Source organism: Pinus tabuliformis, chromosome 7 (assembly GCF_031772625.1).
Source record: "Pinus tabuliformis cultivar Carrire ecotype Pingquan chromosome 7, CPIR1, whole genome shotgun sequence".
NCBI lineage: Eukaryota > Viridiplantae > Streptophyta > Pinopsida > Pinales > Pinaceae > Pinus > Pinus tabuliformis.
Window position 1 is genome coordinate 988,470,716 of NC_142293.1, and position 72,089 is coordinate 988,542,804.

General features: G+C 37.2%; 1 protein-coding gene across 2 annotated transcripts; it reads left to right on the forward strand.

The window, feature by feature from the left end:
* The first annotated feature begins 794 nt into the window (after nucleotides 1-794).
* LOC149250921 (syntaxin-32-like) lies at nucleotides 795-25,939 on the forward strand. 2 transcript variants are annotated; one of them, XM_089459278.1, is made up of 6 exons: nucleotides 795-1,035; nucleotides 1,262-1,870; nucleotides 21,029-21,279; nucleotides 21,541-21,710; nucleotides 24,841-25,038; nucleotides 25,125-25,939. In XM_089459278.1, the coding sequence occupies exons 2-6, from the start codon at nucleotides 1,624-1,626 to the stop codon at nucleotides 25,282-25,284; spliced, it is 1,026 nt and encodes a 341-aa protein (XP_089315404.1). In that variant the 5' UTR covers nucleotides 795-1,035; nucleotides 1,262-1,623; the 3' UTR covers nucleotides 25,285-25,939. The 2 variants fall into 2 exon arrangements, with proteins under 2 accessions (XP_089315404.1, XP_089315403.1); XM_089459277.1 differs by having other exon boundaries at nucleotides 795-1,870.
* Nucleotides 25,940-72,089: the final 46,150 nt, after the last annotated feature.

A 72,089-nucleotide genomic window follows, 5' to 3' on the forward strand; every position in this document is an offset into this window, starting at 1 on the left:
CCCAAAGGAAGAGGGGGAATCCAAAAAGGATTGTTAACTACTAGTAAAAAACATTAGCAAGTAAACCCCAAATGACCCAATAATATTTGTCCTCGAGTCCTCCATAAACTTTCTCATAAAAATATTTACCAATTAAAATAACCATCAAAACTCTCTTTCTATATATTAACTGGGCAAGTCCTAATGTCATACCCCATAGGCTCCCTTCAATTTTTTTTTCATAAATACCACAAATGAACCAGTTACAACATGTCTCTAGAGGCTTGAACCCACACACTTGGGAAAATAAGCTGTTCACGAAACCATTTGAACTAAAATCCTTTAACATAAACTCCCTTCAACTTTCAATCATTATTTATATGGTGTTTATATTTAATTTCAACTCCTTATTTCACATTAATTATACTCTTCTATATGCATGAGAAAAGTGTGTTCATTAGGAGTAATCCCACATATATAATAATTTAAAACGAAAATGATTTATATAATAATACCCACACTATGGTTTAGTGATACAATTGTTAAAATCACCATTTTTATAATTGAGTGGTACACTTATTAATGAGATCACTATTTTTTAACAACTAAAATATAACATCTCATTCAACAATTTTTATCAAATTACGCATTAAAAAGTACTTAAAAAAACAAAACCTTCCAATATTTAAACAATGCTATCTCATTACTAACAGAAGACTACTTTGGAAAAGGCCCCCCATCCATAAGACCAACTGCTTAACCATGACCTAAGAATCAAGCACCGCTTAAGTCGACCTTCACAATATGGAGGCGGCCGTAGGGGTAGCCCTCCTATCATTCGGAAATTTGGCCTGCCTATGTTCTGAAGTGACAACTAGCACAACGCGCTAAGTGAAACCCCGACGACAAATAACGATCCTCGTTACAATTTTCATTACAATCGCATCAGATCAGGGAGGGTCGCGTTCCCGCTGTTCCATATAATGGATACATTATCGATTGGATGGGGTTTTCTGCATCACTATGTGCATTTTGCAAACAATTGAGGCTGGTGGGGTAAGTTTTGAAGGGGTTTTTTGATATAATTTTTTGTACTCATCATACAAACTGGTCACTAGTTCGATTTCCGAAGCGTTGATATTGAATCTTACTCTGTATCCAATAGTGTCATTCTCAAACCGTGATCCAGAATACCACCACAATTAATATCTTTGACGCCCTCTCGGGAACCCTAGATATGTCCAATTCAGTTAAATTTATCTAGGTTTCGGGATCTTTGCAGATTAATTTCTTTGTTAACTTTACTCCGTTACGGATCGGAGAAACAGAACTGCAGGGGATTTTGGCACATATTCGTTTTTGCAACAGGGTCATGGTAATTACTGTGTAAATTTGTGGATCTGGGTATAGGCATATATTTCCAGTTTTCAGCCAAGGAAAGAGATACGCAGACGCAATCATCATTAGAGTTTCTACCCTACATCAATCTCGTTTTTGCTTGACCTTCCGAGTTGCATTTTGGTGGAAAGAAATTCAAAAAGCAATTGCGCTTGGGCATCTTTCTGGCTGGTATTTCGAATTGCAAGCCCGCCATCGGTTTTCCGAAGCAGAAAGGCCAGGATTGGTAAAGAAACACACTCAGAAATGTCTATGAGACCTGCTCAGTTGTCCTCTTATCGGGATAGGACAGTAGAATTCCAGACAATTGTAGAGAGATTACGGAAGTCTTATTCTTCTTCAGATTTTTCGCAATCCAATGGATCTGCTGATAACACAAAGTATGCAGGACCAAGATCTGTTGGTTCTGTGCAGTCCGAGTTCAATAAAAGAGCATCCAGAATTGGATTCGGCATACATCAGACATCTCAAAAACTTGCTAAACTCGCAAAATGTAAGTCATTGTACTATCCAGAAATTCCTAAAAAGATTTGAGTGTTATCGGTAGGGTGATTCATGTTGTAAATCTTCTCTATTTTCTTCTGTTTCCAGTTGTCATCTGAGGTTGCTGTATTGCATGCGTTACAATCTTAAAGAACCAAAATTCCTACAAATAATAATATTGTGAAGTAGGTTCTTGGTGGTTGCTTTAAAAACGATGATGTTCAATTCTATTTTTATGCATTGCAAGTGTCTGCCTGTTTCATCACGTGTAAGGTTGCTTTAAAAATGACGTTGTTCACTTCTATTTTTAAACATTGCAAATGTCGGCCTGTTTCATCACGTGTAAAATAGATTCCTGTGAATTAAGAAGGGGCTTGATCTTTCCGTTTAACATCAACATCACAAACAGTTAGAAATATAGAAGGAAGGTTTTGTTTAGTTTCGTTTGGAATTCCACTAGGCAGGCTATAATTAGCATTTCCCTGGGTGAAATATCGACTGCTTGGAAATTTGAAGATTTGTCCTCGTTGGATCCAAGCTCATCCAAGATTGTCTACCCTATTGGGCAACTCACATCACTTTGTTTATAACAGTGGGTTTAGCTAATAGGATATTGGAGCCTAAAGCCTGGAAGGATATGTCTAAGCATCTTAACATGCTGTGAAAGGATTCCTCTTCTTTCTCAATTGAGGAACGGATCATCCACAAAATGTCCATTCATCAGTCAACTAGTGTCAAAAGAGTAATGGATGATCGGATTTCAGATTCACCTTTGTGCTACTATATTCCTAGAGTGGTTCTTGGTAGCTATCTTGTTCAATGCACGATGATAGTATATGCACACATTCACCAACAAACTGCTTCCTTGTGTACTAAGACTATTGTCAATCCTCATGGAGTGGAAATAGGCCGGATATGCCCTTTTTCAATTAGGTCCTACAATTGCTTCTTAATCTCGTGTTCAGGAACTGAAGTATGGCATATTCCTGTGTTTGGGAAATATTTTGTTCCAGATCTATAACATACTGAATAAGCCAGGTTTGAGGGGTCCATGAAAATATCTCCTTAATTTCTCTATAATTACTTCAATCATTTCTCTTATTGCCGCTTCCTCCATACATCTAATGATGCTTATTTCAATAGAAGGAGCAAAAAGTTCCAGGAAACATTAATAAGGCTTTTTGCCTATGTCGTTGAAATATGTGCAACAAGATTTTGTTTTCTATGAGCATTTAGTTAGCCCATACTAAATTTCACTAGCTTGCATTAATTAGGTCATTATTGTTGATGATGATGATGATGATGGTTAACGTCCACTGAGACCAAATTGGTCTATCGGACCTACAATTTTCTTAATTTTTACTTGTCTGGCTTCTCGTCTTTCTTGGCGAGATTGGTGTTGTAGCTTTCTTTCTTTTCTCTACGGTCTTCCAACTTCCTTTGTCTTGCATCTCCTTCATCTCTTCTGGTTCTTGGGACATTGGTGTCTTAGCTTCGCGATCTATAGTCGGAGAAGAAGTTTGGTTTAGGAGATCTGCTTTGTTGTTAAATGAAGATTTATTTTCTGCGGTATTCAAATCCTCATAACTGTTGATTTGTTGGGGCGGGCTTTCTCCTTGCTTGCTTTGAGAGTGGTTTCCTTCTTCCTTGATTTCTTGTGACTCAGAGTTTTCGCTAGAATATTCTTCTTTGATGACAGTGTAATGTTCTTTTTGTGCTCCTTCCCACCATGTAGATCTGTGGTGGTTTTTTCTAGCAAAATTTTTCTCAGAGGCTTTTGGGCAATTTTTGGCTAGATGCCCCGTCTCAAAGCACGATCGACATCTGAAGAGGACACTTTCATAATCAAGCTTCTGGTTCCACACATAGTCTTTACTTGTTAGGTTTATTTCAGCTGGGAATCCGGCGCTGAAATCCATTTCCACACAGATGCGTGCATAGGTGGTTCTGGCATATTCCTCTGTTTCTGGGCACCTGCAGTAAAATTTCCCAATTGCATTTCCGATGGCTTTTAGCGAGGAGAGATTCCAGAGATGCAAGGGTAGGCTTGGCAATCTCACCCAAACTGGTGCTGAGGTTATCACTGCTGTAGAGGGATCGAATGATGGGTTCCATGGCTTCATGAATAGGCCTGATTTTTCCCAAAACCAAGAGCCGGAATCTAGAATACATTGTCTGCTTTCAGGATTTTCAAAATCTACTATAAAGAAACCTCTAGCACAGGGGTAGATATTAATTTCATCAGAAATGATAGGCTTCCATACCTCCGAGATCCAATTGTGGAGTGCTATCAGCCGCGGCCAAAAACCATTGAACCGGCAAATTAGGGCACTTTCAGAGAACTTCAAAGCTTCATCGAGTGAGTCCTGGACCACTTGGATAGTGGGAGCTGGGGCTTCACTCACGATATGGGCAGGAGATTGTCCTTCAGAGGCCGATGAGCCACCAGTTATTTTTGCGAAGCTCGGAGCCATATTTTACGCAGATCTGCACCAGATCGAAAGCCAAACCGCAGATCTGAAGAGATACAAACGTCCCACTCAACCGCAGATACTGAAGAGATATGAACCGCAGCTCAAACCGCAGATCTGAAGAGATACGCAGCTCAAGCCGCAGATCTGAAGAGATACGAACGTCCCACTCAACCGCAGATACTGAAGAGATACGAACCGCAGCTCAAACCGCAGATCTGAAGAGATACGCAGCTCAAACCGCAGATCTGAAGAGGAACCGCAGCTCAAACCGCTAGATCCCTTCACGCTGCATCCATTCATTCGCCCTGCGTCCAGTGAAGTGCAAGGAAGGCTCTGCCACGCTACAGATCTGAAGAGGAACCGCAGCTCAAATCGCTAGATCCCTTCACGCTGCATCCATTAATCTGTCGCTGTCGATCAAGGAAGGATTGCTGGGGTTCTGCCGAACAAGGATCGCGATATCTCTGTTGCATATATTGATCTCTATGCGGGCAATCTCTGATAACGGCGACGAGTCAATGAGACAGGAGATGCTGTTGGCCCTTCTCGAATAATTTGTTCGAAAACTCGCACTGCACTGACGGAATAGTTATTCAAAGTACCTATATTATAAACAAGTACTCCCAAAGATAATTCACACATATCTAATGGAATGCATCACATCTCAATTCATTCAGAAGTTTAAAAATCATTTCAAACTTGAATTTGCACTACTTGGTGATTGCCAGTTCAACATATTTATGCTGCCATCCCAATTCAAATTTCATACAGGTTTATATCTGCGGTTGTTGAGAGCTGAAATTGTTTGTCTAAAACCCTGCAATTAGATTTTCACTTTCCATATCAATTATGGCTTATACCAAACTCTTCTTTACTTGGATTGTGATTTCAAATAACCACCTCCTTGGGTTTGCTTGTTGATCAATCTATTTACTTTTGACTATCAATGCCAATTTCCGAACTTCTTTCGAGGCTTTTGATGGTTCCATTTAAAATGCAAAACCCAATAATCAATTTCTTTTTGGCCTAACTGTTTGCGGAACCTACATTTCACCTTCGTCTTTTCTTTTGAAGTTGCTTGTATGTTTATTGGTTGACTCATCTTTTTTGAGAGGTTGGTAGCTAGCTTTTTCTTTTGAGATTTCTTTGTAAGGAAGGCCTAGAGGAGCATTTTCCTCATTTGCTATTGGCTTTTATTGCCATGGCTTTTTTCTATGCACCATCCAGTGTCCAGGTATGAGAGCACCCCATTTCCTTATATGTTTACGTGTGCAATCCATTTCACCACTAATTTGTGCATAGGTGCCACTAATTTATGTGCAAGTGTGACTATCTCCTTTCTACTTTCATGCCTGATCTCTTAGGTTTTCATTCCTGTATGTGAGTATTCATATCAATGTATTGAGATCATGTCAATTGGTAGTAGAGCCCAGTGTTGCGGGGGAGCACCCCCTTCGATCCCGCTTCAAATCTGCGCTCCGGGAGGGAGCGACTCGGGAGTGAGTAGGGAGCATGCTCCCTAAAAAAATTTACGATCCCTACCATTTTCCAATTCGAACTAGTGAGCGTCGCTCTCGTCGTTTTGGGAGCGATTTTTCCAACCCGGGAGCGGTCGGGGAGTGATCGCTCCCGGGTTGGAAAAATCGCTCCCGGCGGCGGTGAGCGACGCCTGTGGAAAAAAAAGCGACAACCGACCAGGAAAAAAAATCCGATGGCGAGGAAAATAAAGGGAGGGAGGGAGGGAAGGGAGGGAGGGAGGGAAGGGCGGGAAGGGGGTAATATAAATAAACCCTCTCCCTCATATTCATTTCATTTTACATTTGAGAGAGTGAGAGTGAGCAAGAGAGCAAGAGAGTGAGAGAGCAAGAGAGTAAGAGAGAGCAAGGAGCAAGGAGAGGCATCCAAGGGGAGATTGAAGAGCTTGCAAGAGCTTGTAAGGGGAGATTGGAGGCTAAAGAGGTAGGCTCTGCACTCTATTCTAGCAATTTTTTAATGTTTATTCCTAAATAAATAATTTTTTTTTTTTCTCTATTTCCCATTCCCATTCCCATTCCATTTTTTTGCAGATTCAAAACTTCAAATTTCAAACATCATGGTTATATTTCTTGGCATTTTCTTCTTCTTGGTTCCTTTTTTGGCTATTATTATGTTGAAGAGTAGAAAAAGGAGGGTTTAAAATGAAGAAGGGGATGAAGAAGTGGGTTATGGTGGATTTGATGAAAACCCCGGGTGAACATGAGTTAGCTTAAAAAACTAAACAAGACCAAATCCCATTGTGGAAATATGTTAATAGGCTTGAAGCAGGGAAAGGGGGTGGAACCACTAAATTTCATTGCCCCCATTGCAACAATAATGGCACAGGTTCATACACCTGTGCCAGAAAGCACCTCTGCTGGAAAAGGCCATGGAATGGAGATAAACAAATAGGAATCAAAACTTGTACAGGTGTGTCAGCAGCAGATAGAGCCAAATACATAAGGGAAGAGGAGGAAAACAAATCTAAAAAATCAAAGGGTTTCTTTGAACCAAGCTCACAATCACATGGACAAAGAACTCCTTCAGCATCCCCTCCCATGGTAGTGGATATGGAGGCACAGGGTCACCAAGTTTAAGGCATAGAACCATATCAGATTTCTTTGATGAAGGGTGTAGGAATGATGTGGATTCAAAAGTTTGCAGGTTTCTTTATGCATGTGGGATACCATTCAATGTTCATCGCTCACCTTATTGGCATGAAATGGTTTCTGCCATAAATGTTGCCCCTAAAGGATACAAGAGCCATGGGTATGACAAGGCTAGTTGATATGATGCTTTACAGATGGGTTACCAATCCGACTTTTATGAGAAATTCTTCAGATTGAGAATGACCAAGTACCATTATGAATACCTCCCTAGTTAAGAGGGAGTGTTGAAAAGTTTAACTAGGTTTCTTCTTCATAATGACATGTAATTGTGATTTTTGTAAATGATGAAAAGAAGAAAATAAAATTATTTTTGTAATGCCTGCTTCATGGTTTTCATGAGCAAGAGATCTTATTTTAGATGGCTCCCATTGAGAGCCTTTAGGATTTGTCTTAAAAAACATATAGAGTCAATGTCATGTATGAAGAATGTATATGAGTCTATAAAAGTGTCTAGAAGCCCTCCAGCGACAAGCACTAGTTCTTCTCTTCAAGTCGGCCTCAAGATGTAGAAGAAACTCATGTCGGCTCACCTTATGTGGAGACACACCTGTTCGAACTATTATGTCGGCTTATATTGATAGGCAAACTACTATATATGAGTGAAGGCACTTCACGTTTCCACAGTAAAAAATCGCATCTCTCTCTGAAGTTTGGATAGGAGTACAATGAAGGAAATCACATATTTCTTTGTGATTTCGGAGGACAATCACAGTCAACAGTTTGGATGTCTCTCTAAGTTTTTCGGTGGACAATTGTAGTAAGAAGTTCGGAGGTAATCACAAAAAGATCTTGGATAAGGGATGAAGGATCAACGAGGAGGTTTAAGGGCCAATTATAGGAACAGTAGTTCAGATCTCAGAGGGAGAGTCTTGGTGCCACAGTAGAAGATCATACATTGATCAAGGGTATAGAAGCCACTGTTCGATGAAGGAGCTATTGTTCAGTGATGTATCACAGTGTGTCGGTGTTGCTACAATGGTCACATTTTGGTGACACTCCATTGATATGTTTCGGTGCCATATCTAGTATATCTACAGTTCATTGAGGAGATGATCTCAGTGTTAAGAAGGTCAAAGAGGAAGAGGAGTCAAGATGATGAAAAGAGCAGAAGACAGAGAACTAGTGTCTTGGTCTTGGAGTGGCTAATAGGTCAAGGGTCTTGGTCTTGGTATTCGTCAATTGGAATCTCTATAAGAAGAATTTGTGCGGGTTTTCCTCTCAAAGAGTGAGAGGTTTTGGCCCTGGCTGATAGCCTACATTCTGTATCTCTTGTCTATTTATGTTCATGCATTGGTCACTGTTTGATGAAGAAGAACACTAATAATCTAAGAAGAAGAAGATTCTAATCTAAAGAAGTAAAAAGCATTCACAAGCAGTTACTAATAGAAGAGAAATCACCTAATGCTAATGCCTTAGATTTCTCAACAATATAACATATAATCAACTTTTAACATAATTCAATTTTGTTGAGCATTAAACTATATTGAAGTGGTTTTTTACAAAATGAAGAAAGCCACCAACAATTACAAGAATTGATTCCCAAGGGACATATTTGACCTGGTACATTGATGTGTAGATCAACATCTGTGCTAGCATCGAAGAAATATGGGATTTGACTATTGTGTATAGATTATAGGTTATGGAACAAGTATACTATGTATTTATAATTTTTGAATCCTCTCCCAAGAACTGAAGACGTGGTTGACTAACTCTTTTGGGCAAAGTTATTCCTAAAACTTGATTTGAAGCTTAATTAGCACCAAGTCAAATATATAAGAATGGATACTTAGAAGACAACTTTTAAAAATGAAGTAAGAGATGTATGAATGATTTGTTATGCGATTCAGTCTTGCAAATGCACCAATGACATTGCAAACACTGATGAAAATCACACTTTGGTGTTATTTCAACAATTTTTTCTTGTCTATCTTGATGACATTTTCATTTAGAACAAAACATGTACTAGAGGAATTGCCAAAACAATAAGCCAACTGCAAGAAGAGTTCATTTCTTATGGATTTCTTTGTTTATCTAGGCTACATTATCTATAAAGTTGGAGTGTAAATTGACTTGATCAATCTAGGGGTTATTAGAGTAGGAAACATCGACTTGTATGAAGTTATGGAGCTATCTAGGGATGACAATCTTATCTTTGGAGTTCATGCCTCATTATTTTGATATTTCATTACCACTAAATGTTGTGACAAAGAAAATGGAGAATTGCGATGGATCAACAAACAACAACAGTCCTTTAAGGGGCTCAAAAAGTGATACTGTTATGTAATGGTTCTTGATCTTCCCACACTTAAAATCACCTTTTGATGTAGGAACAAATGCATGTGGATATGCTATGGGAGTTGTTACCCACCAAAAAGTGGGTAACCCATAGGAGAAATTTTCTCCTCTTTTGACATCAAACCAACCAACAACCCTATATGATCAACACATAACATGATGCTAGGATCCTCGGCTTCTTGCTCTAGTCAGATTTCTCTCTGATCTGTGATTCCTTCTCGAAGGAAGGTGGGTCATTCCTTCGAGTTTCTAGGATTGATGTTAAAATTGGCAACTAGGGCCAAACTCCATGTGGGTCATCTTATTTATGGCAACTGATATTTTTCTTGGATCCCTCTCGTCGAGAGGTGTAGGATTGATCTAAAGATCATCCGATTCCGATAAGTATTCATGGAGTTATGAATTTATTTGTGTTAGAAGACAATTCATCAAGGTCGGCCAGCGACTAAATAACACCCACATGTGCTCAATGTTTTAGTATAAAAGGAGATGACTTGAGAGTCATTTCACACACACTTCACTCATGATTTCTCTCCACTTATTTTGGGTTTTAGTGTGAGAGAAATCTAGGAGGAAGTAGCCCTAAGACACAGGAGGGAAGGAGGCCTACACGTTGCCCTCTACAAGCCCTAACGCAGTCCTAAGGAGGATGATCTAGCAACAATTGAAGGGAAGAGACCCTACTTCTATATGCTGCCTAAAGGAACCTAGCTGCAGTCCTACGATGGAGAAATAACACCATATAGGAGGCCTTTACTAGTTGTACCTAGCCACAATCAAGGAGGGTTACAACATGCCCTAGCCACATCACAAGGAGGCAGGAACAACATGGAAAAGGAGGACTGTTTATAGGGTCCGAGTTGCTATAATGGAGGCTGAGTATGCGAGTGCTAGGCCAAGCCCTCAAGGGCTAAACGCTGTTTGTTTAGGCACTGTATTGAGGGACCTAAGGCTACATGATTGCTGTGTGCTAGGCTGCAGGCCTTAACACCACAACAAGGCTTGCATAGGGGCATATTAAGGGCTGATATTGACCCTAAGCAGCAGTGTAGCAAAGGGGGTGTCTCTTCAGGGTGTGCCGCAGTTTTCGAGAGGGTTGTTCAAGGACTGTGCAAAGAGTTTAGGGCTGCCCTAGTGCCCTAAGAAGAACAGTCACGAACAACAACGTACAAACATATTTGGAGCAGTGTTAGTAGTATGATGACATAGCAACAAAGGCATACTAAACAGTGGGACAACAACATGGTGTATTGGTAAGTGGTACAACAATGACACGTGGCAGTAAAAACAAATAAGACAACAAGGCTATGATGCTTGGTGGAGCAAGCAAATAGGACATCAAGGCTATGATGCTTGGTGGGGCAAGCAAATGGGACAGCAAGGCTATGATGCTTGGTGGAGCATGGTACATAGGACACCAAGCAATCATGGTGCAACAGTGAGACGCAGCAAGATGGGCACAATGAGGTTCAGGATGAGGAAGCACTGGTGAGTGCAGTAAGATGATAAGGTACAATAAGATGTTGCAGTACAGGAAGGTGCAACAGTATGATAATGAGGTCCAACATAGTGATGATGGGTGCAACATGGTGCAACACAGTGAGGCGCAGCATGATGACGAGGTGCAACACTATGATAGGTGATGGAGTCACCTGGGAGAATCAATTGAAGCAACATGTCTTCAACTAAGTTCAGCTACCTAGAGATGATCTATGCTTTCATTTAAGATAAGTCAAAGTGATGACTTTTGTTGTAAATGTACTATCTCTCTCTCTCTCTCTCTCTCTCTGCTGAACTATTGAAGAACATATAAGAAGAATTGATCAAGTGTTTCCCCACATTGGGGTTTGTCCCTGGCTAACGCCACATCTTGTGTCCTCTTGCCTTGGCTTATCTTCTGCGATCTATGTTTATGTTCTATTTGCAATTTACTTTAATGCTGATGTGAGTGTTAATCTGGAAAAATATTGAGCTAACTGTAAAATTGAAATAAATTGCTCTAAGCATAGAACATACCTAAACTTAACATGGGCTCAGCGCTGAGGTGAAGACAAAGCCCAAGCAAGAGTGAAAGAGCAATCACCGAAGGCAGTTGGCAAAGGAAAAAAAGCTCAATGGGTTCCTCATCCCTCTTGAAATTCACCAAGGGTGAAGTCGAAGCAGAGAACACTATCAGAATGGCACAATGGAAGTTTCTGATGGCCTACCTAAAGATCACTTCAATGGGAAGTACGGATCGAAGGGTGGAAGGAAAGGCAGATGCCTTGTTTGTAATAAGTTCGGCCATTATGCGAAGGAGTGTCTGAATGGCAGGGACACATCACTTGATGAAGACAACAATCATTCTAGGGACATTTTCAATGATCGAAGGAATGACAGGTAATGCAGGTCATCAAGTAAATAGCCGACTCTTTGAAGAAAGCAAGGAACCCCAGACTCTTTGGGAATCTGGCTTATTGATTGTAGTGCTTCAAGGCACTTCATCGGATAAAAGGGTGGTCTCTCTAATTTGGTAGAGATGGAAACAATTGTGGGATTATATTTGGAGTCGATGCCACTTATCTCGGAAAGGGTGTAGGGAATGTTACCCCTCAATTGAATGAGGGTAACTCAATTCATTTACAAGAATCTCTTTTATGTACCTGATCGCAAGAAGAACCTGGTGTCCATTTCGGCAATGGAAGTCGAAGGTTTCAGGGTGGCATTCATCGATGGAAAGGTGCGTGTTTGAAAATAGAATTTTCAAAGATGCTTTTACTCATGCGTTCAGGGTTAGCAATTTGTATCGAGTTGCAGGATGGTCCATTGGGGACCATGTCAGTTGTCACATCTCATCCATAGCACCGAAGGTCTACTTATTATGGGGCCCTACACGATGTGATTCAGATGGTGATAGGGATGCCTGAATTCAAAAGGAGCATGAAGGTACATGTCTGAGATGTACCAGAGGAAAATTTTACAAGGGGACCATTCCCCTCAAGTAGCAGGTCCACAGGTTTGGAACAACCCGTGGGGCTTGAGATTCATGATCAGGAATCTCATGTATGCAGGTGAAAGAAAGCCCTCTATGGCATGAAGCAAACACCCTGGGCTTAATATGAGAGGATTGATAGCTGTTTGATGAAGTTGATATTCACTAGGAGTGAAGTCGATCCAAACCATTGCTTGAAGGTTGTGGATGATAGACCTCTCATACCATCACCTTATGAGGACGACCTCTTTCTGACAGGTGCAGACCTCTCCTTTGCAAAAGTAAGAGGGAGTTGGATCTTAACTTTCAGAAGTTATGTGGTAGGGATGTCGGACCTGATTTGGGAAATGCCTCTGAGTTTCACAAACTCATACTAGCATTGATATTCTTGGTGAACTCCCGTTCGGATATATGTTTTGCAGTTAGCATGTTAAGCTCATATAGGGTTGAACCTCACTAGATTGGTGCCAAGAATCTTCTCAGATATCTTCGGGGCACAATCTCTCATGAATTGAGATACACTGTCGGAAATGTGAAGCTGCATGATTATTCTGATGATGATTAGGCAGGCAGTGTGGAGGATCGCAAGAGCACTTCTGGGTGCTGACTCCCTTTGGGCTCTGCTCGATATCCTGGATGAGCAGGAGCAGAAGACGGTTGCTTTGAGCACTGCTGAGACCGAATACATAGTTACGAGTATGATCTTGTGTGAAGCTGCCTGGTTGTAGAACCTCTTCAGTGAGCTGTTTGTACACATGATGGATACCACCGTGATCTTCTGTGTCAACCAGGGGGGGAATCGATTGTTGAGGAATCCCATATTCTATGATTGCTCTAGCATATAGACATCAGATACTACCTTATCTGGGATATGGTACATCAATGAGCGAGAAGGCTCCATCGCATTGAGACTGATGTATAGGTCGCAGACATTCTGTCGAGGCCCTGGCGAAAGGTTAAATTTGTGACTTTCCCGAACGACTTGGAGTCGTTGAGAGACCTCTTATGAAGGTCCTGCATGATGCATGCATTGAGCTCTGGGAGCTCCGGGGGGCTTGGGGTACTTCTTGGAGCAATAAGCGACCATAGGGCGACTCACCCTTACCTAATGGTGCGTTGTGTACAGGGTGAATGGTTCAACCTTCCCCTATGATATCCTGTGGCGACTTATGGACATGATGAGTGGTTCTCTTGTTGAGGCATCCTACCCATGCAGTCTGGGAGTCATGGGAAGTACCTCTCATCTTGCCAATGAGTAGGGAAATGGGGTTAGGGACCATAGTAGTACTATCGATGGATGCATCATTGTATCTACCGTACTCCCTATGTTAGGATGACCTCCATTGATCTGGGATTAGTGAAACTGATCTCGGATCAGTATGAGTCTTTGAGACACTCTCTTGTGATATTGATCTGGATCAATGAAACTGATTTGGGATCAGTATGATTGGTTTGAGACACTCTCTTGTGATATTGATTTGGGATCAATGAAACTGACTTCAGGTCAGTAAGAGTGACATAACTCACTCTCTTTTGGAACTGATCTGGGATCAGTAAGAGTGGTATGACACACTCTTCATATGGAACTGACTTTGGGTTAGTAGAGAATGGTATGAGACATTCTCGATCAATTCTTCTTCTTCACGGTTCAGCAGAGCAGAGCAAAATAGTGCAGGGCACTGATGGCAGAGATAGTACAGTCTGGCAGATGGATTAGCGGATGGAGTTCTCCCTAGTTGAGAGGGATTGTTAAAATTGGCAACTAGGGCCAAACTCCATGTGGGTCATCTTATTTATGGCAGCTGTTATTTTTCTTGGATCCCTCTCATCGAGAGGTGTAGGATTGATCTAAAGATCATCTGATTCCAATAAGTATTCATGGAGTTATGATTTATTCGTGTTAGAAGACCATTTGTAAAGGTCCGCTAGCAACTAAATAACACCCACATGTGCTCAACGTTTTAGTATAAAAGGAGATGACTTGAGAGTCATTTCACACACATTTCGCTCTTGATTTCTCTCTACTTGTTTTGGGTTTTAGTGTGAGAGAAATCTAGGAGGAAGTAGCCCTAAGACGTAGGAGGGAAGGAGGCCTACATGCTGGCCTCTACAAGCCCTAACGCAGTCCTAAGGAGGATGATCTAGCAGCAATTGAAGGGAAGAGACCGTACTTCTATACGCTGCCTAAAGGAGACTAGCCACAGTCCTAGGATGGAGAAATAACACCATAGAGGAGGCCTTTACTAGCTGTACCTAGCCGCAGTCAAGGAGGGTTACAACATGCTCTAGCCACAGCACAAGGAGGCAGGAACAGCGTGGAAAAGGAGGACTGTTTACAGGGTCCGAGTTGCTGTGATGGAGGTCGAGTATGCGGTGTGCTAGGCCAAGCCCTCAAGGGCTAAACGGTGTTTGTTCAGGCACTGTATTGAGGGGACCTAAGGCTACAGGATTGCTGTGTGCTAGGCCGCAGGCCTTAGTACCACAGCAAGGCTTGCATAGGGGCAGATTAAGGGCTGATATTGAACCTAGGGAGCAGCGTAGCAAAGGAGGTGTCTCTTAAGGGTGTGCTGCAGTTTTCCAGAGGGCTGTTCAAGGACTGTGCAAAGAGATTAGGGCTGCCCTAGTGCCCTAACCAGAACAGTCACGAACAGCAGCTTACAAACATATTTGGAGCAGTGCTAGTAGTATGATGACATAGCAGCAAAGGCATACTAAACAGTGGGACAGCAGCATGGTGCTGCAAGGGACAGCAGCATGGTAAGTGGTACAGCAATGACATGTGGCAGCAAAAAAAAATAGGACAGCAAGGTTATGATGCTTGGTGGAGCAAGCAAATAGGACAGCAAGGCTATGATGCTTGGTGGAGCAAGCAAATGGGACAGCAAGGCTATGATGCTTGGTGGAGCATGGTACATAGGACAGCAAGCAATCATGGTGCAACAATGAGATGCAGCATGATGGGCACGGTGAGGTACAGGATGAGGCAGCACTGTTGAGTGCAGCAAGATGATAAGGTACAGCAAGATGTTGCAGTACAGGAAGGTGTGGCATAAGGAGCAACAGTATGATAATGAGGTCCAACATAGTGATGATGGGTGCAACATGGTGCAGCACAGTGAGGCGCAGCATGATGAAGAGGTGCAACACTATGATAGGTGATGGAGTCACCTGGGAGAATTAGTTGAAGCAGCATGTCTTCAACTAAGTTCAGCTACCTCATGTATCATCTACTTAGAGATGATCTATGCTCTTATTGAAGATAAGTCAAAGTGATGACTTCTGCTGTAAATGTACTATCTCTCTCTCTCTCTCTCTGCTGAAATATTGAAGAACATATAAGAAGAATTGATCAAGGGTTTCCCCACATTGGGGTTTGTCCCTGGCTGGTGCCACATCTTGTGTCCTCTTGTCTTGGCTTGTCTTCTGCGATCTATGTTTATGTTTTATCTGCAATTTACTTTAATGCTGATGTGAGTGCGATTCTGTAAAAGATATTGAGCTAACTGTAAAATTGAAATAAATTGCTCTAGGCATAGAACATACCTAAACTTAACAATTGAGTTCACTACAATACTTGTTAACTTACTGATTTCCCATGCCTGTAATCCTGGGACAATTCCCCTTGAATAGGAAGATTCTTTCAGGAAAATTTCAAGTGCTCATTTCATTATTAAGTCTAATGATCAATTTGGAAATTAATTTACTCGGATATTCTTTTTATTGTTAAGATTCTCGTGTATGCAGATGTTGTCAAGAGGTACTATAGGGAGGAATTCTTTTGGTCCGTCCACTACTCCTGGATCTCAACATTCTGTTTTTCCACTCACCTATAAGCTGGAAAGATTCCTCAATATTCCTTGAGATCATAACTGGGTAAAATGATCAGAAGCACCCAAAGACATGCTTTTTACATGTTTAAATGTATGCATAATTATAGCAATTAACTAGCCTTTGTCAAAAGAGTGCAATTGAGGCTATAAGGGCCAATTGATCTATGACTAGCAAGCCCTGAGTGAGTTCTTACACTCAGCTGAATTCAGATAGTTTTAGGGCTTCAAAAGGCCATTACAATTTGGAAGAAATGGCGAAAATTATGGTCAATTTTTTTCTCAGAATTTCCATTTACTAAGCTTCCAGTGCCCTACTGGAAATCAAATTTATTTGTTCTTATTTTGTCAAGAAAACATCGGTTCTATAATTTCTGTTAGAGAGGCCTCAAAGGCCTGGCCATTAATGAAAAAGATTGATAACTCATTGCTGATCTGTATACCTTAATTTTCAGGAATTATCCATTCATCAATGTAAGTTATATTTATTACCTTAAGATGTTCTGTGAAGACTTAGTTGATTTAATCTTCATTGTGAGTACAAGTATTTCTCCTTGAGGCTGGGGTCATGATACAAAATTATGGCAATCTGTCCATGATCAGACCTGGCTATAACTCCCTTTATTGGCTGAGTTCTTTTTTTGAGGCTGGGGTCATGATACAAAATTATGGCAATCTGTCCATGATCAGACCTGGCTATAACTCCCTTTATTGGCTAAGTTCTTTTTTTGAGACTCATTATTGGTCTCTTCCTGTTGAGTCAGCTCTCATAGCTGATCAAAGGATCATGGTGCAGAAAGCTCTGCCCTTCATCTGACCTATGTGTGTGTTTGTTTACAAATTTATACGAAGGTAGATAGGACGCCAGAGGTCCTTCATTCTTATTTTCCATTTGAGATTCAGGCATACAATCATGCACGTAAATATCCCATTTTCACTATTCAGCAGGTCACACTTTATTTATACATCTCAGAGCATCTTTTACATGACATCAAATGAATAACACTTTGTAGATTTAAAACATAGAGACACTTACCTGTAGAGTCTAAAAGTTGGCTGCGACTGATGAAATGTGAGCCATTTTCCACCCAATGACATGCTTAGGTATATGATAAATTATTTTTCAGCTGCCCACCCCCTAGCCAGGCCATGATGCCATCAGGAGAGCTTTCTCCCAGTCAACAAAAGGTGAAAAAATGAAGGCCACTTACCTTCCAATCAGAAATCAACAAGTTTTCATTCAACCTATTGAACAAGGGGCCTGCTCAAAGCCCAGGGATCCCCTCATCTAGCTTGCACAGCACAAGGGGAGGCCCTTCACTATCCCAACAGTCACTCAATGCTCTTCCCACTCAGTGCCTTCGTGCTTGCTCAGCTAGACACCCATAAACGTAGCCCTGTTTTTCAGCTCGAGTTAAGGAAACTTATGCTTGATTTCTTCAATCAGAAAATGGATCTAACAATCCCCCACTATTCTGCTATCAACCAGAACGTTTTTGGCACATATTTTCACTCAGATTTTGCCCCTAGACCCTTTGTGTGCATCCCACACTTTCTGTATGTGAATTGAGTTTGTTCTGCCTCCCAGCATGAGATTTAGTTGGTCAAATCAGCAAATTAATGGGTCAGCTCAGAATTTTCCAAATGGGTACTTGCCCATACCACTGAGGGACTGTCCTGTACAAATCCTAACTACCCCTCACAATAATTGACAGTTGGTTGTTCAACTACCAATTCCCTTACTAACTGATTTCTTGGCAAATGGGGAATTTTAGTTTTAAATTTTCAGCTGAGCAAGAAATTCTGGGCAAGGGTTATTTCAGCAGGCAATGATTTCTCCCCATTCCTCCATGTCAGCTCTGACTCATGGCATCATAGTTAGTGTAGGTGCAATTTTTTTCATTAACTTTAAAACATAATTACATCATTATGAATTTAACAAAATATCAATGCTGACATCTCTCAGCAATATATGTCATCATAATATTTACAAACGGGGGTTCAACAATGGAGTGTTACAAAGTGCTACAGTCATTTATTATTTTTTCAAATAATCATATCTCATATGGATCGTGAAACACTCCTAAAAAAGGTTCACAATTTCCAGTTCAGAATGAGTTAGTGTTCATAGTATTTGATTCTATCTGGCAAATCTTGGATTTGTAATTCCTGCCATGTGGAGCAAGTCATCAGGAAGCTCAAAGCTGGAGGATGGTGACTAGATTGATCATTAAATGAATCAATGTCATTTGCAAGTTTTTGTGTTTTCTACATAAGATTTTGTTAAACTCCACATGGATTACACGAGTAAGAACTTCTTTAAAATAAGCATGCACATTGCATACACCCTGAATTAAATGCCATTTCAATGATTGAATAAGGCTTTAAGACTTCTTGTCTTTGATGATCTTTGTCAAAATTGAAATAGGCATACTACCATCATCAAAGACTTAGAAAATGATCTCTTACAGATCGATTTGGTATCAAAGAACTAGACTAGGCACTGAGAGGCTTTAATAAATCACCATTGCTTTTCATAATGTTTTTGATCTGTGTTATGTTTTACCATTTTTCTCATTCAATAGTTTTTATCTTCTATTTTATTCCCTGACATGGCTACTATGGAATACACAAACTTACAAACATGTTATGTGCCTGCGGCACTAGTTTGATTCCTTGTTATTGTCATGAAGATGTTAATTGTAACACAACATCTGAATCAAAGATGGCAAGAAAATGAAAATCTGAAACTGAAGTTCTAGATTTAGGATTATTAAAAAGGTTAAACATAGCACGTTTTGATTTAGCCTTCTTTATTATATGACCTAGAAATTGGCCACCTGAAAAGATAATCGAAAACAATAAAAGAAAATGAACAAACTAATAACCTCAAATATGACCTAGAACGAACTTGTCTTAGAAACTATTGGCCACCTGACAAGAGAATCAAAAACAAAAAAGAAAATGAAAGAAAAGCAAATGAACAAACTAAGGAACCTCAAATATAGGTGGGGTTTGGTAGAGAACCTAGTATATAGATCCTTGAAACAATTTTTTTCATATTTTTATTATTTTGTAGGGAATTTCGTTGGAACCTGGAAATAAATGTTAGTAAAATATTTGGCATACTAAGGGCACTTCAATGACAAACAAAGAAATTGATAATATTTATATCAAATTTAAAAGAACGGTTAAACGAATTTGGAAGCTGTGTACTTACACAAAATTTTATGGTTTTAAGGTAGAGAAAAAAAGACTGCTTGAAAAGCATTTTTAAGTGATAACTATGAAAATTTGATTTTTTATATTGAGGCTTTGAAGGATTTTCAGGATATAATGGGGACGGAGAACTAAATGAACAATAATTGAAGACTCTGAGGAAAAATACAGATGAACACTTAGTGTCACAGAGAGGTAAAAGGTATCATTATAATATCTTACATGATATAATATAATAATTACATTGTGAAAAATATAGAAGTATCTAACATCACCAAGAAAAGACAATAATGGTCTGTAATTGCAAAAATGGATTGTTGAGTATCAAGAACGAGAAGTTAAAGAAGGATCCTGCTGAAGTCAAGGATTAAGTACAAGTGAAGGAATGGGTGCCAGCTATTTATTGCAAATGGCAAACTTGTTTTCTATAATCTAAAAGCTGACATAATGAACTTCATAAAAGATAAAAGGCATATCCCTATCACTTTGATACTTGAAATTACCACATGGAGTTGACATATTATTTTTGTCACTAGGATTTCATCTAGACATATACTAGTTTTATGTATCTCCTCTGGGTCTGCCCTTTTATGATAGGTGTTCCCAGCTAACTTGCTAAGTATGTGTTTTCTCAACTCTAGGTTTATACATGTAAGAAGTTAGAGATAGGTGCAGATAACTTCATGTGAATTGACACATAAAGTGTTGGAAACTATCTTGGAATGTTCTGATTGTTTGGGCAGACACTGGATTTTTGTTCTTCAACGATTCAGGACTGGTAAGGAGTTAGAGATAGATGCAGATAACTTAATGTAAATGATCACAAATAAATGTTGGCAAATATCTTTGAATGCATGATTTTTCTCATCTCTTGGTTTATACATGTAAGCACTTAGAGATAGGTGCAGATAACTTCATGTGAATTATGACACATAAAGTGTTGGAAGCTATCTTGGAATGTTCTGATTGTTCGGGTAGATACTGGATTTTTTTTCTTCAACTATTCAGGTCTGGCAAAAGACTGATAAATGCTTTTCTAATGATTGTTTCAATATGTTTGCTTAAATGTGAAGTTCCCTCTACACTAATCTTACATGAACAAGCCAGACTTTACTGGGGAAATCCTGTAAGCTATATGATAATATTGGAATACTTTTCTTGCCTGATGTTCTTTTTGTATTTTGCCGTACATATACTGTGAAACATGATTTTTATTTTGTAAGGATATTGGTTGCAATCATGCATGCATCTAGTGGATTTTTTTATGTGACATATGCAATGTTAAAAGGGATGAGGGTCAGGTGAGTACCAGGCAAATTTGGCAGAATAGATGAACTAAGTGAAAGGAAGTCCACACTATGTGGTGCAGCCCTTCAGGGCATGTTGTTGGGAGCAAAATTGGCAACACTAAAAAGTACTTCATACCTCACAGTAGGAACCGAGGTCTAATTTGACCAAATTTGTTTGCCATTTCTTGTTCATTGAAAATTCTGTAATGTGTTATTTCATTCAAGGAGTTGTTTTCGAAAGATTCTTCACCATTAACATGTGCATGTTCCTGATCGGTTTGAAGCTTTTTAGGAGTGTATATATATATTATAATTTGTTATGGAGCAATGCTCCACTTTTTGGTACCATTTAATTTTTTTGTTTTGCTTGAGAAAGGGAAACATGACATTTTGTAGCTTATTTATGCAGTGGCCAAAAGAACATCAGTGTTTGATGATCCAACTGTAGAGATCCAAGAACTCACAGCTGTTATCAAGCAAGACATTACTGCATTAAATTCTGCAGTTGCAGACCTGCAAATCCTGTGCAATTCTCAAAATGAAAGTGGGAATACTTCAAAACACACAACAGAACATTCAACCACAGTTGTGGATAACTTAAAAAGCCGATTGATGAGCACTACTAAAGAGTTCAAGGAGGTGTTGACTATGCGAACCGAGGTAACAAAAAATTCTTTTGTATTTACAAATACATCTGAATAATTCAAGGGTCCATATCAATTCATCTCATCAATGGTTCATGGGTTCTTGGTCAACTTCATGATTATTGTAAATTTTGTCGGTCATAGACTGTAGTGTAAGAGCTTCAACAGAAGTGTGAAGATAGGACCATCTTACTCTTTTAATGAAGTGTTTGATATCACTGCTTAAATTTTTTTAAACATGGAGTTATTCACATGAGGTTGAATTGGAACCCTGTAGAATTTGAAGGTACATGAGAATAGAAGACAGCTGTTTTCTGCCAGTGCTTCAAAAGATTCTACAAATCCGTTTGTTCGACAACGCCCTCTTGCAAGTACTAGTCGCTCCAGTGTTTCCCCTCCTGCTTGGGCCAATGGATCAACATCTTCATCCAATATTTTCAACCCAAGGTACATTGGTATAAATATTCATTTTAGCTGGAAGAAATGGTGTCATATATTCATCAGTTATTTTTGTTTATACATTCAAATCAGTTAACATAATTTAAATGCTTGTCAAATAACATCTAATATTGCATGTGATCAAAGTGTATTGTCTTAACCAATGTTATCAGAACCAAACTGGTCATCAAACCAGAAAACCTTGTGGACCAGGAACCGGTTGGAACCCGAAAAAAACCGGTTTACCAAAAACACATAAAATATTCATATTTTAAAGAAAAAACAGATATATTCATGTGCATCCATATGAATCCAAACCATTTATACACAAATATGCAAAAGTTCTCATTTATATAGAAAGTAATAGTGCATATAACCAAAATAGCACTTAGTGCAAAACATCGATGAATAAAAAATGTTACAAACATCAAGAAGTTGGCTCTAAAAGGCCTTTATAGTCCAAAATAACATGATAGACCATAGTATTATACTACAACCTACAATACTACAAGCTACAACTACAACAAATCAATGATCAAATCATCAATCATCAATCATCATCAGAATCAGTATCCGATTCCTGATCATCCTCCTCATCCTCATTTGAAGAGTGAGTAACATCCAAGTCTGCGATGGGATTATGGCTTGATTCCCTTGGCCCTGAAGCTGCTATTGGTGCTTTTGATATATTTGCCTCTGCATCTGATGGAGGTGGGTCCAAGTCTAACCAAGAAAGGTCTTCATTGTCAAATGTTGGTGCTTGACTCTCCACAACCCATTCTGATGTTGGATCAAAGTCAGCCAAGACAATGTTGCTTGATTCAGAGGTTTTATTCAGCAATTAGTTGCACCTCAACCTAAAGTTGTACTGAACAAAAACCATGTTATTCAGCCGCTTTTGCTCCAAACGGTTCCTCTTCTTAGTGTGTATACGCTCAAACACACTCCAATTCCACTCACACCTTGAAGCACTACATGTTTGGCCCAAAATTCGAATTGTAAATTTTTGCAATTGAGGGCATTCACTACCAAATTGTTGCCACCAATAGGATGCAAAAAGGGGAGAAGGAAAAAAAGTATTAGCAAATGAATTTGAAAGTAAATTATTAATTAGTTCTTCAAATTTGCAAAAAATCTCCCTCAGAACAACTCTGCAAAAAACTCTCTGAATTCTCTTCACCGAACTCAGCTCAAGAATTGCAAGAGACTTGAATGAATAGTGTGAGTGAAATAGAGGGGGTGGGGGGTCTAGATTGGGTTAGAAATTAGGATTAGTTATTCGAAAAAAGTGATTTTTTATTGCCCAGGCTGCGCGACCATGGGCCTTGTGAACTGGCGGAACTGGTCACCGGAATGGCCCAGACTGGTATGGTACCAAACTGGTCTAGACCGGTATGGTACCGAACCGGTCTTTCCCGGTTCGGAGGGCCGGTTCAAACCGGTTTTGCCGGAATCGGTTCGGTTCCGATAACATTGGTCTTAACAAATAGAGTATACCGGTTTGGTACCGTACCAGTCTTTCCCGGTTCGGAGGGCCGGTTCAGACCGGTTTTGCCGGAACCGGTTGGGTTCTGATAACATTGGTCTTAACAAATAGAGTATGCATAGTTACAAGGTACACCATAAATTGTGCTTGGTGCACAAATATTTCATGTACCTGCCTTATGCACTTGTACGTGGAAATTTGTTTGGCACATCTTCTTTTTCCATAAGTTCTTGGACCATGTAAACCTTTCCCAGCTCCAAAACTTTTGTGTGTATTGGATTATGTCCTCTAGAAAATAATTGAGGGGATGCTGTTGCAGGATTTGGAGAGGGGTGCTAGTTTTTGGGGAAACATCAATAGAAGGAGCAAAGAGAGAAGTTATATTAATTTCTATAATTGATCTATAACAGATATGGGAACTTAAAAGTGTAAGTGGGCTAAAGCAGCACCATGGCATCTTCAAATAGATATAGGATTTGTAATGGTAATCTTAACAAAACTAATCATCACATACAATGCAAATTTAAAACAGCTGATAGTGTGGTAAAGCTGGTTTTATTGTTGTGGGCTGAGATTGAAAAGCTTTTTCTGGTACCATTAGCATTCCCTGTCATAGCTTTGAGCTCTTCTCTGTGTAGCCCGAAGCACCTGTAAGCTAACATCATTTCAATTCTCATCTGGGGCTAAACATACATTCATATAACTGTTGGCTCATGCAAGTTTGCTAAATATCTCTTGAAGTGATATAATCACGTTTTGTGGTAAATAATCCCATTGATACTTTATTTTTCCTTGGCAATAGCTTGGGAAACTCCCGGGCACTTTCCCCATTCCGAGGGTGACACCCAGTGAAAAGCAGGTGGCGTAGACTTACTACACCTGATCCTTTGGGCATAGAACTGGGGACCTGCGCAGTGGATTGGATTACTGGCAACAACCTGGCAACAGTGGCACCAACCAATTGTGGCAACCTTGGGCTTTCTTAGTGATTTTATACAGGGTAATGAAAAATGTTTGTTTAATAGAATGAGAACTACCTGCAAGGTGACTGCATGCACTTTGAAATGGTAGAGTCTGATTGTATTTTAAGATGCTTGTCGAAGTCAAGTAGGAGTTGCATGGTAATTGGTAATGTTGATTACACTGTTGTTTAAAGTTAAGTAGCATGTTGAATAAAGGTGGCTGTTTGGCATGAACTGTCTTTTCAATTTTGTTTTTCATATATTATAGGTCCTTGTAAGAGAGCATTGAAATTTCAATACATTTGCTTCCAACCTTGCCATTAGGTATTGCTCTGAACTACCACTTGAGATAAACAGCTCCCTTATCCTGTTTAACGTGATTACTTCTACATTAATTATAGGTGGAAATATCTGATTTTTTTGGAACCAGAAAGTTCTCTATTTGTTAAAGACAACATTGATACTGATTTTGAAACAATTAGGCCATACACTGAAGAAGTAGGAACAGTACATATGGACCAACAAAAGACTCAGTTTGAGAAATTGTTAAGTTCGGGATATTCTTCTACCTTTCAATACATGTTATATGTCCAGATTGCTCTCATTCTAATTTGACATGCTAATGGCATGGTTAAGCTTTGTATTTCTATTTATTGTGTTTGGAGCTAAATTTATTGGTTTATTATATCAGGCGGCAAACAAGTGGAGAGCCTCCTGCATCTCCCAGTATGCAAACACAGCTTCAACAGCAAATGGTTCCTTTACAAGATAGCTATATGCAAAGCAGAGCTGAAGCTCTCCAAAATGTAGAATCAACTATTTTGGAGCTCAGTAACATCTTCACACAGCTGGCTACCATGGTTTCTCAACAGGGTGAATTGGCAATCAGGTGTTCTGTATATCTTATTTAATCTTTTTGTGCTTAAGACAATATTATGGGGAAATACTGATTAGTGTAGATTTATCTACCTGCAGGATTGATGAAAATATGGATGATACTCTAGCAAATGTTGAGGGAGCACAAGGAGCATTGCTTAAGTACCTGAATCGCATATCATCAAATCGGTGGTTGATGATCAAGATATTTTTTGTCTTAATTATTTTTTTACTGATCTTTGTTGTTTTTGTTGCTTGAACCATTCTTTCGACTTACGTATATGCTCTTGGTATAAATTGAATCTCATGGAAAATCATATTTGCCTTGGGGGAGGCTAAATTTGGGGCACAAAATATTGAAGTTCCATCATGCCCATAGTTTTCAGCAAAGGTGCTTAGGATCCTTAATTTTGATATCAACAATTATATAGCAGGCAGGATGGTATAGGTTTGGAAGCAACACAATCTATGCTAAAAATATTGAAGGCAAGGTTGATGAGAAGGTATGAGGGCTTAAGCAAGACAGTATATGTACCAGCAAGTGTGGTACCAGTTACCACCGTACCAGTGCATGAAGTATGCCATTTCTGATGGAAGTGGCATTGCAAATTTCTTATGGGACCTTGTCGTTGGCTTTTTAAGATGCATGAGTGCACCTGATGGAATACTGGAACTAAAGTTCTAGTGATAATGTGTGGGAAAAGATAAGGAGGCTTTGGTTCTAGCAGTTTCTTCTGTCTTTTCACTTTCATATGTGTAATATTATACTATCTCAGTTTGCATCTCAAGATTTTCTGCCCCAGACATCAAGCAAATGATTGAATACTGAAGCTATGCAATTCATAAAGTTCTTTTTCAGGGATGAATTTTTAATGAGGGGGACATTGTTGTCTTTTCTCTCTTGACTTCTGTTCTGAGTCATCTGATCTTGTGACATGAAATCAGATTTTAAGTATGGTTCTCTTTGCACTTATTCATCAGTTTTGATTTATTATATTCCGCAGAGCAAGCAGAGCTCCATTTTTTGTAGTTCCCATTTCGTTGATATTATTATCTGAAAACTACTGATAAGAAAGAACATAAAAAGAGGATGTTTCGCTTCCTATTTTACACTGCACATCAAGCAAATGATTGAATACTGAAGCTATGCCATTCATAAAGATCTCTTTTCAAGGATTAATTTTTAATGAGGTGTGGACATTGTTATCGTTTCTCTTGTGACTTCTGTTCCGACTTATCTGGTCTTCTGACATGTCAAGTTTTTGATTAAAGTTTGGTCCTCTTTGCACTTATTCAGTCAGTTTTGATATATTCCATTTCTGAGAACAAACACGGCTTTCACTTTTAAAAGTTGATACAATTTCGTCCATGGTTTCCTTGAAAATTATTTTTAAGAAAGAACATAAAAAAGGATGTTTCATTTTCTATATTTGCATTGATAATACTTATAAAAATGATATTTTTGACTAAAATAGTCTATATCTGGCAATTTGACCTGAAATTAGTTTGTAGTGGTAGCTACTGCCAACGTTTTCTGTGCAACAATTTATAATAGCTTTTTATTGGAGGAGTTCCGGGCATCGTAATTTTTGGAAAAGATCGGAACAGTAGATTTTTTAAAATCATATTGACATACATTTTGCACATTCTTGGTATATAGATAGTAGATACAACCAAGAAAGATCAAACAAATTCTACAGACATGTTAATGGATCATTTCTAAAGTGGGTTTATGTTGTAGCCTAAAACGGATCAGTTCAATTCCTTGATCAGATTTAACTTGTACAGGGGTTCCTCGGTCCTGAAATGCAGCAGTTCTCATGATCTTTATATAAGTTGATATGCTAAATGACAGTTACCAAAAATGTACCAATGATGTGAATGCCTGTTTGAATACAGTTGATGCCTTAATTGATCATGTTGGTATCTTTTCTTTATAGGTGATGGAATCCTATTTCATATATTTGCCAGGATGGTCATCAAAGCATCAGTTTGGAGCAAGAATATCTGTAAGGTTTTAAGCCTGAGTAGGCATTACTACAGGGGTTCAAAATGATTGAACTTGTTGAACGAATTAGAGGGGAATACCTAAATTTGCTCGTGGCTTTCCTAACATTCTGCAGGGGGTGGGTAAGGCATTTTAAGTTGAAATTTAACATAATTGGTGGGAAGGGACAACTTGTCAGTGATTGGTTTTAAAGGATGGACTCTAAGTGTTGCGCATTTTGTCTTTTTTTTCTCTGGAATCTGGCAATACAATTCTTTGTGAGATCATAATTTTTGTTGCTTAAATTGTGTTTTTGAATCCATAAATGGATTCAGTATCTTGAAAGTCATCTGGCACAATTGCACAGATCAACCATTGAAATTTGCAATTCCAACAAATTTTTGTTGGATTTAGAGTAAAATTGATCCCAAAATATACCTGGCAAAAGGTTAAAATGTAAAATGTTTAGATGTTTTTTTAAAAGTCTGCTATATTCTATTTTCGCACTTGAAAGTTACTCAATTTATTAGATTCGGGGAAATTCACAAGCCCAAGATCCACTTTCGTACTTATTATTCTAATCCATTATAATCAGGATGTGCATTTTCCTTGATATAAGATACTGACTCCAATACGCCTTGATACGCAACGAGTTTTGGGGGAAGTAGGGTACCTCAGGAAAATGTTGAGTCAAAATTTCACAAGCCCAAGATCCACTTTCGTATTTATTATTCTAATCCATTATAACCAGGATGTGCATTTCCCTTGATATAAGATACTCCAATACGCCTTTATACGCAACGAGTTTTGGGGGAAGTAGGGTAAAATGTTGAGTGGAAATTTTATGGATTATCCATAATTTTGGCAATAGAAATTCCAGGACGAGAGGATTCAATGTTTATACGAGGAAAAATTTACTATCCTTCTATTTTTAGAGTTGTTGAATTTGAAAAGGAAAAAGAACAAAAGGATTTAAATTTGGTTGCATCTTTTATTGGTAGAGAGATCAATTACATAAATATTATAGAGAAGACCCTTGAGCATCAAAGCCAATGGAAAACTTGATTGACTTTATGTTGCTTGAGGGATGACATTGTAAAGTTTACTCGAGAAACTTATCAAAATTCCATCGTATCAAATTGGTTTAATTTTGTGTTTGTCTATTCATTGTGAAGCCTTTTTGACTGGTATATTTTTAGTACGAACATGTTAATGAAAAATAGGATTTGGAAATATTTTTAGAAATATTGATTTTGAATGGGCTGAGAGTGAAATGAAAGAACATATGCACCTTTTTTTTTTCTTGGGAAACACAATTACAACACCGAGAATAGAGTACACTTTTTTCTTGGGAAACACAATTACAACACCAAGAGTATAATAACACCAAGAATAGAGTATTATAGTGAAAACACAATTACAACACCGAGAATAGAGTACACTTTTTTCTTGGGAAACACAATTACAACACCAAGAGTATAATAACACCAAGAATAGAGTATTATAGTGAAAACCAAAGTTTAGAGTAGAGTATTATAGTGAAAACCAAATTTTATTAATGAATCATGTTGTGAAAAACATTTAAAGATACAGGAATTCAAAGCAGCGATAATGATGGAGTATTTTTGGGAAAGAATGCATGATTACACTTATTTGCAAAAGTGCCATAAAAAGAGGTTGAATCTGCATTTTATAATGTATAAAATGTTTTTCGGAAGAAATCACATTGAAGATTTTGGTCGACGTGTTTCGAACTAATAAGTGTGGTTCATCTTCAGGAACGATGAAGAAGCAGATCTAGGAAGAGGGTTAAATAGGGAGACAGGTCAACCTAACAACTAGAAAAACGACTGTATTTGACCAGGGGAGGCAAAGGGAAAAAATTAATATTATTTAAGTAAATATAATTATTTTATTAATTGTTTATTCAATCAATATATATTGAAGTCAACTTATTAACCCAATGGTTATATTTGACCAGGGTTTTGATAATATTAATAAATATCGCTGTTTTTCTAGTTGTTAGGTTGATGTGTCTCCTTATTTAACCCTCTTTCTAGATCTGCTTCTTCATCATCTCTTGAAGACGAACCACACTTGTTGGTTTGAAATGCGTCAACCAAAATATTCAATGTGATTTCTTCTGAAAAACAATTTATACATTATGATATGGATCACATAAGCTTGAATTCGAATATCACTACTCTGCATTTATGATAATTCCAAACAAAAACTATGACAAAAGGCTCCAAATCTAAAAAATCCAACCCTAGGAGTTGATGTGGTGAAAATAATGTAGGCCTTTAAGAGCCTAGTTGGTATGACATCTGTGGAGGGCCATAACTTTTGCATATAGATTCTTTTTGGGGTGCTTTCTAGACTATTAGAAATATTTTGATGAATTTTGTAGGAGAGGTTCAAACTAAGAAAAGTCAGAGGCTTTATTCTTGGCATGTAATTATCTCCATAAAATGTTGTTTAGACCTTAAAAAATATAAGGGAAGTTAAAGTCTCGAAAATAATTGTACACAAGGACACAACTTCTTTGATAACACGCCATTTTGACAATAACAACTTGAATATAAATCATTCTATCAATCCATATGAATAGAAAATGTATTAATGTTAGTATTTTTGGAGCCAAATGATAGACTCATGTTGAATTTATAATGTGAGCACCAATTTTCGTGAAATTGTCAACATTTTATAACTTTTTTTTGTATTGGTGAAGATGAAGTGGGGGCCAAAACTTTGGTATATCATAGCAACCCTACCACAATGTCAGACAAACTTCTTTGCTAATTTTATATATGATTAGGTTTGTGTGTGCAAGTAGTGGGTCTCCATATGTATTTGAAATCTTCTCCCTCATTTATTTTGTGATGCTCAAATATTGGGAACATGGGGAAATATGATTTGTTACTATGTTTGCTTATGACCAATATATGTGAACATAACTACTGACTCGATGGGAACTATGACATTGAAAAGATAACTCTAGCTCTTAAGACCCATATTTTTGCATAACAAAAATACTAAATTGAACCCCTAATCTAAAAGTGTGTGTATAGATTGCGTTTTTTTAACAAAGGTAATATTAATTTTTTGTTTTTTGCAATCATGGTTTTAAAATAATGCATACAAAAACATCAAAATCAACCCTTGAATAAAAAAATGATAATATAACCCTTTTGTTATAAAACGAATTGAACAAGGGCCGGAACCTTTGCCAGAATGAGGGTCACTCCTATGCATAGACCTTCTCTCTAAACCGTTAACAATTGCCCAGAATTATCCAACCTTGTTTCCAAAGAAGGGCCGAGTAAGCGTAGAGATCAATGAACCATTCTCAACAATATTTGGAAGTATAACACAACACTTGCCACTTGGATCTGCTTCAAGAAGAAGGCCGAATGGCCACAGTGATGCTTAGAACACCCCAACGAAAACCATAATCAAGAAGATAAAAAGTTTAAGCCCAACAAAAACTTCAAATCTTCGACCTTCATAGGTTTACATGACTACACAAGGCCACAAGGATACATAAACATACAAGATGTTGATTGCATGCCCTTGAAGAGATCGCAAGCTTCTATTTATAGAACAAAAAAGGGCTTTTAATGGAGCTGACTTGTACAATTTGGAAGGAAGCAAACCTCAAATAATTTTCAAATTTGAAATTAAAATTTGGCTTTTGAAGCCAAAAACCCCAACGAGTATTATGCCTTTTTTTAAAAATTTAAATGTGATAATTTTTCCTTGATAAAATCCCCCTTTTGTTTTTTTGAATTTGACTAGAAAGTCCCTTTTAGTTTTAATTTTTTTGTATAATATAAAATTGCTTGTATCACCTCCTTTGGGGTTCCTTGACCAAAAAATGATGATTCATATCTCTTCAACCAATAGGAGTTATGAGGCATGCTACATACCGTTGGAATCAACATGACAAGGAGAATCAAATGATGATGGTATCGCGATCAGAACCACTGTCCTTTAGATTTATTTTCCTTAGGAAGTGCAGGGCATTGTAAACTAGATGAATATTAAGAGCGTTCAAGAACCAACATTGACATCAATGACATCACCATTCAACAACAACAATGAACTTAACACAAAAGGTATAAAGAAGAAGAACATAATTCCAATTGGGCCCATGATTGATACTTCGAAGGCTTGGGATGTCTTTGACGAAGCCAAAAGTCATATTAGCGCTGTATGCAGAGCAGACGCTGCATTTCATGTGAACAACCCTTTCCTTCTTAGCCTGGGGATGGTGCCTATAACTAATGATAAAGCATAAATAATTGGGCTTTGGATTATCCTTAACTTTGTAATGTCTAAGTAGGTGAAGTGCTTACAAATATTTAGCGATTCCCAAGTGGTTATTGATTGGTTCTTGGGGATCAAAACATTACATAGCTTGGTCCTAAATCCTTGGCAACAAAGAATTCAACAATTACAATATTTTTTAAGGAGATGGAGGTATCACATTATCCACATGGAACACAATGTTGATGTGGACAAAAGATCAAAGAAAACATTACTCTTGCATGTAGTGTTGAAAAATGCAACAATAAATTCTCAATTTGATTTTGTCTTTAAATTGAGAAAATTCGAAATTCCACATTAGCAAACAACTTGGAGGAGTTAACTGATGTGACATGGCTTTTGTTGCTCACTTAGCTCAATTAATTAGAGTTAGGGGCATGAAGTTCAGTTGTATGTAGTGATTCCTAAATTTTAGGAGCCTGGGTTGAGTTAATTTCAGTTGTAATAAGTTAAACTAGTTCTAATTGTTAATAGAACTAGTTGGTGGTTAGTTAAGTAGTGGGACATCAGTCTAGTCAATTGATCAATTAACTAATAATTAGCTCATGCATGCAAAGAATACGAGTTTCCCAATTGTGGTGGAGTTTCCAAGGCAGTTAACCAACAATTGTAAACTAGTTGAGTCAACTGATCAATTAACTAATAATTAGCTCATGCATGCAAAGAATACGAGTTTCCCAATTGTGGTGGAGTTTCCAAGGCAGTTAACCAACATTGTAAACTAGTTGAGTCAACTGATCAATTAACTATTAGCTCATGCATGCAAAGAATATGAGTTTCCCAATTGTGGTGGAGTTTCCAAGGCAGTTAACCAACAATTGTAAACTAGTTGAGTGTACAGGTGTTGCATGAGGTCAGGTGATCAACCTTGAGGAATTGCGCAAGCATTTTGGAGGAAATTCCTAATTAATAGGGGCCTATTTCCTCAGGAATTGCACAAAGAAACAGGGGCTCTTTGGGTTAGAGCTTCTTATGAGTCCATCTCTCCTAACCATGAAAGCGCTCAACATATAAGGCCCTCTTCAAATGTAACCCGCCTAAAAATTTTACCCACATAACTTAAAAGAAGAAGAAAAAGATCTAATTCTAGGAAGACACCTTTAATAAAAATAAACAAAAATAAGTTAGACACAAAAAATTCAGCATTTTTAGTAAACCACATTAAAAATAATTATATAAAAAGGGAAAACAAGTTTTCTATTTTTTTTTGGAGTAGGGTTTCTAGAATTTTAATTTAATTATTAATAATTATTAGTTGGATTGTAGAGATTTAACCTCAATGGAATATTTATAGTAGTATACACAAATCAATGGGTGAGATTTCCCCAAAGTGGTTATGCCCTTCTAATTAAATTGATTAATTAAAAAAATGTCAAATGAAGTGAGTTACGGTTTTTGGGGCACCTAGTATTGATAAGCCATAGTATTGGTCCATGGTATTGTAAGAAAACCTATTTAAAAATCAATAATCTCCATGGTAAAGCGGGGACAAATCTCCATGGTTAAGAATCTTATTCCATGTTTTTTTAAAATGTATATACACCTAAATTATATATCAATTATTTTATAATTAATAATAATGTCAAATAAAGTTATAATTTAATTAGTTTTTATGGGTTTTTAAATATTAGAAACACTAGATGTATTATGAAGTAAGTGTTTTGATACTTATGATGGATTCATGCCTATGAGTATTTACTAGTTATTTTATTTATTTAGCTATGCTAGTATTGAACCATAACTATAAAATAATGTATTGATCAAAATTTGTACCAGAATATGCCACAATGCATTAGAGATACAATCATTAGAGGTACAAAGAATTCAGTTTGTAAGCTAACAACTTCAAACTGTTCAAACAACCTTGTCTCATAATAGAGTTTTAACAAGAAAACCACTAATCTAAAAGTCCTAGTTGTATAGACTCGATAAAGAAATCCTAGAATCTAGCACAAGGTTGCTTCCATCCTAACCTAGACCAATATTGGATTATTTTCCAAACCTCTAGGTGTAATAAGCTCTATAAATGGAGCTTCTACATTTAAATATGGTATGATATAGATAGAACAACCTATTAAATTAAAAGGAGATATGAGACAAAGTATCCTAACCACTAGCTTGTTTTAGTTCTTCAATTTGGCTTCTAAAACTGCTAATGTCGTCCCCTACTTGCTGAATTTGCCGTTTCTGCTCAATGAGGATGTATGATGTGGATGATAATGCCACCAATTGGTTATGTTTTAGTTGCAATTGAGCCATAACATCTTCGAGATAAAACAATAGTCGCAAGGATGCAACTATTGTTTCTTCTACTTGTAGTGGCTTTAGATGCCACCCGCACCAAGAGACACATGATGTTTTTCAAGCAATTATCAATTTAAGAGAAATCTATAATTATATTCTAGCACTTGATTTCTAAGCATAATAGAGTATTATAGTGAAAACCAAATTTCATTAATGAATCAAGCTGTGAAAAACATTGGAATATACATAGGAATTCAAAGTGGTGGCAACTTATTTTTGGGAAGCCTATGCAAGATTACATTCATTTGCAAAAGGGCCATAAAAAGAGGCTGAATATGCATTTTATGATAATCCCCAACAAAACCTACAAAAAAAATATCCAAATGTAAAAACTCCAACCCTAGGAGTTGAGGTGGTGAAAATAATGCAGGCCTTCAAGACCCTAGACATCTTTTGAGGGTCATAACTAATCCATATAGATTTTTTTTGGGGTGCTTTTTAGATTGTTAGAAATATTTTGATGAATTTTGTAGGAGAGGTTCAGACTAAGGAAAGTCAAAGGCATTATTCTTGGCATGTAATTATCTCTATAAAATGCTGTTTAGACCTTAAAAAATACATTGGAAGTTCAAGACTTGAGAATAATTGAACATAAGGACACAAGTTTTATAACATGTCATTTTGACAATAGCAACTTGAGTATAAATCATTATGTCAATCCATATGAATAAGAAATGTATTAGAAAAATATTAATGCCAATATTCTTGGATCCAAATGATAAACTCATGTTGGATCTATTATGTGAGTGCCAACTTCCGTGAAATTGTCATTGTTTTAAAACTTTTTTTTTGGTGAAGATGATGTGGGGGCCAAAACTTTGGTATATCATAGCAACCCTCCTACAATGTCAAAGAGTCTTATTCTTTGCTATTTTTATATATGATTAGGTTTGTGTGTGTAAGTGGTGGGTCTCCATATGTATTTGAAATCTTCTCCTACATTAATTTTGTGATGCTCAAACATTGGGAACATGGGGAAATACGATTCGTTATTGTGTTTGTATATGATCAGTGTATGTGGACATAGCTACTGACTTGATGGGAACTATGACACTGAAAAGAAAACAAGATAGCTCTTAAAACACATATTTTTGCATGCAAAATACTAAATTGAAACCCTAATCTAAAAGTGGTTCTATTGATCACGTTTTTTTTTAACAAAGTTAATATTAGTTTTTTTTTGCAATCATGGTTTTAAATATTGCATACAAAAACATCAAAATCAATGGTTGAATAAAAAAATGATACTATAAATATCATTTTTTTTAATCATAGTGAATAGAATTATTTGAAACTATGGTATTCACAACATGTACTATTACAATAAAAACTTTAAAATATAATTTGAGATAATTTGGATTTTAAAATTTTGAAAAAGGTCACGCTTCACTTGGTAAATGTGACTTCTTGTGAAACCAAACAAGGCTTCAAAGCTAGATTCAAAAGTAAAATTTTGGGGTTATATCTAACAATATATCACCTTTATCTCACACCCTTCAATCCTGTGCCCTTAAACATGTGTTGTTGGGAGAGTGAAGAGAGATTATTGCATGTGGGACTAGATTACCCAGGGAATAAGTATATTGACAATTTACTCTCCAATTTTTCTAATTTTATTCTTAACACCTATTCTTTTTAAATCATTTTTCTCTTTCCTTTTCTCACAATCTCTTTTAGTTGACATTGGATTTTAATTCAAATTTTTGGGGAATGAGAAATACGAATAAAAGTATAATACCATCCTTGTTGTAGAGATCACTTTTAATTTAGGATTTAAATAGACTCTTGAAGAAATGAAAAATTGTTGTTAAGAACAACTAATTTTGAAAAAGGTCAAATAGTTCACTTAGTAAATGGAGAGATGGAGTTAGATATATTAAAAAATCTAAAATATTAAAAATATATATATTTATAATAATTTTTTTTACATTATCAAATGAATAAAGCAATTCCAATTTTTTTAGTTCTATGGTACATTTTCTTGAAATAATTGATTAAATACAATAATTTTATATAAGGGAAAATTAAAATATATTAACATTTTTTTAAATTATTATTATTATTATTAGAAAAAAATAGTAATTTTCAATTAATTATAAACTGAAAACTACATTATATACATGCTTAAAGCATTGAAGTATCTTTCAAAAATAATAAAGCTACATACCACATATTAACAATTTTGAATTATGATATTGGAAAAATCATAAAAATAAATTATTTTAAAAAATCAATATTGTGTTTTATTAACATTTTATAGAAATACATAACCAAACATTATAAGTATATAATAAATATTTTAAATGAAAAATTTAAACACTTAAATTATAATATATCATTAAAATTTATATTAAGAAAATGCATATTAATTTAGGTAAGTATGTACATATATTTGAATGGTTATTTTGGAAGATTTAATTAAATCAAGTTATGTAATTCAATTTAGTTGGTAATGGAAATATAATGTTTCCCAAAGCACTAATTTTTCATCTCCCTATATGCTCACATAGCATAATTTGGAAAAGTAAGTGACCCATTATCCACACATCTTTTCTTTTGCAAGGAATAAACATCACATAGTGTAATTAGGGGAATTGTATTAAAGGATCACCACATATCCACATGCAATTCAAACACTTTGTATGTGCACTATTCACCTTGCACACACCATCACTACTAACCAATTTTCTTTACTAACCATTACAAGTAGAGTAATTGCTTATCTTTTACTTTGAAATTTTGCACACAAACATAGCTTAAAACTAGGAGGAAAGTAAGTGGTCCTAATCCACATATCTTTTTTACTTGTTTTGCTCATTCCAATTCACACCACACCTAGCTTAACTAGAAGGAAAGTAAGTGGCCCTAAATCCACACATTTTTTTTAACTTGTTTGCTAACCAAAGCCATTATTTCATTTTATTTTAGGACTAGGAGTTGGTGTTAGTAAAGAAAGAAAGTAGACACTACCCCTCTTGCACGCTTGTGGCGAACTTATGGGGGCCATATTTGAAATATTTCTCAAAACACTAATTTTTCCATCTTCATATATGCGAACACATAGAATAATTAAGAAAGAGTAAGTGGCCCACTATACACACCTTTTATTTTCTTGCAAGGAACAAACATCACAGTGTAATTAGGGGAATTGTAAAGGATCATCGCATATCCACATCATTGCAATTCACACTTTGTATGTTCACAATTTCAATTTAGACACACCTTCACTCGACACACTAATATCACTTAAACTTGGTATAAATGGTATCCTTCTTTTGGAATATTTGTACTTAGTTTCTTTGAGCTTACATTTTTTGCACACCCTAAGTGAAACAAAGACTCTCTAAAAGTAACCTTAACTTGAACACATTAAATTCCCCACAGGGGCCATAAGATAATTTATAATTCAGGTTAGGACCATGAGGGTAGGCAACAGATAAGTTGTTGTGGTTGTTTTCATCTTGAAACATAGAAGTTGTCTTTCAGGGAGCTTAAAATACTACATCATCCAGTAGCAAATCCGGTAATGAGAAGAAATCAATGAAAGGGGTAAGGCTTAGGTGGCGGATTATCACGAACCTCCTTATTCTCTCTTGACACTTGGTAGGGGTCTAGGGTCCAAAAATGACAACCAAAAATTGAGATTCACTCATTCCCAATGGACATAGGTAACTTAGTGGCCAAATCTTAGGGCATATTTCCTTATAGGTAGCGGGTGCAGGAGCACAAGATACCTGAGGTGTTTTTATTCAGGCTACTGGAAGTGTCGCCAGCTCTTTCGAGACGTAGCCCTATTACGTTGGGCCACTATAACCCTCTCCATATACTTGGTTTGTTTCTGGCTTTTGGAAGCGTCGCTAGTGACATTCATGACGTGGCCCCAATACCATAATCTAAAATATTCACAAGGCCTAGGTCTTTTTAAGAAATTTTCTCTTATGAAAAACCTCACAAGACCTTTTTTGTTGTTTGTTTCATACATTAGAGTTAAAGGGAAAATTAACCATTTAATTTTCTCTTTATCTTATGTATGTGGTTCATTTGGTTTTCCTAAATAAAATTCCCCTCACCATATTTTCCCACAAACTTACTATGAAACCATAAGGGACCCAAGGGTTACTTGTCACTCTAGGTACCTACAAGATCTCCCACCATTACTGGGAGGAGTGTCTGGCATCTCACCATTTTAGCACATAAGATAGGACCAAGCCACCTTATTTGGCACATCCATTATTGGAGCCACTTTATTGGGATATAACTCCTCTCAAGGCACCCCCACCACCAGCCGTAAAGGTAATACAAACACTACCCCACAAGGTACTCCAACCAACCCCACCCCGCAGGGTACCCCATTCAATACTACCCCTCAAGGTACCCCAATCAATACTACCCCGTAGGGTACACCAATACCAATACCAACACCAACAAACAAGGTCATTACATCATGACTAACGCCAACCACAAGGGAACAATTCCATGCCATGTGTGTTCATATTGGGGGATATATATTGAGGAAAAAATGAAATAATATATTTAGAATATAATAAGGGGTAAAGGGATTTTGTATGTTGTGTATAAAAAATGGAGCTCAAAGTTAATGAAAAAATATAAAAGGGTATAAAAATGTTACTGAAAAAATGGATACCTACAATATCTAGTGAAAGTAGGGTTTTTTAAAATTGGGAAGTAGGGGGTTAAATAAACTGATTTATAATGATATTTTCCAATATGTAGTCAAATTAAAGGTATTTTTTGGTATGCTACGAACGCACGTGCTATGTTAGAGCCTTAGAGTTTTATTGAGTGAAGCCCTTGTGACACCAAAAAGATACCATTTGTCACTTCTTTAAATCTCCTAGATTTGACGAAACTCACAAATAATCCCACTGCCCATAATAAAAAATTGGCTCCCATGCCAACCCAGTTACCATTAGATATCCCTAAATTCAAAGGAAAACATGGGGAATACCCTACTAATCATATCATGACCTTCCATCTATGCTTATTTCTTAGATAAACATGTGTAGATATACTATTCACTTATCTTATGACAGTGATTCACTTTAATTACAAGTATATTTTGTATTCCACTATGTAAGGATGGAAATTGATCAACCACATGAGGAACATGATGTGCCCTATCAAGCCGATCAACCACATGATGAACAAGATGTGCCCTATTAAGCTGATCAACCACTATAGGAACAAGACTTGCCCTGCCAAGTTGATAAACCACCAGAGGAACACGATGTGCCTTATCAAGATGATCAATCACTAGAGGAACAAGATGTGCCCTATCAAGCTGATCAACTGTCACTAGGGGAAAAAAATGTGCCCTATTAAGCTAATCAACCACTAGAGGAATAATATGTGCCCTATCAAGCTAATCAACTTCCAAAAGAATGGGTTGTTCCCTCTCAAGTTCATAGGATAACAAGGCGCTGCAATGGTTTGGAAAGGGGTGGAAGGTTTGCAGAAAATTTGGATGCAAGCACAATAGAGGACCTTGGGGAGCCTATCCCTACTTGCACTATTATAGCCATGTTAGTAACACCATTCGAAAGTATTTTGAGAAACATTCAGTTGTTGCACATGCTGAGATACTGCATGGGTTGATCAAACATAAGAAACATAAGGCCTTAAGATAAGGAATTATTTGAAATATTTGGATAGCCAAGTAAATTTAGGAAAATTCATAAAATTATATAGAAACATATCATTAATTGTTTTTTGGTATATTAAGTTCCAATACATATGAATTATATCATGTTATGACTAAGCTCCCGTAGATGACCTCATAAGAAATAAATTTGAATAAACTTATTTGTTGTTTGTACCAGACACATTTTAGAATTAAATTTAAAACTTATTTCAATCCTATTTGTGTTTTTTCATTGAACCATGATCTATTTTAGTTCATTTTAAGTATCAAAGGGTCTTGCACCATAGCCTAATATTGTACTTTTTTTCTTAGTCTATGAAACTAGAAATCAAAATTGTTATCTTTTTTAATAAAAGTTACATTATAGATTTTTTTATTACAAGATAGAGAAATAATTAAGATATCCATAAACTGACATTTAATGAACACCCATAAACAATATTAATAAACATCCATAAACTAAAATAATGAATGTATCAATAAACCATCCATATGAAAACATATACAAATTACATTACATGAACATCCATAAATTGAAATAATAAGCATCCATAAACTGAAATAATGTTCATGCATCCATAATCTATCCATGTATGAAAATATACAAAGTTTGTATCACATGTGAATGTTCCCCAAGAAATGGGTATGAAAATATACAAACTATCTATGTGAGTTCCATTGCACAAAGTAATCATCTATAATCTAGTATTGCAATATAACACATTCAAATTCAAATTAAATAAAAATTATTTGTACAAAATAAACAATTTAGAAATAAGTGATTTTGAACCATGCATTTAATTACATATATGAATATACTAACCTCACTCGAGTCGAAATGGAAGTCAAGTATGATGTGGGCCTATGTCAATGGATCCACATTGCCAATGCCTCCATACCCAACATCCCACTCATGCGTCCACATAAATGCGACATCGAATCCGCTCTACATTTGGGCCTGTGTACACAATGGAAAAGACAAATTATAATTAGTCTATGAATTAATTAGCATGCATACATGTAACTTAACAAAATAAAATGTTGAAATATTAGGAATAAAAAAGTTTACCTCAAATGCTGGTTCATGTGGTTGTACAGAGTGACTCTTCTCCACATGAGTGTTATGAAGTGGAGGTGGAGGAGACTGAGCCATGGAAACATATATTAGAGGAAGCTGCTTTGGCTGATCAATTTCCCCCTCGGATGACCTCAGAAGCTCATCCATGTAGCTGGGCTGTGTATGCATGATTATCATGAGCTTATTAATATAAATGTAATTTGATACAAAATTATTAATACAAATAATGTATAGTTTGATGATAAGAGTAAAAAATTCCTTATATATGTACTTGGTCTGTGTCATGCGAGCTCTGCGCCCTCCAAGTGTTACAGATTGTATCACAACAGACAAAATTTGGTCATGCCCTAGACTCTTGAGATATGAATCATCATATAATGGAACTAGTGGGTCATGAGACAACGAACATGGTCTGCTCATCTCTCCACACAATGCGACATGCACACTGGCCAATGTCCTCCGCATGCTATCTGCAATGGTATCCCTGGTCTCAGTGCTGAGTTACGATGGCTGCTTTAGCTCCATCGACAATACCACGCTTCGAGACAGTCATGGAAACAATCACGGAGGTGGTGCTACGTGCATAGGGTCCCGACGATCCGTTGTATAATCATAGATATGTTCCTTGTTGGGTCCATAAAATTCAGATCTGGTGCTGGTGTAATTCGATCTCATACGTAGCACAAACTCCACATATATATGCTTTGCAAAATAAATGGGGACTTGGTCATGGTGGGGGAACTGGCCCAACCTCCAACGAATCGATCATAAAAAAATGGGCTACATTAACATTCTTAAAATATTTGAGCAGAATTAGACCCGCATGTCTAACACGACAGTTTGAAGGGATGTCAAACAACTCCCCACTAACATCAATGTCCTCGGTGGCGTATTTCACATCCTTCCACTTATGTGGGCCTCTAACCTCCAACCTCCTAATCCTATGTATGGAATGTAGGAGGTGGCTCTATGGGCCCACCCTCTGGTATGTCTTGATCAACCTATTGATGCTATCCAACATCAAAGACAAACTATGCCTAGTAGGAAACTAGCAAATATTTTACCCAGCTCTCGTGTGATCCATGTCTGCTGGGACCTAACATCCTTAACTTTGATACTAGTTGCAACATCATTCCATAGAGGGATTAAAGCTGCACTATGACCCTCAGCTTCACCCTGCTGAGGGTCTGCAAATCATAAACATAATTTAACATATATAACAAACTAGAAACATAATAACATATACATTAAATTCAAACACATCAATTGAAGACGATTTAAAAATTAAAGACAATTTCAAGACATAAACACATAAAGTTTAAAGAGGATTTAAAAATGCATGAGGTGTACCTGCAACTAGTGAAGAAGGTCCACTATCTGTAACAAGATCATCCACAGAGACATAAACACTGCCTTTGACACTCTGACTGGTGTTAGAGCCAGGATATATGAGTGGAATACACACTCTAGTTGGGCTACGTGATCTATCATGAGCCCGACCATGTATAGTAGATCCCCCCACACTCCAATGACCTGCGGTTGGGGGGTATATAGGAGATGCCTCTGCATATTACATATAATACATATAAAATAATCTAAGAAAAAAATGTTGACTAAAATATTACATATAATACAAAACTATTATATATATAATACAAAACTATTATATATATAATACATATAAATTAATCCAAGAAAAAAATGTTGACTTAGAAATAATGTTGACAAGAAAACCATTTCTAAACTCAAGTAGAATAATCTAGCTTGAAGTCCTAAATTTTAGAGTCCCTTTTTTGATAATTTATCAACCAAAGTATTGAGTTCCATGTAAACATAATCAAAAGAGGTGATCAAATCTAACTTCACACTTTTTCCCATTTCTAAATAATGCATTTTATTCATAGAGCATAAATATGTAAATATATGTAAAAAATTAAAATAAACCTATTTGCAAAACTAATAAAATTTCATGCCAACCAAATAATCCATAAGACAAGTTCTTATAATGTTTGACTTTGACACATGACATGTACTAGGTGCAAGTAGGGATTAAATTTGACTTGTCCCCCTACCCATCAGGGAATTTTTTATGACAATTTTATTTTTAATCTGCCATTCACATGAATTTTAAGATTCACTTTTACCAGTTTCATCTAACTTCTACAAATTATATTCATAATTTCTCTCACATGAAAATAGTGATTGTAGATATTGTTTCAAGTTTAGGGTATTGTGATTTTAAAGTTATTGCTCCAATTTTTTCACATTCCATGTTGTGAGCATTAATACTTTCATTGAGATTTAGATGCCTTCTATGAACAAAAATTATCCAACCTGAAAACATATACAAACATAGACTAGGGAAAATCAAGTACAACATAGATTTTAACTATGTCAATATTCTGACACGCTAAAGGTAATATCAGAGCATGTTCTGAATTATATTTTTTAAAATAGAGAATCCATAATTGATATTGATGAATCGCAACTAGCATATATGCTCATTTGCACGAACTCTGAACATATTTGACTACATTAAATATAGTTGCTGAAGAATAATGATATCATGGAATGTTAGTGGTATTTGGGGAAAGCTCTACCATATAGCAACATATCATCCACAAAGCACTGTAAGACCATCTCATATGAGGGAAAGAATGAAAAACAGGCTACCATGCAATTGATCTCATCCGGATGCAACTTGACAATGAGCCTCCTCACCAATTCAAAATAAGATGGGTGCTAGAATAAACAAGAAGAAAAGATGCAACATGCAGAGTAACTTAATGAAATTAAAACCCTCAGATCCCACAGAATGATATCATCAGACTGATAACAACATGGATTGACACTGTTATATATGACACACAATATATTCACAAACTTCTACTCCATAGGGTTCATAAACAAAGGCTTTACCATGAAATAAGGATGCAATGCTTATGCAAATATTCGATGGTAATTGAGCCTATAATAAAATATCAGAGAAATTAGAGAATATTATAGGGTGTATGCTGGAAAGTTCAAATGAGACCTTTATTTATTTGCTCGAGGATAATATAGAATCATTTTATTTGACATGCCTAAAATTCATTCCAATCTGTTCTATTGGAAGAAATCTAAATGTAATTTGTTTTGTAACAAATTCCTCTCTATAACTGTAATGATACAAGAAAGAAGATATTGAAAGGAATTGGACTGTTGGTTACCTTAGGAATATTTCTTTGTAGAAATATGGTATAGAATTACAACTGCTCAAGAAGTTTGATCTAAAATCAAAAGACACAATCCTACTCTACTGACTTGTAGAATTCAATTCACAATTTAGAACAACAATCTCAGACATGCAAGAAGAAATAACACACATGCACAAATTTTTCCAGGGAAAAGAAACTGCTAAAAACCCCTTATGCCTAGTTGCATTAATAAGATGAATACATATGCATTACAATTTCTAGCTCAGTTTGATCTTAACCTGTAAGTGAATAACCTATCTCTCTGCTCAATGATAATCTCTGACCCAAACTTATTCAATTTTTTCCTTAGCTTGAGCCCCTATTTCCTTGTGCAATTCCTAAGGAATTTAGACTGTATTATTTAGGATTTTTCCTCCAATTGTCTTTGCAATTCCCAAGGTTGGTCATATGGTTGCATGCAACACATGTACACTCTAGAATAGTCTACAATTGATGTTACACTGCTTTGGAATCTCCACCATAGCCGGGGAACTCAAATTCTCTGCATGCACTAGCTATTTTGGGTTGATTGATCAGTTAATTGGATGATCACTAATTTAGACTATTGTCCCACTGCACAACTGACCTTCCACTAGTTCTATCAACAACTAAAACTAGTTTAACTAAAAACAACTTGAAATAACTAACCTTTATTGCTGCAAATCAGCAATCACACATGCTTAAGTGAACTCCAAGCCCTCTAACTCGAATTTACTGAGTAATCTGAGTGACACAAGCCATGTCACACAAGTTAACTGCATCCAAGTTGTTTATTGATGTGGAAATTTGAATTTTCTCAATTTGACAAAGGCAAAATCAAATTGAGGCTTTCTTGCTTCATTAATCAACACATCCTCTCAGTAAGAAAGGGATTATCTACCACCCCTATCCTACACCTGTGGAACTCGAACATCTCTCTTAACAAGGCCTTTGTCAAAATGTCAACATCTTTTTCCTTTGTCAGAACGTATTGTAGCAACATTATCTGCATCTACACATAGTCCCGTACCGGATATCTATAGGCTTGGATCGATCATGAAATACCATATTCTTAGAGATCTTAATGCAACTCTAATTATAACAATAGATCACCATTGGATCTATCATCTGACCAAATAGTCCCACAAGTATCTTTCTCATCTAGATCTCCTCACATGCTGCTTGACTTGCAACCGTGTATTCTTTTTCTGCTGAGATTAGTGCCACATATATTTTCTTCTTGTTGTACTAGGAAATCATTGTAGACCCAACACTAAAAATTCCACCTGATGTACTCTTTTGGTTAGATGGACTCCCTTCCCAATTTGCATTTGTGAAGCCTCACAAATTCACTCCCTCTATTTTTCTGTACCATAATCCATATTGGGTAGTGCCTTTGAGGTACCATAAGAAATGCTTTGCTACCTTCCAATATAATTTGGTCAACCTAACCATAGCTTGGCTCAGATGGTTGAATGCATAACACATACCTGGTCGTGTGTTCACAAGATACATCAGTGAACCCACTTACTTCCGGTAAATGGTAGCATCCACCTCTTCACCTGAAGTGGTAATCTCCTTCCTCAGTTGGTCATTAGAGGTGTCTCCATGGGCTTACAATTCTCCATGCAGAAACTCTACAATATCTCATTTGCATACTATGCTTGAGACACAAACAAATCCCCATCACCTTTCCATACTTCCAGCCCGAGGAAGTAGTGAATGAGATCCATGTCTTTCATTTCAAATTCCCTTGCAAGATCCTCCTTGTAATAGCCGATCAATTTCTCATCAATAGTTAATATTAAATCATCAACATATAAAACAATGATAAGAAATTTACCTTCTACCAAAATAGGATAGAGGTTCACATCTGCTTCACTTTTTGTGAAGCACAAACCAATGAGATAATTGTCGCTATCGATGTACCAAGCATGAGGTGCTTATTTGAGACCATATAACGCTCGGTTGAGTCTACACACATGAGACTCCCAATCAAATGTATCAAAACTTTCTGGTTGCTCGATGTACACCTCCTCCTCAATAAACCCATTGAGGAATGTTTTTTTACATCCATTTCATGGATCATCCACCCCATCTACGCAAGCAGTGAAAGAATTGACTTGATGGACGAACACCTTGCTAATGGAGCAAAGGTTTCATCATAGTCAATTCCCACAACTTGAGAGAATCCTTTGGCCAAAAATCTAGCCTTATACTTCTCTATGATTCCAACTACTCCATGCTTAAATTTGAATACCATCTTGAACCCACAACTGATTTATCTTTCGGTCTTGGGACCACTTCCCAAACACTATTCTTCATGATGGATTCATATTCTTCTACCATTTCATCAACCCAAACTGGTTTCTCTACTAATTCCTCAAAAGAGGATGTCCTAGCTTCTACACGCTCAGTCATTATAGCCATGTAGCCAGTGTACCTATCAGGTGACCTCCTTTGCCTGCACAAATTTGAACGAGCTCCCACATTCTCCCTCACATCCTGCACTAAGCTATCAACTTCCCTAGTTCTTTTTCTCCCTTCTATGGATTTCTTTACTTGAGTGGACGTCTCCCCTCTCTACTCCTCTATTTGTGGCTGCTCCAAAACCTCTTGAGGCTCCTCCTTTGGAGCTAAAATATCCTCTTCCAGTGGGATCTAAAGCTCCCTCTCAAGAGAGCACTACATCACTTTCTCCTCATTGAAATTTATATCCCTTTGCAAAACTATCATTTTCAGGGAAGGTAAGTACACGGTAATTGTGTGGAGTTTCAATGTAACCCATAAAAAATCCTAACTTGGTTTTCAACTCAATCTTCTTCCTCGAATATTTGGAGACATGGCAGTAAACAAAGGCTCCAAAAATTCTTAAGTGAGACACATTCAGATTTCTCCCCGAGAAAGCCTTCTTTGGTGTCATCATACCAAGAATCCAATGAGGACTTTGGTTCTGCAAATATACTGTTGTGTTACATGCCTCTGCCCACAAATGTAGTGGTAGGCCTTGGTCATGTAACATAGCTCTTGCAACTCCAACAATGCTACGATTATTTTTCTCAGCTACCCCATTTTGTTGTGGGTTGTGGGGTGTTGTCATCTCTCTTCGAATGCCTTCTTTCACATTGAAATCCTTGAAGTCATTCGAAACATACTCACATCCATTTTCACTCCTAAGAGCCTTCACCTTCTTTTTGGTCTCTTTCTCAACTAGTGTCTTGAACTCTACAAATTTTGAGAATTTCTCATCCTTATTCCACATGAAGAAGATCTAACACTTCCTTGAGAAATCATCAATAAAACTAACATAATATTTATGTCTAGTAGTGGAGGGTGTTGAGAAAGGTCCACAAACATTAGAGTGGACTCTTTTCAAGACTGCATGTGCTTTGCTGCCTCGATCATGGAATGTGGATTTCACATACTTCCCCAAAGTATAACCCTTGCATACATCCTTCTACTCAAATTCTCCTTTAGGGAGGCCAGTGGTTATTTGCTGCATAATTTTTAGGGTTCCATGATGCAAATGGTTCAATATCCTGTGCCAAATTTCATCGACATCGCAGCTCTACACTTTCTTCGCCTTACTGCTTAATTCAACGCAATCTTCTACATCGAACTTGTACATGTTCTTCACCCGAATCCTAATCTGCTTCTCCTGTCCAATGGCTATGTGTCTCAGCAATGCTTTCCCTTTGTTAAAGATCACATCATAACCATAGTATTCAAAAGCTACTACAAAGATGAGATTCTTCTTTAGGCCTAGAACAAACATGACATCTTTGAGGCGAAGAGGATATACTGACTCCTTCTGAAAGGTTACTGTACCAATCTCGATATCATTGTACCTTTTGTCATCTCCCAAATCAATATGCATCTGGAGATCTTTCTGCTCTAGGTCACTGAAAAAATCTCTACACCATGTCATGTGGAACGAGGCACCGAAATCCAAGTACCACACACTCCCCATCATAGTGCTGGCCATGCATGCTATAAGGATGAAGTCAAGCTCAAACTATGAAGCCAATGCCTCACTTATTATTCCTTCTGAGTTCTTCTTGCTAGAATTTTTGTGTGGACACATTGTAGCATAGTGCCTGAATTCATGACAGTTGAAGCATTTAATTTTTGACAAATATTTCTTCTTGCCCTCTTGGCTAGATTCTGGTTTGGTTTGAATTTTCTTCCCCTTTCCCTTCTTGCTTTTTCTAACCAATGAAATTTTTTCTTCAACCTATGATTTGGATGAAGTTCCATCATGATTATTTCTCCTAAACTCTTCTTGTACCAATTTGGACCATAACCTTTCCCACTTTGGTAAAATTTCCCTCCCATTCACCGAGTCTTGGTAGCTATGCCAGTTCTTGGGAAGGCCTAGAAGAGCTAGGCTCACTAGGTCTTCTTTTACAACAGTCACACTAACCCCTCCAAGCTCATCCCGAACTTGTGTAAATTTGGTGAGATACTGTGGAATAATATCATTCTTCTCCATTTTAATTTTTCAAAGTTTGTCTTTTAGGGCCAATTTTATATGATCACTGCTATTCTCGAACAACTCTTTCAGTGCCTTCCACATTGTGAAAGGAGTTTCTTTTCCATGGATATTTGAGACAATGTGGTCTCGCACTCCCTCCAAGATTATTCTCCTCACCTTGGCTACATCTTTGTTCCATTGGGTTAGGTTCTGCGCACCAGATGCCTATGGTTTTGCAATGTTTGTCTTAACATATTCAAATGATCCCTTGTCATCAAGTACAACCTCCATACGATCCTTCCATGCAATAAAATTTTAGTTAATTTCCAAGCTATACTATAATCTCAGCCCATTGAAGGTCATCTTCCAAACTCAAAAGAAATCCTGCTACACTGAAGCTGCAAATTCCAACCTCCTAAGAGACAACGTCGAAATTCCTATTCTAATGTGAATCCTACTCTGATACCATGTAGAAATATGTTGTAGAATTTCAACTGCTCAAGAAGTTTGATCTAAAATTAAGAGAAACAATCCTACTCTACTGATATGGGAAATTCAATTCACAATTTAGAACAAAAATCTTATACATGCAAGAAGAAATAACAGACATGCAAAATATTTTTCCAGGGGAATGCAACTGCTAAAAACCCCTTATTCCTGCTTGCATTAATTAGATGAATAGAGATGTATTACAATTTCTAGCTCAGTCTGATCTCAACGTGAAAGTGAATAACTGATATAAAAAGGAGAAGATTAGTAATGCTGTGCTAATTCCCCATTCAAAATATAAAAATGTGCTTGAGGTTTGTACTCCAAAATAGCAAGTAAAAAACATGAATTTTATGTGTGTTTACTTAAGTTAGTTTCATGAAGAAAAATTAAAACATGAAACCAAAACACTGAATGGAAGCATGCATCAATCAATAATACACCAACCATTGATAAAGGAGTTCACCCCTCCTGGGCTACATCTCCTTGGATCAGCTCTAAAGGCATGACCCCTTCTCATTATGCTTAAACCTTTTCAGTAATAAAGAGTACATAAGTGTGCTAGCAAAAAGAGTGGCTAGTTTCCCTTTCAAGGAAACATTCTTTTGCAAAGAACTCTCACTTTATACACATGACAACCTACATTTAGTCATGAAACAATCAACAAGCTAAGGGCTCTCAAATCAAGACCCCATACTCCAACTTCCAAGAGCATAAACAATACTACAATCCACTTGAAGTACTTAAACAAGTATCTTTCTCCATACACATATAGAGCAAAGAATAAATAAAGCTACAACACTACCGTAATGGCTACTGCAGAAAGCACATGGAGGCTGAAAGACCCCTACAAGGTCATCTCCATCTTCATACTCCTCCATAAACTGAATCAACACTCTGGTTGACCATGGCACCCATAGGATTCTATCCATAAGTGCTTCTTTGATCTTGAAATCTGTTCCAATGAGTTCATAATGTCCAAAAATGGCTATCTAGCCTCTTTTTGCATCCCATTTGGTCGAAAATTGCCTTAGTTATGACTTTTGTCAGTATTTCCACAATTTTCTCCTCCAAATTTGGCTTACTGCCAGTTAAATTCATTATATGGAGTTAAATCTGCCTGTTTCACCGAAATCAGCGGCCCTGCCATCTTCCTTTCCTATCTCGCAGTTAAGTCCGAGTGGTCACATACAAAGTGGTTAGTCTGGCGGTTAAGGCGACAGTTCCGCAACTCTGTTGCAAGTCACAAACGACGAAGTCCAACCATCAACAGATAGTCCCAAGCCCAAACAACATGCACTTTGTGATACACACACTGACCAGGATTATAAAACAAAACATATGGCATATCGCATCCGGGGACTCCATCACAATCTCAATCAGAAATTTCCTTCGAAGAATATAAAAGTCCATACACTGTGATAGCAGCAGACTTGCCGGGGTTATAAAATACAATGTATAACAATATCGGGTCCAAAATTCCCCCCATCGCAAATCGCAATCGATGGTGACCGGGGTGTTACTTCATGCTCCTGCTGCGCTCTTCGATTTTGTCGCATCGGAACCAGGATACTCTAGGGGTTGATTCCCATTCCTCCTCCGTCTTGCGATATCACAATCGCAACCGGGATCTTGCAGGGGGCTGATTCTTCACACTTTCCCTTTGTGCGATTGCGTATGCGATTATCACATCCCCACTTACCTAGGGATGATTCTCCTTAAGACGATCCTCTATTTTTCTTCAATAAGAGATATGGGGGACCTAATGGAAACCTGCCACTTGGCACTTCACCATTCACTAGCACCTTTGCCATTTCATCCAATCTGGCACCTATCCAAGTCAAACGTGAACTTTGAATTTCTCTAACTTCTGCATACGAGTTCGGATTTGAGTGTCATTTTCACCATTGGATTCAGAATGGCGAGCTCTTTGATTTGAAGCTAAGATTATCAAGATTCCGACACTTTGAAATTTTGGCAAATTTTGAGCTCCTGATCAATAACCTATCTCTCTGCTCAATGATAATCTCTGACCTAGACTTAGTCAAATTTTGCTTCAACTTGAGCCCCTATTTCTTTGCACAATTCCTAAGGAACTAAGCCCCTATTATTTATGAATTTTCCTCCAATTGACTATGCAATTCCAAAGGCTGATCATCCAGTTTCATGCAACACTTGTACACTCCAGAATAGTCCAAAACTGATGTTACGATGCGTTGGAATCTCCACCATAGTTGGGGAACTAAAATTATCTGCATGCACTAGCTATTTTAGGTTGATTGATTAGTTAACTATATGATCACTGAGTTAGACTGTTGTCCCAGTGCAGAACTGACCTTCTACTAGTTCTATCAACAATTAGAACTAGTTTAATTGAAAAAACTTGAAATAAATGACCTTGATTTCTATAAATTAGCAGTCACACATGGTTAACTGAACTCCAAGCCATCTAACTCGAATTTACTGAGTAAAATTAGTGACACAAGCCATGTCACACAAGTTAACTGCAACTAAGTTGTCTGCTAATGTGGGAATTCAATTTTTCTCAATTTGACCAAGGAAAAATCAAATTAAGACTTTCTTGCTGCATTTATCAACATGCTCCATAACAGTGATGTTCACTCTTCCCTTTGCACTACTCTCTATATGCTAGCAGGAAAGCTGGAACTTACGAGAGGCCACCCTATGGATCCGCCAAGAGTCGGGGTCTGCTACTCTCTTGACCCTCGATTGTTTTGGAAAATTGGCACACACAGTTATGAGTGAGTCGAGAGTTAGACTGGGAATATTACTGTTTTTGTGTGGTTGGTGGTGTATTGAATCAAACATAATGAAGGTATACTTGTGTGTACCTTTTCTTTACTGGCATATGTGAAATCTAATCATATGTCAAATCATTCTCCCTTGGCTTCCATGTGAGACAAAAGTTTTTGTGTCCTCAAGCCTGGCAAGAATGTTTAAGAGTTTCACAAATTGAAGTAAAAGTACTAGAGCTTCTGGAGCATAAATTTTTAAGGACGACATATTCTATTTCATATAATAAACACACCATGCCCGTCCATCAAAATTCATATAGAGTACAAGTATATGGAGGCCATTTTTTTGACCACTATGTATTCACATCATTGAGAAAACATATAGGTGCGATTTGATTTGATTAACTCACAACACTTGAGGACTTGGTCAATTTGTCCTACAAATCTTCGATATTGACGTTACGTGTGTGTGTATATATATATATATATATATATATATATATATATATATATATATATATATATCATTCGAAACTTGTCATTTACCAATATGCCAGTCATTATGACACTTTTTTAAATTATTCATAAGTTAATAATGACGTGTTTATTTTGAAACAAACTGTATTTCATGGCTAAAAACAATGAAAACATGTAAACGAGCGTCAATTTTATAGCCTGGGTGCAAGCACATGAAGACAATATTTCTGGTACAACACACTACATAATGAAACAATATGGTACAAATTAGAAAAGAGTCAAAATGCTTTTATTCACTTTAAATGCACTTTTCATCATGGATTTAATGTATGTACCAATGATGCATTGTTGAAACTTGAACTTATATATATATATATAAACTAGATATAGCTTTAGATTACAATTTTATGATTAGAATTAGTTAGTTATAACTATAACATAACTATATCTAACATAACATTTAACTAATATATAATTATATATATCTCGTATAATTGAACATATATAGTTAAATGTTAAATTATTATATAATATATAACACGCACACAACACACACACATATATATAAGTTAGTTATAATGTTAACTTTAGTTAACATAATTAGATATAGTTTTAGATTACAATTTTTGCTTTGAAATTGTTACTCCAAGTGTCTTATTAGTGTCCACTATAATTACTTATAGTTCATGATTAGTTATTAATTACATTGGATTATGTTGATGTAGGGTTTAACTAAATAAAGTCTATTGTTAATACAGGAAGGATAAGTTACAAAATCATTACTCAATTAATAAATTCTATAAGGGTGAGAACTAAGAGATATAGTTGTCATATCATTAAATTAAAATAATTCTACAAATATGAGTAGTGGAAATTTTAAGGAAAATTACAATTTATAAATAAACTCGAGTCTTAAAAAGTTGTTGAGCATCACCCATCTTATGTTATTATGAATAACACATTGTGTTAAATAGTTATAAAACTATGTTGAATGTTATATGTAGTTATGTAATGTTATAGTTGAATATATATAGTTATGTTATGAACTATAGTTATAGTTAAAGTTATGTTACATGCCATGCTATGTTATATCTATATCTATATCTATATCTCTCTCTCTCTCTCTCTCTCTCTCTCTCTCTCTATATATATATATATATATATATGTTATTGTTATTGTTATGAACTATATAATTATATATATCTAGTTATATATAGTAATATTATGTTTTTTCCACTGGAAAAATCGTAATCTTTCATTAATATTGAAAAATTACATGTTGTAGATGCCTTCCGGCATATGCTGTAAACAGATGTCAAAAATGGTGCTTATAAAAGATGCAATGATCCGTCAACACCGCGCAGGGTGTACGAATACAAGAAAATAGCATGTTATGCAGATATGATTATGTACATGTGGGGGAAAATCAGAGTTTTCGCCCCTTTTTCTTCTCAACTTTTTTCCAAACCCCCTGTGACTCTGTTGGACTTATCAGTGCAAGTGCAGATTCAGCCACAGGTTGTGGATTGTCTTTATCAGAGTCTGACGAGTCTGATATGTGTTGTCATTTGTTTCTGCCCATATCCATAGTGTCTGTTTGATTTGCCTGTGTTGTTTCTATCTGTTCCTGTGATATTTTGTCTTCCTCTGTAGGTTCTTTGTTCATTTGGCTGGGCTGGTTGGGATCTGTATACTCCATCTCTTCTTCCTCCTCGTCATCTGGAGCAGGTGGGGGAAATTTCCATCCCTTCGCTTGTTTTTCTATTTTCTTCTTTCTCCGATTATCTTTTTTGGCTGCTGGACATGTGCTTTGTAGGTGTCTTGTTTGCCTACATATTCGACATTTGAAAGCAGTATTTTCGAAGTCTAGACCCTGTGTCCAGCTCCTCTGTCCATGCTTCAGCTGAATCTGGTATGGCAGGCCTTTGCTGAGGTCTACTTCCACACATATCCGTGCATATGTGTAAATTCGTTCCTCCACTCGCTGTGTGTCCCATTTGATGTAGCGTCCAATGGTATTTCCAATTCCAACTAGTACTTGATCAATCCAGAGATGAATTGGGAGGTTGTGTAGTCGCACCCAAACTGGCATTTTGGTAACAACCATTGTATTTGCGTCCTCTGGAAACCAAGGTGTGATGAAGAGTCCTGTGGATCCCCAGAACCAAGGTCCTTCCTGTATTATTGTGTCCCTATCAATTGCTGATAAGAAATTTACTATAAAAAATCCTTTGGAGCAGAGGTGTATTTCGCATTGCATGGTCCAGTTCGTGAAGATCCAACGGAATAAATCCACTGGTTTGGGCCAAAAGCTGTTAAATCTGCATATTATTGCATGCCTTTCATATGTAGTACAATACTCCTCTATTTCTGGTGTGTCTATGTTATATTCTGGAGTATAATCTAGCTGTTCCACAATATATGGCCTGGCTTCCATGCCTGTTTGATTTGGTGCTGTTCCTTCTTTGGTTTTCCCCTGTAGGATGTCTTTGAAGGAAATGTTACTTGGTTTTTTCTCTGCACCTGTACCACTCCCTTCTGCTCTGTTATTATTCTTGCCTTTGACGGATGCTCCCCCTCTCATTCTCAGATTGAGTATGATTGTTGACAGGGGTTCAATCTGGTATTCCCAGAGATATTTTGTATCTTGTAGCGCTCTTCCCTCATATATCAGATTTTGTGATCTGATGGGGAATCCTAATTGTTTCATGATCGTTTCTTGCATTTGCTTAACAGTATCAGATTCTTTTACCCAGATAAATTTTGATTTTCCTTCAGGTAGTTTTATAAATACTTGGAATCCTCTTGCCGGAGTTCCAACTCTTGTATTCGATGGATCTAATGCAGAATTTTTGATCTGTGGCTTTTGTATGCCCCATATCAGAGGTTGGGCGTCCAGATTTGGTATGAGATGGGACCGATCTGCCATGCGGGGATCTAGTTCGAAGAGCCCAAGTCTCGATCTGTGCATATTCCCCTGGATCGGGATAAAAAAGGGTCGATTTACCATAAAGAGGTCTAGATCTGATAGCCCGGGACACGTTCTGAACTGGGAGCCGTAGAGCGATGGGAAAGACTTCCAATCAGAGCTCCATTGTAGGTGGGAAGCCAGATCTACGCCATAAATAAACAGATCAACATTCTGATATTCAATGAAAAGGGTTTTTCCTCCATACCTTAAACAGAGTCTGCGTTTTTCCATCCTGAGGGCTCCATTATTGCTGAAGACCGCTCCCCCGCCAAGCTTGTTCTCGTTGTCGACTATGGCCTGGTGGCAGCCTGACGAAAGGCCGTTTAAACCGCTTGTACCGATCCGAGGATTTTCAGCTATCTTCGTCTTCTGGATGTAACCCTTATTTGTCAGATCTTGGCAGATACGCGCCTCAATCTCCCCTATACGCCCCTGTCTACTGTGTAATACATTTGGTACGTCCGCTCTGTACTCCGGAGATGGTCCCGAATGTTCGCGGATCCTGCTTCTTGGGCTCTCTAGAGGGATTGTTGGCGCATGTAGGAGCCATAGCTAACACCGATCGTCCGCCTCTGCAACCCCCGAGATTTACCGAGCTCATAGATATACCACTGTGTGCAGAAAAAAATGCATAATGTAAAGTACACTCAATGTATTATTTAGCAACTAAATGGTTAGAATACAATCTCTATGCTCTCAACAAGAATTCTCAACAATAGCATAGAGCTTCTAGAGACATTTTGGTAGCATAATGGTAAGTAAAAATTTATAATTTGTTTTTCTCTAGCCTTAGCATTGAATAAATAGGCATAATACAACCATAAATTATGTAAAGTTATCCAATTCTACATGCTAGAAACGGCCAAGTAATTGGCCAACTGCTACTACAAAACTAATTTCTTAATTAGGGATTGATATCTTATTTATGATTATGATGACATCGATCATGTAGGTGATCATTGACTACTTGTGTTTGTTTCAATTGAACAGGTAGTCCTGAACATAGTTGTCACTATTGCTACAAGTTTTCATCCATATAGTAATATTATGTTATACATGAGATATTATATATAGTTATGTTATGTTATATGCTAGATGTTATATATAGTTATATTATAATTATATAGTTATATAATACATAACTATATATAGTTATGTTATATCATAGTTATTGAATTATGTTAACTGTTAAATGTATATATAGTTACATTATGTCATAGTTATTTAGTTATGTTTTATACTATAGTTATATACTAGTTATGTTATATATATAGTTTTATATTTTATATATTAGCTTAGACCAATCTTAACTCCGGATCTACCAAGCACCAAGAGGGATCAAATCTCTTTTCATTTTAAAAGAGGTTTTCATATCAAGAAATTTGATCCCTCTTGGTGCTTGGTAGATCCAAAGTTAAGATGGATCTAGGCTGGTTTAATTTCTCCCTTTAAATAGGCTACATTCCACATGAATACCATGGGTCAATACTATGGGCCATTTTTATTTTTAGTATTATTTACTTATTTTTGTTTTAATTTTAATTTTATTTTATTTTGACCAAGTTAAAATGTTTACATTACATTACATTAATCTTTTTAGTTAATTTTATTTTGTTTTTATTTTTATGTAATTTGACTTAGTCAAAATGTTAAACATTACATTACATCTCTACCATACTAGGTTGGAGAGCGCCTCTTGGCGCAATAAAATAGTTATAATATATATTATATAATTAAATATTGTTAATAAAATTTAATTATTTTGGACTTTTAATTTCGTTAATATATTATTTAAGTACATTTAAAATTTTAAAGCAAATTACTATATTTATTATTTAAAAAATATTTAAAATATAAATTAATTTAAATTTAAAATAAAAAATGAAATAAAATTTCTTATTTGATAAATAGAGGCTCACCATGAACAACCATATTCACCATGTCAATTTCAAGCTCGTAATTTATTTATTATAGTTTGGTTGGTTAATATTTTGGAGTTTTTTTGGGCATATTTTTGGCCAAATTTGTTATGCATTTTGAATAACAAAAAATCATTTTTTTGAAAATTTATTTCACTAAATTCCTAAGAAAAAACTCTAAAACCTAAAATAATTAGAAAATAAAGTTTTTACCATTCAAAATAAAAAAAAATTCATAATAAACAACTACCATTGCAATTATTGAAAACTTATACAACAGAATGAAAAAGTTTTGAAACCTAAATTGTAGTTTTTTTTGGTGGTTTTCATGGTTTTTGTATGATGGGTTTTTATTTCAAATCAATTTATCTTATTTTGCAAGAAAAATTAAATAAAAGAGACAAAAAGATAGAAAACCTACCTTGGCTTAAGCCTTTGGGTTGTTGGCGGGGTCGCTTGGCAGCTGGATTGAGCTCCTCCATCTCGTTCGAGCTCTGAAACCCTTGATCGAGCTCCTTCTTCCTCGTGGTTTGCACAAAAATGGCTTATGTAGACCGTGGTTGGGTTTTTAATAAGAATTAACAACTCGATCAAGCCATAGCTCAATTGAGCTCTTGTAACTCAGGTTAAATAGGAGCTCGATTGAGCTATCTCTTATCCCTCCAACAACTTGATTAAGCACTTAAAAATGGCTTGATTGATTTTTTAAATTGTCTTGATTGAGCTCCCCTTTTTCAAAAAGTGTAACCCAACATCATGCATAGACCCATAGTTAGGAAAGCGAGGATACAATGAGAGGTGGAAGTCCACTAAGTACTCTAGAAAGGAGGAAATGCAGTCATGAGAAACTATCTAGTGTTGCCACTAAGAGACATTACCAACAAAACAAGAAAGGAAAAATTTTGATTCCAGAATAATTCAAGAAGGGAAAACCTCCTACATTTGATGGAGAGGTAAAGAAGGTGGAGGAGGTAGAGGCATGGATGCTAGCGATGAAGAGATATTTTAGGGTGCATGATTACTTTGAGATTATGAATGCAAGGGTATCCATTTCCAGTCTGAAAGGCATGGATGATATTTGATGGGAAGATTTGAGGAATGTAAAAGATATCTGAGAGAAAGAGATCCCTTGGAGGAGATTTGTGAGATACTTCCAAGATAAGTACCTATTTGAAAGTACTATGACAACAAGTCGAAGGAATTTAATGAGCATAAACTAAGGCAACTAATAGATGATGAATATATAACTAGATTCTTGGAGCTATTGAGGTATGTTCCTTACCTCATTGATGAGAAGGTGAAGATTCATAGGTATCTCAGTGGGCTTCCATAATAATTCAAGGACAAAATAGAGTTTGATGAGCCACAAAATATCTAGAAGACACCATAAAAAATATGAAATATTGCAATGAATATTCCAAGCATAGGACTGAGTCCTGAAATGATTAGAAATCAAAAGGTAAGCGTAACTTTTAAAGATAAGGGTAGAAATTTGAAAGATAACAACTTGGAGGAAGGAATGTGAAGTCTATCACTCTTATTAGGGGTGAGTTTTAGAAGATATCCACTAATGCTGGTAGAGACGACTTCTCTTAGTTTATAGGAGAGGAAGCAAAGGGTTTTGGGGGAGGACCTATGAAGTGTTGGACTTGTGGAGAAAATCACAAGAAGAGAGTCTGTCATCAGTGACAAAATAATGCCCCAAAGCTATACAATGTTCAAGAAGCCAATACAGTGAAGGATGTGGATCAGAGCATGCCATGAATCTATGCCGCGTTGGACAACATCCAGATTGATCCCAAAACATTAGTGATCGAGATTTAAGGTATGGTCGATAACCAACCTGTTTCAATTTTAATAAACCCAAGTTCTAATTTTAGTTATGCTAGTCCAAGGGTGGAAAATAATTATGCATTATAGAAGATAACCCATGAAAATTCATGGCTACTCTAGCTAGCAATGAGGACCAAGAGGCGAGTTGAATATGTGGCGAGGTATTTACCAACAGAAATAAACAACATGGTTACACAAGTAGACTTGAATTTATTTATGTTGGGTTCATACAATGTGTTGGTCAACATGGATTGGTTGGAAGGCCATAAGACTAAAATTTATTGCTTTAGTAAGTCAATTGAATGTGTCAGAGATAAAGGGGGAAAATGTGATGCTGCAAGGAAAAATAAAATTATGAAGGTTCGATAAATTTCACGCTGCAATTGAAAATATGTAGCCAAAAGGGGTTAAATATAGGTTGTCCAAGTAAACAACGTCTCAGAAATTAACAATAGTAGTTTGGAAGAACACCCAATTTTAAGAAAATTTGAGGATGTGTTTCCTGAAGAAATACTAGGATTTCTGTCAAGAAGGGAAATTGATTTCTCAATTAAATTAATACTAGGATCGACACAAATATCGAAGGATCCATATGTATGAATACACAAAAGTTTATGGAATTAAAATTAAAATTAAAATATATGTTGAACAAGGGATACATCAGACCCAATGTATCAACTTGGAGAGCTCTAATGTTATTCGTAAGGAAAAATGATGACACCCTAATATTGTGCATTGATTACATGTAGCTAAAAAATTCCACAATAAAGAAGATGCATCCATTTCCAAGGATTGGTGACCAATTTGATCAATTGAGAGGGGTTGCAGTATTCTCGAAGATAGACCTAAGGTATGGGTACCATCAGGTGCACATTAAAGATGAAGACATTCACAAGACAACTTTTAGAATATGATATGTGCACTATGAATTTGTGGTTGTGCCCTTTGGACTCACCAATTCCCTAACAATATTTATGTGTTTAATGAATATTTTCCATACTTGGACTAGTTTGTATTGGTTTTTGTCGATGACATCTTGGTTTATTTAGAAACCAAGCAAGACCTTGAAAAACATTTAGCAAAAAAATTTCAATTTGCGAGGGAGCACAAGCTCTATACAGAACTCAACAAGTGTGAATTTTTCCAGTCACAAGTTCAGTATTTGGGACATATTGTTTCCAAGGAAGGAGTGGAAGTAGACCCTGATAAGATGAAGACCATTATGGAGTGGCCTACTCCTCAGAACGTGAAAAAAGTCATATCCTTCACAGGATTGGTGATTATTAAAGGATGTTTATCCATAATTTCTCAAAATTAGACATCTAATCACAACGTTACAAAAGAAAGGAATTAAATTCCAATGGAAAATAGAATACATGACCAACTTCTAAGAACTAAAACATCTTCTCACACATCCACTAACATTGAGGATATTAGACCTATAAAATGATTTTATGGTGTTCACAGACGCCTGTAACTATTGATGTTGTGATCAACACCCTTCAAAAATTTGCCTACATGAGAATTTTGGAGCCTACTGAGGATCTAGCGATCTGTCATTTCATAGTCGCTTCATGATTAGATGATGTTATGCTAAGTGTTTAAGTATTCTTCTCGGTTTCTTAGTGTGAAATTCACTTGCTTCCACATGCTCAATCTGTAATGAGTTCATGAGAACATTCCTTTATGCAAGTTTGAACAGGAATAACATAGTCCATCAAGATAGTACCTATGCAATGTTCAACCTATGTTGACATTCAGTGCAAACTTTCAATTGGCAGTCTCTCACTTTTGGTTGCGATTGTACTTTCATTTCGATGAGTTTTCTTAACTATCGCTCTGATGCACTTTTTTTTTCTCAAGTTTCTCTTTTACCCTCCCAACTGTCGTTTTATATTTCATTCACTTTTATAAGTGTCAGTTTGATGTTATCTTCACTCTAGCATGTGTCGCTTCATCTTTCTTTAAGATTTTGCAAGTGTTGTTTGCACTTTTCGCTTAATTTCATAAATGTCGTATTTTGGCATGGGAAGTGTCACACATTGAAAAAGGCAGAGTTATGGTTCATTTAAATGGGAAAATTTGGTTTCAATGGGTCCTATTTATCATATAGACATGTATTAGATCCATTCCCAAAGTTTCATGTACCGTCGTACTAGTGTTTCCACTATCGTCGCAAACTGTATCTTAAGTGTCACACCTAGTCGATGGGAGTCAAATGTACATTATTAAAGGGTAGTTCATATTCATTCTCCTGCAATACTATGTCATATTAATTATAAAGACATGCATTAGACATATTCCCCAAGTCTTGAGCATTGTAGTACAAGTGTCGTCATTGTTGTCGCAAAGTGTACCCTAAGTGTCGCACTTGGAGGAGAGTATTGTTTCACCGTCACATTAAGGGGATCATGTTGTTTCTGAGTGTTGAGTGTTCTATGTTGTGTCATCGATTATTCTGAGTATGTGATCATGTTCAATTCTTACCTTAGTTTTATCTCTATCTCAATGATCCCACACTTAGCCAAATTCTGAAAATCTTTCTGCCTGACCAACTTGACCCAACTCAGCCTCCTTGAACTGTGCATTGCACAGTAGCAAGGCTCAAGCTCCCCCCTTGCCTCTTGGAACTGCACAATGTGCAGTTCCTGCCTCCAAGGATTGTGCATTGTGCAGTCTCAGTGCTCAACCTTTACCTCTAGAACTCCATAAATATATAATTTACCCTTCTAGTTAGTGTCCTTTGTGCATTGTACAGTGACAAGCCTCAAGCTGTCTCCATTTCTCTTTGAGCTTTGCAATTATGCAATCCTTATGCATCTCTCTCTCTCCTGTACTACGCATTGGGAAATTTCAAGGCTCAATACTACCTCACTAAGCTCCTCAACTAAGGAGTCATATTTCCTGGGCCTCCAAAACTGTCCACGATGCAGTCTCAAGACTTAGTCCATTGCTCTTGGTCCCTAAAACTGTGCACTGCGCAATCCTTGAGTCTGCCTCTCTGTCCAACACCCAGTTCCAAATCAATAAACATTTTCATGAATAAATATAGACTAGGATATTTCTAGACTGATGTCGTCCAATCATGAGCGGATTTCACTTCCAGGTATTATATCTTGACATGAAAGGATGATGGTTAAATAATAGGAGAAAGAGATTGTTCTAGAAGACACTTGAGAAGCTGTGAAGACAAGATAATCATTGAGCGAGAAGATTAAGGGACACCATTTTATGATAGAAGACCAAATATCAGGACCAAAGGAAGAATCCATTCATCCCCTTGAAGGGTGAAGATGAGGACAAAGCAAATATTTCATAAAGATGAAGCACTAAGCAAACCTATCGTTAATATCAAACACAAATTAATAAGAAGAACAACTTGGAATTGCGATCTCATCATGAAGTCCATGTCATCATTGTCAAGTTGTGAATTGTACTAGTGTCATCGCAATTTCATGTGTGTGCATGTGTCTTGCCACATTATTTGTGGATGTAATGATGTAATTATCAAAAGGAAAGAACAAGATGTAATATGTGGAAGTCCAAGAGTCATATGTGGAATATTAAAATTCACATAGTCAAATATGGACAAAAGAGTCTTTAGGAAAAGTCCAAAAGTCATATGGAAGTTCAAAGGTCACACTAGAAGTTTAATAGTCATGAGGGAAGCTCAAGAGTCATGTGGATATGAAAGGTCATTGCTCTTATTATAAATACACCCTCACAACTTGAGCAAAGGGCTTTTGAAGGCTTAGCGTTTGGAGAGATATCCTTGGCTTCTATAGCTTAGCATAGGAGAGAAGATCGTTCTTTGGAGAAGAAAGTAGTGACTTAATGTTCCACTATTGGAGCTTCGCTATTATAACTGTGTACTTGGATCTTTCACCTAATAATAAAAATCTCGATGAGCCAAGAAATTTTCATGCATTTATCATGGATGTAGTAAGACTATTCTTTATATGTTTGCAGTATGTGTTTTGTTCACATGTACTAAGGAAATTTAACTATTACGATGGCTTTGGTACTTACCTTGTTGAATGTGTGTTGTATTTTCTTAATGATCACTGTGTCTATGTGAACTACTTTGCTAGATAAATAATGAATATTTTCATGCTCTCATGTGTCCCTTTTAGGGTAGTACTATTACTTCCTTCAAGAGACTCACTCCTCTCTCTCCCCTTGTGAAAGTTTCATTTTACACATTGCAATTGGTGTTTCATAGTGTCAAGTTACTTTCTTATTTCAAAGGTTATGTGCATAATCCCTTATGTTATCCATTGCAGCTAAGGAAAACCTTAGAGTTATGATGTCTGGGCTGATACTCTGGATGGGGACCCTACTCAAAACAGTGTGAGGTCTAATTGGGACTTCACATCAGGGAGAACCCCTTGGTTGAAAGATTTATGACACTGTCAACACCTAGAAAGAAGGGCTTGGTGGATTCCTAATGCAAGAAGGATAAGTGGCTTGTTATGAGTCAAGTTGAATGAGCATGAGAGAAATTATGTCACTCATGACTTGGAATTAGTAGCTATAGTCCATGCAATAAAATGTGGAGGAACTATTTGTAAGGAATAAATTTTATCTTGATGTTAGATCATGGAGGGATGAAGTATCTATTTGATCAAACCAAGATGAATGCAAGACATGCAAGGTGGCTAACCTTGATTAGTGAACTTGATTTTGAAATTAAGAACATCAAAGACAAGGAAAAAAAAAGTGGCAGATGCACTTAGAAGGAGGCTACAAGTAGCTCATGTAGTAGCCATTAGTATTTGTGAGGTTGACATTTAAGAAAATATTAAAGAGGAAATGCATTAGGACTAGAATTACTAGAAAATAAAACAATGCTTGTTGCAAGATCCATAAGGACAAATGAGTAAGAACTACTCCCTTACAGAGGATGGATTGTTAAATTTCAAAGGTAGGTGGTATATATCTTACACGGGAAACTTGAAGAAGCTCATCTTGGATGAATTTCATAGGAGGCAATATTATAGCCACCCTGGTTACTAGAAGATGTTAACAACCATGAAAACTATGTATTATTGGCCAAGCATGAAAAATGATGTGGCCAAATATATTGTAATATGCTTAGAATTCTGGAAAGTAAAAGTGGAATGTAAGAATCTAGTGGAGTTTTTGTAGCCAATCCCCATTCCTGAGTGGAAGTGGGAAGTCATTTCAATGGAATTCATCACTAGGCTACTAAGAACATCTAGGAAACATGATGCCATAATTGTGGTGGTAGATAATTTGATAAATGTGACTCACTTTGTGGCTATTAAATCCACTTACAAAGTAATTGACATTGCTCATATTTTCATGAAATAAAAATTTATATGCATGGTGTACCCCAAAATATTATCTCGGACAGGGATGCTAAGTTCACCTCTAAGTTTGGAAATCACCATTTTCTAGTTTTGGGATAAAATTAGCATTCATTACAACATATCATCCTCAAAAGGATAATTAGACTGAAAGAGTAAACAAGGTGTTGGAAGACATGCTAACAATGTATGTCGTGCATCAACCTAAGAGGCCGGCAGGTTTTCTACCTTTGGTAGACTTTGATTATAACAATGGGTATTAGGAATCATTGAAAATGAGTCCATTTAAGGTTATGTATGGTAGGAAATGTAATACACCTATCAAATAGAATGACCCAATGAACAAGGTGGATATTGGACCTAATATGATGAACGAAATAGAATAAGAAGTAATTTCTATCAGGAAGAAAATGAAAATAGCTCAAGATAGAAAAAAGAGCTATGTAGATCAACAAAGAATGTAGAAGGAATTCCAAGAGGGGGAAACATGTTTACCTCTGCATTAGGTCAAGGAAAATTTCGTTGAAGATTAGGTCTTGTTCTAAATTGGCTCCAATGCTTTTTGGACCATTTTAGATGTTGTAAAGAGTGGGGCTAGTGGCATACAAATTGAATTTTACACCCACAATGAAAGCACATGATGTTTTCCAAATTTATTTACTTAAAAAGTATGTAGATGATGCCAATCATGTTGTTGATTGGTTTAATATGCAGGTGGAATACAGGGATGAATTACAACTAGAACCAAAGTGAATTATAGATTGAAGGTAGATCACACTCCAGAATCGAGTAATTGAGTAGGTAAGGTGTAGTAGAAGCACTTTGGACCAGATGAGGCCACTTGAGAAATGACTGATTAGATGATGATATCATACCAATTTTTGTTTGTTGGGTAAGAAAATGTAAATGTAAAAAAGTTGTGTATATAAAGCTCACTATTAATTTTCATGTATGGAAGTAGAACATTGTTGAATGTGTGTTTAGGTATAGAACATTGAGGACAATGTTAATCTAAGGGGGTGGGATATGTGACAACCCTTTTTTCCATCCCTCTTGTAAATATTACTATAGATTATAATTCATGTAAATATTGTGTAAATTAAACATAATGATTGGGATGACGAGAGTTGAAAAAGATTCATAGGCTTGAATAGGAGTTGCTTGGGAAATGAATTGAATTCAAGGATGTTCATTTAATATGCCAAAAATTTTTCTGACTAGGTTTAATGGTATGTGTGGCAGTCAGGGAGGTTGAGTATGGGCCTCTTAAATAGAGGACCAGACCATACCACCTATGTTCCTTGTGAGCCATGCGGTGTGGTCAAAAGACTCAACATACAAGAGGTAGTGAGGGGGTCAGTGGAAAAAATAAGGAGTCGAAGAGAAAGAGCAAAGAATAGATAGAGAGAATACATTCATGCATACATCTCAACATTCATTGAATTTCATAAAATGAAGGTGTGGTTTCTATTAGAAATGGATATTAAACACGAGATTGATGTTGAGGACACACATATATCGAGTTAGGAATATGGGAATTGCGAGTGAAATCACGAGGAAAAAGAAGAACAATGGGAACAATCATTGGTGCAAGAGTGGGAGCATGCTGAGTAGCGTGGTTGAAGAGAAGAGAAGAGAAGAGAAGGATAAGGTCGAGCCACTGTGAATTTTAGACTCCTACAAGGTGGAGTAGGTGGAACAAAAAATACATTGGAGTCCTGGTAACCAGAGGGAAATCTCAGTGTATGTTTGAAATGCCTACGGGTTAGCAGGTGGAAAGTAACTATGTACTCGAGATCCCTATCAAATAGGTGGAGACATTATTTCTATGAATTCACATAACATAGAATTTAGTAGGTGGAACACCATGTACTCTGGATCCTTGTAAGAAGGTGGATACATGTAAGTAGGTGGAGAGATTGTGAAATACGGATTCTTGTGTGAACTGTTTGATTGGCATTAGTGTGATATTCCTTGACCACTTACTTAGATTTTGAATCTAGCTCAGAGCTAGTCAATTGCAAGAAATATTGCAGTGCAGTTGGCTTATGGTTGGGTGGAGCCTTGGAAGTCCTTCCCTTAGTTTCAAGTCATTCATTTGATAAGATACATTTCTTACTTGTATTCTCTATGTATATTTGTTGCACTTGAATTATAAATATTGTTGTTATATGACAATGAGTGTATCAATGTTGTTAATATAGAAAGGCATATTACTATAGATTTGCAATGAGATGGTCATGTGATTGTTCTAATGGTGTAAGTGACTTGTAGATCCTTGTAGATATTGATATGCTTCCTGAATTATAGATCTATTTACATGTTTATATATGGTTATATAATGAACCTTGTTAGGTTGTTATGGTGTGTGAAACTCCATGGATTGGGTATTATATCTATCAAGGAGTATTTTCTATCTAAGAACAAACAAAATTCACTATTTAAGAGTTGTATATAACATATCAAGAATTTGCATGGAATTCTATTCTACATTATGGGTTGTTTACCTTCTTTATTGGTGAATCGATAATGAATCTAGACATGATATATTATGGCTTTTGATAGTAAAGGTTCTCAAATCCATTCCATAGAAGGATCTGGTGTTGCTTTAAGTGAAAGTATAGAGTTCTATGGCCATGGATTGGTTGGTTATAATGCCTATTAATAGGTGAAATCACATTTACGTGAATGTAATTTATTAAGGAATAACACTTGAAATAGTTGTGATTGACTTAAAGATGTATTCCTTTTATTGAAAATGTTTTGGGAAAAACCAGGCTCCCAAGACAACCTTGGTTAAATCCCTGAAACACTTGAAGAAAATCCTGAAAATCATTCTGAGTTGATGAGGCACAAATAACCTTTATATTCAGGCCAGATTCAGGCTATCCATATATATCTGGGTATATAGAAGAAATGACAATGTGAATGTCTCAGCAGAGTTGTATCTCAGTTGGGTTGGATAAGTTCATAAAAAGGGAATGGATTCGAATATCTATGGTGGGGCACTATTGGGGGTAAACCTCGCAAGGCTCGGATGAGTGGCCAAGCTAGACATCTAGGGTGGGGCCACATTGTGTTAAGTCGTGCAAGGTTGGATGGGCCAGATACAACTACGAAGGTAGTGAGATGGATTTACGAGGTTGAATAAATTGGTTCAAGCACTGGATGTATTTAAATATCCTAGTGTTTGTTAGTAGATTGAGTGCATCTAGGAGTTTAGAACATTTTCCATGTGGTAAATCATAGGAGCACCATATTTCTTTATTACTCAAATGTAATGTAAGGTATTGACATAACATAGTAAGGGTCGAACTCATGTGGCCCAAGGGCTAGGTGATATGGTGGGTGCCATGTAGGCTTCACCATGGCCATGTTGGTGCCTTGAGTGACATGGAACCACCTGAGTGAGTTGAGTTTTCTACTTGGGTTACACATGGAAGATACTTGCATATGTGGTAGAGTTTAAATGAATAAAGTTTAAATGGGCATAAATTTTGATCTAGGCATTGGATCATGATAAAATTTAAATCGCCAAAAAGCTGCTGATGAGATGGACATGGTGGTGTGATCTAAATTTATTTTTTCCAACTTTGGGAAAGAAGGATTTTTGTAACCCCATTTCCACAATGAGACCATGGAGGTTGGGTTAAAACTAAATTAACACCTTCAATGACCCTGGATGGTGAAGGGAGGGTGAGAGTGAGTGTTACAATTAACTCGGTGGCTTTCAATTATAGTGGTTGGAGTAGGCCTTGCTAAAGGCTATAGGATTCATCTTGATTATTTGAGGCTGAACCCAGGCCAAAAGAATCCAAAATGTATCTTTATTCTTAGGGGTGCTATGTTATGAATAAATATATAGATGTAAATAATGTAAATATAAATAATAATAAAACATCATAAATAATTGTTAATTAGTAACTAGTTAATGAAGAGGTATGTCCCTAAGGACATGACCATTCATAAAGGGGCACTTGCCTAGGGTATATAAGCAAGCCCTCACTCTCATTTGTAACATCATTCTTGTTCATACATTTTAATATATTATTGTATCTTCAATGGAGATCTACATATTTCGAGTCTCTTGGAGTGTTTAACCTACTATATGAAATTTGTTCGTTACATTGGTATTAGAGCATTCCTCTAAGTATACGAACCTTGTTTGTTACATTGGTATCATATTTTTTCGATCATCTTGTTGCTCAACTGCTACGCAAAACCAGTTTGATCCAATCTTTGGCCAACAAATGTTTATATATGTTGTTGTCGTCATAGTTGAAGCATTTTCGCTACATAGTTTGGGAGATTCTCCATTCATCGTTAGGACTTTGGCCACAAAGGAAAAAAAAGAAAAAAAAAGAAAAAGAAAAAGAGACTCTATATATTCATTCAAAAAAAAGATAAATAAAAAGAGAATTATAAAAAAAAGAGAATACAAAAATATATAAAAAAGTGAATTTTTAAAAAGAGAAATTAAAAAAAAGGGAAAAAAAATTAAATTAAAAAAAAAGTTATATATAGAAACAAAAAAAGAAATATAAAAAAACACAATGCAGCCGCGCGGCCACACCTTCCACTTCACAACCACCATCGCCAACATTCCGCGTCCTATTCACTACCGCATAGAGATCACCATTTACAACCCATTGTACAACACAACCTTTCCGCTCCACATCGACATCCCAACCAACACTGCCAACCCACAACTGGTTGTTCAACCATCAACCGACGGTCGCACAACAACAGTGGCCACCCGACGTCCACACAACCATCGTTTGGATTTCTCCCTATACCCTACCGACCACTGTCCGCATCCTTTCGATCCGCTTCCACCTCAAACACAAAGCCGCTGAAGTCTGCAACCTTCAAAAATGGCCCCACGATAAAGTAAAAAATAAGGGAGCCACAGTCTTGGCTAAGCCCCACGATAACTGCCATTTTTCTGCCGCAGCACATCGCAAATCTACCATCTTCCTACCAATTTCTTTCCACTGATTTTCTCCATCTAATGCCACCTCTTATATTATCATATGTTACATGCAGATGAAGTACGACTCACCATTTTCCGTTGTCATATAAAACCAAGCAACCGAATTAAAAGTTGTTGTTGACACAAATTCACCACTTGAAACCATTGTCTGTCGACATTCGATTTCTCAATTTATCAAATTCTGAATTATTGTTCGTACTATGCTAAAATTAAGTGAAATGGAAATAAGCGTTAGAGAAAAGTCTCAACCCCTTCAAGTGAAAAGAAGGTGGGTAGAAAATTAATGAAATTTCTAAACTAGGTCAAATATTAAGGTTGGTCATACACACCTTCGTCAAGGTTAGTAAAGTCACTGTGACGTTTTTTTTTTTTTCTCCGTAAGACTGCACTAATTTATATTACAAAAAACCAAAATTTACATCCAATTTTACAAAAAGGGCCGAAGCCTTGTTTCTCCGAAGAGAATTTCCCATGACTATCCATTTAGAATACCTGGCAAAAAGGAACCAGTTTCTTTCAACCTACATAACCAGCATTTAATCGACACAACAGGCTTTTGAGCCAACACAACGGACATATAACTTGACACGATGGACCCATTACTTGACATAATCGACACGTAAACAGACATGGACGACACATAAGCTTTCGCGGTGGACATTGACCCTTTGACAGACATACAAACTGAGTAAAACAGAAAGAGATGGACCGAGAGTAGCATTCCTGGCCGTGAGAACGGTGAGGCTTCTGAGCTAGTCCTCATCAGTGAGGTAAGGCTCATCTTCCATCGCTAACCCCTTTAGCTTCTTATCTTCCTCCACATCCAGGCGCATCCCTTTCTGAGCGGGCTCGCTGGGACCGGCTTCGACTTCGTCAGCTTGAGTGGGTCGCCTTAAGTCCACCCTGGGGACCTGCATATCCACTCTTGGCACAGTCAGGTTGTCTTGTGGCCTCCGGAGGTCGCTGCAGTGCTCAACAGTAACTGAAACTATGAGCGTGTTGTTCTCCAATGTGCAAGGGATGCGGTATTTAACTGCTGGATGTTCCCGGTGACCACACTCCATGAGTGCTCCCCTGTCTCGCTCAATTCGGTGGCCAACTGTTCGACGCGGACTGCTGCTGCTGCCCGGTTCTGGAGGAATATCAACAGAGGAGGAGGGTGAAGTGGCGGGCCTTTGTGTTGCAGGACGGCCCCTCGAACCAATTCTTCTGCTGCTCATCCTTTGCCTCTCAGGCATTCTACACCTACCTCTCTTGACAGAAATCCTCGGTGAAAGCCTGCACCTGGACAGAGTGTGCTCTGTCGCCTTCAGAATTTGCTCAGGTCTCGTTGAGAAATGCGGGAATGCCACATTGTGATCGCTCTTATGGATTGCCATAATCCTTGTACCAGTCTGCGCATTGAATGTCACCTTAAACCAATTTAACTTCCCAAGGTTAATCCCTATCGCCATGAATTGTTCTGGAGCCGAACTGGTCCTTCCGCTGTCTAATTCCTCCTTCGCATTCATTGCTTGGGCGTGTTGGTTTATGGTGGCTCGTCCGGGCTGGCAGCTGCCCATGTGACGAGCCACCTGCCGCTCATCCTTCGCATGCACCCGCATCCGGGGAGGGGAGGTCTTTTTGCACCAAAGAGATGCAGTCCTTTTTGAGTTGAGCATCTTCAACTGTATCTAGGGAGCCTGAAAAGAAAGGTATCGACTGTGACACCCCTTGATTTGCTAGCCGATCTGCTACCTGGTTGGCCGTTCTCCTTACATGATGGAAGGATAAATTGTGGGAGGTGTTTAGCTTTTCCTCCAAGGCTTCCAGACGGCTTAGCAGTCTCCAGCTTTTTGCTACCTTGACTGCCTTAGCTCCAGCTTGTATTCTCTTAGCTATTGCTATGAGTATAAGAGAGTCGCCTTCAACCTCCAGAGGGGAGAGGTGATTCTGCTCAGCTATACATATTCCCTTCCAAAGACCCTCTAACTCCGCTGCATTGTTAGTATCTGTACCCATTGTGCCATAGTATACTTGTATTGCCTCTCCGTTGTGTCTACGAATAACTCCTCCGTAGCCTGCTGGGCCAGGGTTGCCTTTGGCAGCGCCGTCGAAGTTCAGCTTGTATGAGTTGGGTTCAGGAGGGGACCAAGAAGATGGAGAAGCAGATCTGGTGGAAGGTTTGGTGGTGGTCGTAACTTGGGTCTTGAGTTCAAGATTCCACTCTTTCAGAATGCAGCGTTCCTGAGGACTTTCTGGCATATCACTATCATTCCATACTCTGATGGCCAGAGTTTCTTGTATATTTTTTTTGAGAAGAAGCCAGAGGTCATCTATGGATCTGGAAGTGCTATTGAAGATTCTATGGTTGCGTTCCTTCCATAGGGTCCAGTACAGAAAGCCAGGTATGATGCGCCACACGGAGTTGAGGATCTTGCTTTTAAACGGAGTTTTGTCCCAGGTCCTTATGTTTGCTGTTATGTCCTCCATCCTGGGGTGTGCCTTCATATTGCAGTGTTCGACTTTCTCCCAGATTTGTTTTGCTAATGGGAATTCTTCCATTAGATGATTGATGGTTTCACAATTTATGTTACAATTAGGGCATCTGGATGGCCCTATAAATCCCCTTTTTATCAGATTGTCCCAAGTGAGAATGCGTTTTTTGCTGAGTAGCCAAAGAAAGGTGGAGATTTTGGGCCATAACCCAGCTTGCCAGACTTTTTCCCAGAGTTGATCTTTGTCCGCCTGTAGGTTGGAATAGCGCAAGTGATGAGCTTCTTTGGTGGTAAAAGTACCTTTGGTTGTGTAGCCCCATCTGAGTTTATCCTGCTGAGAGGAGAGGCGGATTTTCCTATTGTTGAGTTCCTGATCGATGTCTGTATATGCTTCTCCCTGCCAATCTATTTGCCATAGTCGTGCCGGTTTCCACGTTTGAAAGTCGTGGGTTGGAGAGGGCTGCCAGAACTGATGTACCAGTGGGATGCTTCCTTGATTCATTTGGGCCTGCCATAGGGGTTTGTGGAGTAAATTGGCTAGCTTGGGAAGTTGCTGCCATGAGTCTTCCCAGAATCTGGCGATTTTGCCTGAATGAATTTCCCAGAAGCTATGATCTTGAATGAAGCGACTTTGTGTTTTTGCATTGTTCCAAATGAGTGATCCCTGCGAAGTTGGGTTGATTCGGATGAGGTCATTCCATTGACTGCCTCTAGCATATTTGGCTTGCCATAGTTGTGCCCAGGGGGTGTTTGGCTTGGAGACCCAGTT

Excerpts from the sequence above, each read along its gene's own strand:
- LOC149250921 (XM_089459277.1), top strand. The coding sequence starts at position 1,624 with ATGTCTATGAGACCTGCTCAGTTGTCCTCTTATCGGGATAGGACAGTA. Across the intron at positions 21,280-21,540 it reads TGTTGACTATGCGAACCGAG|AATTTGAAGGTACATGAGAA; the intron begins GTAACAAAAAAT and ends GGAACCCTGTAG. Across the intron at positions 21,711-24,840 it reads TCCAATATTTTCAACCCAAG|GCGGCAAACAAGTGGAGAGC; the intron begins GTACATTGGTAT and ends TTATTATATCAG.